At 39.8% G+C, this 72,089-nt stretch overlaps 1 protein-coding gene across 2 annotated transcripts; it reads right to left on the reverse strand.

Moving 5' to 3' along the window:
* Nucleotides 1-17,679: 17,679 nt before the first annotated feature.
* On the reverse strand, nucleotides 17,680-35,037 carry LOC126504086 (zinc finger protein 883-like). Of its 2 annotated transcripts, XM_050146129.1 has the most exons (7): nucleotides 34,874-35,006; nucleotides 33,699-33,770; nucleotides 32,237-32,363; nucleotides 30,809-30,901; nucleotides 29,395-29,487; nucleotides 21,425-21,519; nucleotides 17,680-20,883 (listed from the first exon to the last, which is right to left on the reverse strand). In XM_050146129.1, the coding sequence occupies exons 3-7, from the start codon at nucleotides 32,268-32,270 to the stop codon at nucleotides 19,303-19,305; spliced, it is 1,896 nt and encodes a 631-aa protein (XP_050002086.1). In that variant the 5' UTR covers nucleotides 32,271-32,363; nucleotides 33,699-33,770; nucleotides 34,874-35,006; the 3' UTR covers nucleotides 17,680-19,302. The 2 variants fall into 2 exon arrangements, with proteins under 2 accessions (XP_050002086.1, XP_050002085.1); XM_050146128.1 differs by lacking the exon at nucleotides 33,699-33,770 and having other exon boundaries at nucleotides 34,874-35,037.
* Between the last annotated feature and the right edge of the window lie 37,052 nt (nucleotides 35,038-72,089).

Here is a 72,089-nt window from a genome sequence, read left to right on the forward strand (position 1 = left end):
GTAGTTTATACACATCCAGACAATACCAAGATAAATTGAGAGAAACTAAATTATTTTTCCTAAAATCAGGAACAAGAATAGGTCACCTAATCTCTCCATATCTACTCAACATAGTTCTTTGAGTCTTAGACCAATAAGAGCTGTAGGAGATCAAAGGGGTACAAACAGGAAGGGAAGGAGTTAAAATATCCTCATTTGTAGATGATCTTATAATATATATTATAATATACACATTATAATTTATCTGTCTATCTATCTACCTATCTATCCCTATAATTTCTACCATAAAACTACTATAGCTGAGAAACACCTTTGTCAATGTTCCAGGGAATGGAATTAACACACAAATATTAATAGCCTTTCTATATACAAATGACAAATGGCTTGAGAAAGAAATCATGGAGCAATAGCTTCCAAATACCCTAAAAAATACAAAATATCTTGGGGTAACTCTAAGCAATTGAAAGACCTGTATGAAAAAAATTTTAGACATTGAAGAAAAAAATTGAGGATACCAAGTTGGAAAGATTTCCCACACTCATGGGCCTGTGAGATAAATATAGTAAAAATGTACATACTACCAAAAGCAATCAACAGATTCAGTGAAACACCAATCAAAATTCCAACACAATTCTTCAGAGATATTAAAAGGATAATTTTCAGCTTCATCTGGGAACAACAACAAAGAAAATCATAGATAGCAAAAATCAATCCTGAACAATAAAAGAGCTGCTGGGTTATCATCATCCCTGATTTCAAATTGTACTACAGAACTATAATAAAAACAAAACAAAATTAGCTTATATTGGCACAAAATATACATCAATAGAACTGAATTGAAGACCCAGACATAAGTTCTCATATTTATGAACACATAATTTTTTTTCAATAAAGAATCCAGAAGTGCACACTGGAAAAAGCATCTTCAAAAATGGTGCTGGTCAAACTGGATGGATGCCTGTCAGTATATAAATAAATTCGTACTTATCACTCTGCATAAAATTCAACTGAACCTGATACAAGAGAAAGTGGTGAATAGTCTTGAACTCACTGGCACGTGAAAAGACCCCCTGAACATAACACCAATAGTACAGGCACTTAGAATAACATTTAATAAATGGGACCTCATGAAATTGAAATACTTTTGTACAACAAAAGAAAGCATTATTTGGGCAAAGTATCAACACAAAATAGAAAGAGATTTTTATTAATTCCATATCAGATAGAGGGATAATATCATAATGTATAAAGAACTAAAAAAACTGCAGTTTAAAACTATAGATAAACCAATTAAAAATGGAGTACAGAGAATTCTCAAAAGAGAAAATCCAAATGTCTGAAAAGCACTTAAAGATACGTTCAACACTTTTAGTCAGGAGAGAAATGTAAGTCAAAAGTACTTTGTCAGAATGACTGAAACCAGTGACTGCTCATGCTGGAAAGGATGTGGAGCAAAGGAGCAGTCAGCTATTGTTGGTGGGACTGAATTTGGCACTATGGGAACTAGTGTGGCAGTTCCTCAGGAAAATGGGAATTGATCTACCTTGAGATCTAGTTAGATCACTCTTAAGTAGATACCAAAGGTTACTTGACCTTATTATAGAGACATTTGTTCCACCATGCTCATTTCTGCTTTACTCATCATAGGCAGGAATGGGAAACAATCTACGTGCTCATCAATGGATGTATGAATGAAGAAAATGTGGCAATTTACATACTGGACTATTACTTAGCATTTAAAAATGAAAATGAAATCTGCAGGAAAATAGATGGAGCTAGAAATGATCATCACGAGCGAGGTAACCCAGAAAGACAAATGTGGTATGTATTTACTGATATTTGAGAGCTAGCTGTTAAATCTATAACCAAGCTCATTCTGTATAACTGAAGAGCTTAGATATAGAGTAGGGGACACTTGGGGAGGGATGGATTTCCATATGAAGGGGAAATAGTGTAGATAGGTGTGGATGGGTGAAGGGTGGGACTAGAACTCAAGGATCTAACATGGAGAGGGAAGGAAAAGGCAGAAAGGAAAGAATACAGAGAGGGACAGATAAAACTAAGGGCCATTTGTGGTTAATATGGAAACCTAATAGAATAGAGACTTCTTAAAACATAAACAGTTAGGAAGTTATCTAAAGGAAATTGTTAAATAACAGGAGAACAGAAGAGTCTGCCCAAACTGGACATCTCTTGTGACCAAATGACACTTCCAAGACTGTGAATAGGTTGTATCTAATAGAGTTATTGACAAAAGGGTCCCCCTGAGAATCCTCAAACAACTCAGGCTATTTGGTGTCTATACAGCTGTTCTGCAAATGAACGTAGCAATAAAATGACTTCTAAGGATATTCTATTACACTCATAGATCAGTGCCTTGCTCAACCATAATCAGAAAAGCTTGGATGGAAACAAATCCAGAGATTCATAGCTAGACACTGTGAACGTGGAACACTTAGTCCTAAATGGGATGACCTTGGAACACTTGGCTCTAAATGTAATGTCTCTATCAAATCTCTCTTTGAGATTCAGGGAACTCTGTGTGTTAGGAGGAAGAAAGAGTATAATAACCAGAGGGAACACCAATGAGACAATGCCTTCTAAACACAGCAAGACAGCTGCACATACGAATGTACAGAGACTGTGGCTGCATGCACAGGCCCTGCATGTGTCAAACCAGAAAAGGTCCTTAAAGCTGAAGAGAGAAATAAACATAAGCCCTCACCCCTAACGTAGAAGATATATCTAATTGATAACCACTTGCAAATGAAAAGTTAGTTTTCTCGAAGGGGGTCTCACTGGGTAAACAACTACTCTTAAGGGTCCCATGCCCAGCAGCAAAAGCCAACACAAAATTAACTCAGTGGCATCTTTTGAGGTTATTTGTCTCATAATGTAATATCATCACATTTTTACATTACTGGTCCTTTGTGTGTATGTATATGTACACAAAATATAACTATATATATTATATTATGGCTTCTGGTTTTGTGCTTTTAAGGGATTCCTGTGTGTGTGTGTGAATATATCTGTCTTTATGTCTATGTGTGTTTCTCCTGTTTTTTTTCCCCCCTTTGGCTCTTTTTCTTCTGTTTGTTTGTTTTGTCCTATTTCAATTAGTTTTGTTTTATTTTACTTTCTTCTTCTTCTTCTTACTTAGATATCTGTTCTTTTTTCCAACAAAAGACAGAAAGGATGTGAAGATCTCTTAAGGTGGGAGAGGAGTTGAGAAGGAATTGTGAGGAGTTGGGGAAGGCAATACTGTAATCAGAATTTATGATATGAACAGACATCCATATAGACCAGCATCATTTGCTGAAGATGCTTTCTTTTTTCCATTGTCCATTTCTGGCTTTTTTAATAAAAAATTAGGTGTCTGGGTGATAACTAAAAAAGTAGGTGTGTGGATTTATATCTGGGGCATTAATTCAATTGCATTTATCAGTGTATATGCTTTTATGCCAATATCATGAGGTTTTCATCACTATAGCTCTGTAGTATAACTTGAATTCAGGTATGGTGATACCTCTAGAAGTTCTTTTATTGTTCTGGATTGTTTTAGCTATCCCGAGTTTTTGTTTTTTTCTTTTTTCATATGAAATGGAAACTAGACACCAACAAATTAAATAATTTGATTTAAAATTGGGGTATGATCTAAACAGAGAACTCTCAACAGAGGAATATCAAACAGGTGAGAAACACTTAAAAATTGTTTAAATTCATAGCTATCAGGGAAATGCAAATCAGAACTACTTTGAGATTTCATGTTACACTTGTCATAATGGCTAAGATCAATAACACAAGTGACAACTCATGAGGACAAGGATGTGGAGCAAGGAGAACACCCTTCCATTGCTGGTAGGAGTGCAAACTTGTACAACCATGATGAACAATGGTGAGTGTACACCATAAGATACTATCACTTGCTTAATTTCTTTTAGATTGTTCATACCTATAGGTATCAATTTACATTCTTTGGATCCTATTGGTCATTTAGAACTTGATGCTTCTTCAGAGGTGATTACAGGGTAGGAAGCTAAAACCCCAGATAAGCTATCTCTGACTCTGACATATACTGGCAATGTTAAACCCTGTCCTTTTACCTTTTCTCCTTGCTCATCAACTTTGATAATTTTTTCAATCATTTTACTACTGTCTTTGTAAAGCCTGAATCTCATGGTCCATAGATATTTCTAGTGATCTCATTCATGGACATAGCCTCTGGTCCTCATTCTGAACATGTGATTCCAAGGTCTAAAGTTTTTCCTTTAAAGATAACATTTTATCCTTGGTCATTATTTGAAAAGCATGCAGATTACCTTCCTGGAGAGATAGTATATCTGCTAACCTATCATAACTTTGTAACAGATTTTGATTGTCAAATTCAATAGTATGAATTCTTCCAGACAATTTCTCAGTACTCTTTGACATGGATTGAATTTTGTCTTTCAAATTAATGTTATCCTTTTCAATGTATTAATTTTTCAGCTGCCTTTTGATTTTCAATAGTACTAATCCTTTCAGTTAGCTGTTCACTATAAGAATGTATTACTTCTAAAAGTGCCTGTGAATATGAACACTTAAAAGAAATCCCACACTAGCTCAGAATTGAGAATAATAGAGGGCTATTTATTTAGGGGAAGACTCACAAATCAATGTCTTCTGATGGAACAGAGAATAGCAACTGAATCCCGTAGCTGGAAAAGAGGCTGGATGTGTGCTTTATATTGGCATAAATAGTATAAGAGGCCATGCCCAAGTGGGCAGATAGCTTAAAGACAACTGGCGGTAGGAATTCCTACAACATGCGTGTTTCATGACTCTGTTATCAAATTATTTTCTTAACAAGATAATATGAAAAAGGAAACTAAGTCACAAAGTCCAATAAATGGATGTATCAGGAAACCATATAAGCCTTGAAGAATACCATCCATAGTATAAGCAAAAAGGTTATTAAATTCCTGTGGTGTATGAGGTCCTTTGGCCTATGTGTTACTTTCTTTGGTTAAAATAAAGAAACTGCCTTGGCCTAATTGATAGGTGGGTAAGACAGAACTGAATGCTGGGAGGAAAAAAGGCAGAGTAGAGGAGACACATCATAGAGCCACCAGAGACAGACATGCCGAATCTTTCCTGGTGAACCACTGCCATGTGGCAATATACAGATTAAAAGAAATGGGTTAAATTAATGTAACAGTTAACCAATAAGAAGCTAGAACTAATGAGCCAAGCAGTAATTTAATGAATACAGTTTCTGTGTAGTTATTTCGGGACTATGCTAGCCCGGCGGCTGGGATGAACAAGCAGGCCTTCTCCTTGTAATATTTCTGGATGGTAATATTGTCTGCATCATATAACTTTTAAGTTTATTGATTTATTTATTAATCAAATAGTTAACTTTGTTAGAAGATTTAAGTAAATTGTTGTAGGTGTAATGACCTTTATTGGCCAGCAGGTGTCATGGCAACCACGTGGCAGTGAGACAATCAGCTGCAGCAGGAACAGTCCTACACTGCTTTGGTGCCTGGTCAAATTCTGACAAATATGCTTTGCTCTTTTCTTAAGAGTAATTAAATCAATTCTGTACATGGAGAGAGTTTTTTTGGATCAAGGGGCCCAGAGGTCACAAGGAGGGAACACAAACCAGAAGCTGTACGAGTATGGCACAAGTTACCATGCTAGAGGAAAGTGATGGGAAGGATGTGTGTGTGTGAGCCTGGGAAATTTCGATGTTGCTGCGCACAGCTCTGCTCTGGCAGGGTTTTTGAAAAAAAAAAAAAAACAAAACACTTAGTAGGTGAAATCAAGCCAGGTGGGTAGGGGTGGAGATCTTTTGGGTCTTTTAGGCCAGTCCACCCGGTAAGCATGGAGTTGGGACTCACGTTGGGTGCCAGATGAAGATGGATGCTAAGAAGAAATCCCACGCTAGCTAAGAATTGAGTATAATAAAGGGTTATTTATTGAGGGGTGGACTCACAGATTGCAGTCCTCTGCATGAACAGAGAACAGGAAATGAATCCAGCAGCCAGAAGAAGAATGAGTGTGCACTTTATGTCAGCGTTTATAGTATAAGAGGCCACGCCCAGGTGGGCTGGGATCTTCAAAACTACTGACTAAAGGAGTTCCTACAGCACAGTGCCAATTAAATGTTTTCATTTATGAGAGTTGCTGTGGTCATAGTGTCTCTTCACAGCAATAGAAATCCTAAGACAGTGGCCTAGCCCATTAGAGAGGCTTCCTACGGCAGCTGATGGGAGCAGATATAGAGAACCACACCCAAATATTAGGCAGAGCTTGGGGAACCTGAGAAAGAAGCAGAGGAAGAATTGTAGGAGCCAAATGGTTTTAGGACTCCAGGAGAACATGGCCCACAGAATCAATCAAGGAGAGACTATAGGGGCTGACAGACAGAAGCAACAATCATGGAACCTGCATGGTTCTGCACTAGGCATTCTGCATGTAAGCTGTAATTGTTTAGCTTGGTCTCTTGTGAAACTAGTAACAATGGAAGTGTGTGTGTGTGTGTGTGTGTGTGTGTGTGTGTGTGTGACTCTTTTGTCTGCTCTTTGGACCCTTTGCATCCCACTGGGTTGCCTCATTCAGCCTTGATATGAGGGCTTATGTTTAGTCTTACTGAGTCTTGTTATGCCAATGTTCAGTTGATGCAGGTTCCCATGGAGGTCATAAGAGGGCCTCTGGAGTTGGAGTAAGCTTTATTTCATTGTGATAAGATAGAAATCATTATAATTTTCCTGTATTTGTTAAGCTTTGCTGTGTGGGCTAGCAAGAAGACTCATCAGGTAAAAGTTCTTGCAAGGTAAGCCTTCTGACCTGAGTTTGAACACTGGGACTCACGATGAAAGATTGAAACTGACATCCAAAATGCAGCACATCTCCTGGCTTCCATTGTGAGGTCAGCACATCCTTGAAGTAAACCAGTTGATTAAATTCAGAAGACTTTTCCATTATCCAATGTCTTTCTGCTGCTGTTGTCCCTTTCTCATTAGCGTTAAGAAAATTCAAGGTTAATAAAGCACTTCTGAGGGGTTTTCCCACCCCTTTATGTTTGTTTAACATGTCTTTTATAATTCAATTTGATCTTTCTATAATGGCCTGACCTATAGGATTGTGTGCTACATCTGTAACATGCTTAATATTATAATAAGCAAAAAACTGTTTCATTTTCCTAAAGATATATGCTGCCTTTATTTGTACAGGTATATCCATGATGGCCATAACTTCTAATAAATGTGTGATTACTGAATCAGCCTTTTCTGAGCTTAAAGCAGCTGCCCACTAAAAACCGTAATAAGTGTCAATGGTGTGGTACACATATTTTAATTTTCCAAATTCTGCAAAGTGGAACATATCCATCTGCCAGATCCCATTCCTTTGAGTATCCTTCAGGCTAGTCCCTGCAGTAGCAGTGTTTGGTTATAGAAAGAGCAAGTGGGGCATCTCTTTATAATCTCCTTAGCTTGTATGTAATAGAAAACTCTTTCTTTAAACCTTTGCTATTTACGTGTTGTTTTTTTTAAAGAAATTCTGAGGCCTGCAACACACTTCCAATCAATAATTGATCAATTTCTGCATTACCTTGTGCTAGAGGACCTGGCAGACACATATGGGATCGGATGTGTGCTATGTATATAGAACAAAGCCTATTTATGATTGTGTCTTGCACCTGGATAAGCAATGAAGTCAATTCTGTATCATCTGGTGTAAATTCAGTGGTTTCAATATGCAAGATAACTCCTTCTGCATATTACGAATCAGTAACTATATTAAAAGTTTCTTTAATATCCCTTAGCACCATGAGAACAGCATATAATTCTGCTTTCTGGATAGAATTATAAGGGCTTTGTTCCACCTTACTTAATTTTTCTGATTTGTAACATCCTTTCTCTGATTTATTTGCATCAGTGAAAAATGTACAGGCTCCAGTTATTGGGGCATCATGTACAATTCGGGGAAGAATCCAAAAAGTTCTCTTTATAAGGTTAAGACTATTGTTTTTGGGATAGTTGCTATTTATTTCTCCCAAAAAATTAGCACAAGCTCTTTGCTATGGTTCATTGTCTTCCCATAACTTTTTTATTTCATCAGTAGTGAAAGGCACAATAATTTCTGCTGGGTCTATACCTGTTAATTGATGAAGTCTCAATTTTCCTTTTATAATTAATTCAGAGACCTTTTCCAAATAAGTTTTTAATTTTTTAATTGATGTATGTGGTTAAAAAGATCCATTCTAAGATAGCATCATACCTCTGCATAAAAATTCCTGTAGGAGGAATTCTGGAAGGCAATATGACTAGAATACAACTAAGATTTGGATTCACCCTATCCACATGTACCTCCTGTAATTTTTCCTCAACAATTGTCAATTCCTTTTCTGCTTCAACTGTTAATTCTCTGGGACTATTCAAATCTTTATCACCATATAAGGTTTCATTTAAATAAATTATTAGATCAGGTCTTATCCCAACAGCTGGTCATAGACTGGAAATGTCTCCTAACATTCTTTGAAAGTCATTAAGAGTTCATAATCAGTCTCTTCTAATTTGTGCCTTTTGTGTTCTAATTTTCTGCAAACCTGTTTTATAACCTAGGTATGACAGAATATCCTCTCTGTATTTTTTTTCAGGAGCAATTTGCAATCCCCATTAAACTTTCTTTTCTTCTTCAAACATTCTTTCTAAAGTATCTGTATTTGAGTCAGACAGCACAATGTCATCCATGTAATGGTAAATTATAGACTTCGGAAATTGCTTACATATTATTTCCAATGACTGACTTACAAAGTATTGACACAGCCGGGCGATGGTGGCACACACCTTTAATCCCAGCACTCTGGAGGCAGAGGCAGGCGGATCTCTGTGAGTTCGAGACCAGCCTGATCTACAGAGCTAGTTTCAGGACAGGCTCCAAAGCCACAGAGGAGCCCTGTCTCAAAACAAAACAAAACAAAACAAAAAAAACAAAAACAAAAAAAACCAAACAAACAAAAAACAAAAAACAAAGTATTGACACAAGGTGAAGCTATGGAGCATTCCCTGTGGGAGGACTGTCCATTGATATCTCCTAGTAGGCTGAGAATTATTATAAGTAGGCACTGTGAAGGCAAATTTTTCTCTATCCTTTTCTTGTAACGGTATAGTGAAAAAACAATCTTTCAAATCAATAACTATAATAGAACATCCTTTTGGTAATAGAGAAGGAAGAGGAATTTCAGAGTGTAGAGGGCCCATAGGTTGAATAACCTATTTGAAAGCTCTTAGATCTGTCACCAGTCTTCATTTACCCGATTTCTTTTTACAACAAATACAGGAGAACTCCAAGGGCCTGGTATAAGATTCAATTCTTTTTATTAGTTCTTGAATCCTGTCCCAAGCATTTAAGGCCACTTTTCAGCATAGGGACAAGATTTCTTCATCATAAAGAGCTTGGACCTGTGGGTCAGCACTTATGACCTTAGGCCTTCATCAAGAATTTCATCTTGGGAAATCTCAAGGCCTTTTGCTTTTCCCCATTGTTCCATATTTTTGGACTCCTCTCTGAAATAAATTATAAATATCAATAGAGGTCCATCATCCAGGACTGCTGAAACCAACTGAAAAAAGTCATGAGGGGTTGCCCTGATATTAGAAGTCAAAGTCTTTATCATCTTTTTTACAAATGCAGAATGCAAGCCATAAGTTACAAAAGATTGCTTAATTTCTTTTAGATCATTCATTTTTATAGGTATCTATCTACCTTCTTTGGATCCTTTTGAGCCTTTAGAGGCTGATGTTTTGTCAGAGTAAATTATAGGGTAGGGGGCTAAAACCCTGGATAAGCCATTTCTGATAGTGACTGGTTGTGATGTTGCATCCTGTCCTTGTGTCTTCTTTCCCTGTTTATCAGCTCCATTAATTTCCTCAATCATTTCAAATCTTTTTATTATTGTCTTTTGCAAAGCCCAAATCTCTTGGAATGTATATATTTCTAGTGGTTTCATCAAGGGACTTAGTCTCTGGTCCTCAGTCTGCACCTGTGATTCCAAGATTTGAATTTTCTTCATTAAAGATAACTTTGCTTGAATATTGTGTAGATTGCCTTTCTGTTAATTTATCATAACTTTTGACAACTTTTAATTGTCAAATTCAACAGTATGAAATCTTTCAGATAACTTCCTAGTACCCTTAGATATGGATTCAATTTTTTTCATAGTATTAACTTTTTCAGATAACTTGTGATTTTCAATGGTATTAATCCTGTCAACTAGCTGTTCATTATTAGTCTATAAAGATTGTATCATTCCTAAGAGTGCCATATTCTTCCTTAATGATAGAATATGGAGAATAAAACTGAAACCTAATAATCAATAAATTGAGGTATTTCCATAGTCATATAAGCCTCACATAATACAATCCATAGTATTAGCAAAAAAGGTACTAAAGGTTGCATTTGTAACAAAATCTGCCATAATGATTTGCTTATTACCTGATTATGCAATCTGGTAAACAGCAATCTTTATTGTCCAGCAGATGGCATGGTTGCAGAGCTGTGACTTGAAGCAATTCAATGGTGACAGGAACAAGTCCTGGGCTGCTTTAGTTTCCACCTTGGTACTCGTTAAATACTGAGAAATGTGTGTTGCTTGACAAATTAAAGGTAATTAAATCAATTCCATACACAGAGCAAGAAACCCAGAATCCAGGGGCAGGGAACAGAAAACCAGAAGCTGCACAAGCAGCCACATGGCAAGGAATCGCCCCAGGGGGAATGTAGTTGTCATGTGTATGTGCACCTGGGAGATTTCCAAGTTGCCACACGGAGCAAACTCCGCCGTGATGGGGGATTCTACAGAAAACCACTTAAGCAAAAGCAAGCGTGTCTGGGCCATGGAATGACCAGGCCATCTACCTGGTGGGCACCAAGTAATGAGCAAACCAAGCGATGAATGGACACCTCTGGGCATTGGATCCCTCCCTCAATGAGACTGACAACTTGACTTCACCCACACGCCCACAGTTAGACAATTCAGATACCTTCTGGTCCTAGTAAACACATTCTCAGGATTGGTAGAGGCTTTCTCTACCACTAATAAAAGATCATAGACAGTTTCTGATCTCTCTCTTATTTATTTATTTGTTGAAAAAAATTTCTGCCTCCTCCCCACCTCCCATTTCGCTCCCCCTCCCCCCACTCCTCTTCCCCTCTTCCCACTCCTCTATTCCTCCCCCTATTCCATTCCCCCTCCCTCTTGAGTCTGAAGAGCAGGCCAGATTCCCTGCCAGGGGGGAGGACCTTGGACTTCCCACAGGGCAGGGAATCTGATTTGTTTTTTAGGAAAGTCATCCCCCATCTCAGAGTTTCTACCTCCCTTCAATTAAACAACAGCCCTGAATTTACCTCTCATGTCTCTCAAACTCAAGCAAAGCCCTTAACATCCCATGGCATTTCCATATCCCCTATCATCCCCAGTCTTCAGGCAAGATCAAGCAAAACAATTGCTCTCTCAAAAATATTCTTATCAAAATCTCCCAAGAACTCCATGCTGGCTGGATAAAACATCTACTGTTGGCTGTCCTATGAGTAAGAGCCCTTCTAAAGAGACCCACAATCATATTCCTTTCAGATCTCATGCATGGATGATTGATTATGCCTCCTGGTCTCATGTCCCAGCCATCACTGCTCCCTGATCATCTTCTTACCCCTGTTATACTATCTTCACACTCTTTGGAAATTCACCATTTGCCTTAGCCCCTTCCAGATCCCCTACCCACATCAGGGACTTAGTTCTCCTCCAGGCCACAGTCCTCTTTTTTCTTTCTCCAAAATTGATAGAATCCTTCAGGGTCATCCTTACTACCCCAATTTTTGCTAAGTTTAAGGGTTTCCCTCACTGGATTAATTTATCTCATCTCAATTCTTTTATGCCACCGACTCAAGATAATCTTCCTCATTACATTTTGACCCCAATAGGACCTTGCCCTCTTAAGTTTCAGAAGTTACCAAAATTGACCAGCCTGCCTCCGGTCTCAGAAAAATGAGGCTTTACACAAGAATCGAACTTGACCCCATTGGGTCATGCCCTACCTCTTCTTCGCCTTCTTACTCACCCCCATCAGTACTGAATTCCCTATATGGAGATTTGAGGTTCAGGAAACCTATATCCAGCAGTCCAAACAGATCACTCACGTAGCAGGGTCTGGAGACCACTTTCCAAAAAGAGATACTTATCCCTATATACCAAAATCAATTTCTAAGATACTTGTCCCCTGTGCTTGGTTTATTTATGATCAAGTAGCGATTACTGTTGATGCTAGCCAGAAACCTGTGGAGGCTGTCCTTATTGGTCCTTTAGGAGACATAATGCATATTCAGGAAAACACTCTGAATTCTTTGAAGAATAGGGAATCTTTTATATCTTAAGGATCCATGACACTTTGGATGGGAAATGAGTGTCACTGAAAAGCTTTACTATAGCATTAATACAGCCACCCATCAGGTGTGATCAAAATAAAGAGGGTGCACATCTCACTCTCTTGACCCCTAGGTATAGACACAACAGAAGAAATAGTTCAAAGTTCCTTGAAGGCAATTACATCATTAATATCACCTTTTTTTCATGATATTGATCTCATCTCCCTGTCACACCATCTCTTGTTTCAGACCTTAACTTCTGCATATTGGCTATTGAATAACACCCAGTCTGACTTCTTTGGAGAATGCTGGTTGTGTGTCCCTCCTGGGTCAAACTCACATTTGTGGCCTCACCCATTGTCAGATTTTCTCATCTTACCACTTGTTAACTGCTCAGAGCCAAGTCACTACTACCAAGTTCCAACTCCACAGGAACATATCTTGTGGGCACTCTGGTTTCTGCTGACTACAATAATAACATTCCCCTTAGTGCTATCACCCAGTCCCTATGTCCAAAGATTTACAATACCTCCTTTCTTTGTGGCACTCAAATTTATTGCTGCTTACCTGCTCGGTGGTCTAGGATTTGTGCTCAAGTGTTACTTTTTCCTAAATTAGGGGTGAAAAACTCTTGTCAATTCCCATCACCAAGTTCATAGCAGTACAACATGAAAAATGAGTGATTCAGGTCATACCCTCTGTAGCAGCCTCGGGCATAACTGCAGGCATAGCCACTAGGGTAGGACTGACTACTTCCCTAGCTATTTACCACCCGTTTCCTTGTAATTCATCCAGGATTTCCAATGGGTAGCTCAAGCTATTCTTTTCCTTTAAAATCAAATAGACTCACTGGCCACCCCACGAAGTTGGAGCAGGTTAGATTTATTAACAGTAGAGGGAGACGGTTCTCATCTCTTTCTTGGGGAAGAATGTTGTGTCTATGTTAACCAATCAGGTATAGTGAAAGGCAAGATCCAACAACTCCAAATGGGTCTTCAAGAACATATACAGCTAGATACCTCTAGCCAGTGGATCACTGATAGATATGGAACTGAATGCTACAATTCTCAATCCCTCTTCTTTTTTTTTTTTTTTTTTTGGTTTTTCGAGACAGGGTTTCTCTGTGGTTTTGGAGCCTGTCCTGGAATTAGCTCTTGTAGACCAGGCTGGTCTCGAACTCACAGAGATCAGCCTGCCTCTGCCTCCCGAGTGCTGGGATTAAAGGCGTGCGCCACCACCGCCCGGCAATCCCTCTTCTTTTTATTAATCCTACTAATTGTACCCTGCCTCATAAACCCCTTGTCTAGATTTCTTCAACAACACATCTAAAAGATTTCTAACTAGACTTTTAACCAATTACTATTCCAGGATTACCAGCACCTAGCTATGGAGTCAGAAACCTTTAGCACCCAGTTACATCCTGATGGTGAAGATCAAGATTGTCCCAAGAACCTCAATGCCCCAATTCAACAAGAAGTAGTCTAATGATAATGTTGCCCCCTTTCCAACCCTTGGCTGTTTATTAATAAACAAAAAGGGAGAGTGTAGAGTAAAAAGATGAAAAAAACACACATTGATCCTGAAACCAGAGCTAGAGAAAGAAACACACATTAGCCCTGAAACAGAGTCTGCCCCTGACCAAACTCAGCACAAATCAAGCCAATCTCTGAGTTTATCCAAGCTCAGGGACTGAAATCTGTCCAATTCCCACCCTGAAAAATCTTTACCCTGGAAAAACTCTGCCCCTAAGAACTTCTATAAAAGTCATGTACCTGTTCAGTTGGGAACTGTCTTTTTCCACCCTGGCAGAGGCAGCTGTTCTCCTCCATTCCTCCCTTGCAATAAATCTCTTGAATGAATTTTGGGTGAAGACCTTTTGCTGGAGCTGAGAAGGGCAGATAAGTAACAACCTTCACTGAAGCAGGAGCAAACTGCTACATTTCCGCAAGAGGTGTGTGTGGGGGGGGGGGGGGGCAACCAACCCCTTAGCAAAGAGGAGCAGAAAAGCTTTCACTGGAGCAGGAGCAGAATTGCTACATCTCAGAGTGGAGGGGAGGAGGATTGCTATATTCCTGTGGGAAATCATCTCCCACCAGAACAGAGTTGTAGGTGCATCCTGACTTCTGCAAGCCAGGTTACCTTTCCCTCCAGAGTTGTAACATAATAATCACTGATAAAAATTTGATATTCACTAATAACTTCCCTTTATCTCTACCTCAACTCCTGATAATCAAAAATTCCACTGCCTGAACTTGCCTATTTGAGACAACTCAAATACATGAAATCTTACAGACTCATTCTGTGACTGCCTTAACTCTTTTAGCATGATGTTTGTCGGTCCACTAATAGTATAAATTCTTTAATTTTGTGTCTGGGCATATAACTGGAATTAATTCAACTATTAATAGTCATGAACTATTTTCAACTCTCAGCTCCTATGTAAGATCAAAAATATCTAAACAAATGGAAAAAGAAGTTCACAAAAGTACAATTGAGTCTGTTTTGTGTTGGCCAACTACTGCACATGGGGTCCTGGAGTGTCATTGATATTACCCAGTGACACTCCACTGGAGAATATTTATATTCCATTTGCCAGTCAGTATCAATTACCAACAGTTTCTTGGTTAAGGGCGGAATACTGTGTCCAATTCCTCTTCTCAGTGTGGAACTCTGTCTGGCTTCAGCGTGTGCAGGTCTTTCATGTGCTGTCACAGTTTCTGAGTTCACATGTGCATCAATCCTGCTGTGTTTGAAAGACACTGTTTCCTTGGAGTCGGCCAAGTATCTTTGCTTTAATTTCTATACTTTTTCTTCAAACTTAAACAGTCTGTCCTCCCTGGGATGTGTTTTATTGGTGATGTTTTCCACAGATTTAATATTTTTAATTTCCAGTATTTCAGTTAGCATATTTTCAATATTTCTATCTCCTTATTAAATTCCTTTTTATAAATAGTGTGCCAATATTATTTCAATCTGTTAAGATCCCTTTTGGGATTATTTTTTTTCAAGCTTTTTTTGAGTTATCTGAACATACTTAAAGTTTTTAATTATTTACTTAAACTAGATATCATTATTGCAAAATTCATAATTTTTAGTTTGCCTTTTTGTAGAAATTGTGCTTTTATATTGGGACTTTCAGTCTGGACTCCAATCATTGGTTGAATTTTTTTTCTTCTTCATGTCAACTCCTTCTTACTCTGAGCCCCAGGTGTTGTGTTGTTTTCATGCAGGTGACAGGACTCAAGCTTATGTTCATGCTGTGTTCACCATGACTGGCCACACAATCCTCTCCAAGATGGTTTGGTCTGGACAGGACATTTCCAGGTGTGCTATTCTATTCTATTTTATTTTTTTAGATTTATTTATTATGTATACAACATTCTGCCTGCATGTATGCCTGCAGGCCAGAAGGGGGCACCAGATCTCATTATACATAGCTGTGAGCCACCGTGTGGTTGCTGGGAATTGAACTCAGGACCTCTGGAAGAGCAGTCAGTGCTCTTCACCGCTGAGCCATCTCTCCAGCCTCAGGTGTGCTATTCTTGTCAGGGTAATGAGTAAAGCCAGTCTCTGCTGTGCTCATTGAAATGATGGGGAGCACTCGGGCTTTGTAGACATAAAGCCTCTCCCTAGGAAATGAGCCAAGGGACAGAACATCCTAGGCACCCTGTGCTTACCAGGTCCACAGGTTTATTTGTAGTCTCCCAGGTACAAACTGTGCTTAAAGAGGTGGCATATGAGTCTGAAGTCTCTTAGGCATATAGCCCTGACTGGGTGATGGATGGGTTTGAGAGGCTTCTGGGTATAAGATACAAACTGGATGGGGCTGGAGATTCCCAGGCATCCTGTGCTTATTGACATGATGAGATGGGCAAGAGCCGCTCAGAACTGCTTTGGTTATCAAGGCAATAGGTGAGGCTGCAGCTTCTTAGATGCGTTGTTGACAGGATGGAGCTCACCAAGCATGCTTTACTTTCCTGGGCTGGAGTCGCCCATGCATATATCCTTCAAAGGGGCCACAAGATAGGATGAAGCTGCTGGGTATGCTGTGATTACTGGGACAATGTGAAGCTGGAGATTCTCACAATACAGCCCTCACCTGGGAGATGAAAGGGGTTGAAGTCTCCCAGGTACAACGTGCTCACAGAGACTGGAGCTTCCTGGGTATACAGCCCTCAAGTGGGCAATGAACAAGCTTGAATCTCCAGATGGGAAGCCCTCGCCTGAGTGACAAAGAATGGATACAGCCATGTATATACTCAGTAAACTGACAGGTAGGGAGGGAGATTCGGGGTACAACATGCTCAACAGGAAAAATGGGCCTAGTTGGAACTTTCTAATGTTGTGTTCACCAAGGTAGTGAGACTAAAGTCTCCGGGGCATACAGCCCTTCTAGGAAAATGGGTGGGGCTTCTGTCTCCCAGCCACATTGTGTTTACTTTACATTCCAGTATCTTAACTGAATGTATTCTCTGATGCTTATTGAAATTTGAATTTTGATTAAAAAGGTTTCCACATTCTTTACTTTAAAATGAATTCTCACTTATGTGAATTCTGGGATGTCATAAAGTTTGACTTACATGAGGAAGTTTTCAACAGGTTTTTTAAAAAATTTTTTATTTTATGTATGCAAGTACTACACTACTACATGGGTGCATTCCTCAAGGAGGCCTTTGGAAGTGGATTTACAGACAGCTGTGAGCCATGATGGAACAGGCAACCCAAACTCTCGAAGAGTAGTCAATGCTCTTAATGGCTGAGCCGACTCTTCAACCCTACTCCTACATGTTTAAACATTCATAGGGTGTGTTATCGACTTTTCCTGTGACTTTGATAAAATATCCTGACACAGAAAATTAAGGAAGGGCTTATTTTGGCTCATGGCTCAAAGGTAGAATCCATCAGACAGGGAGGTTACAGTGGCAGGAGCTCGAGGCAGATGGTCTAGTGGCATCCACAGCCAAGAATCATTCTCAGCCATCTTTCTCCTTTTCATGCAATCTAGACTCCAGCCCATTGAATGGTACTGCAAACATTTAAGGTAACTGTTCCCATTCCAATTAATCTCTCCCAGACATTCCCAGAGGTCCATCTACCAGATTCCAGATCCTGTTAAGCTGGCAATATTAGCCATCACAACTCTATTCCTTGCAAACCTAACATGGTTATCACCATTAAGTAATAACTTTTCCTCTCTTGTCCCCATAAGCTAATGGCCATTTCATAATGCAAAATGTGTTAGGTACAACACCAAAAGTCTCTAGTCTTCAATAGTTTCAACACAGTTTTAATATCCAAAGTCCAAGTTTCATCTGAAACAATTGCAATGACCCTTAATACCAAAAAGCAAGTTACATGGTTCCAATACATAAAAGCATAGAGTAAACATCCCCATTCTTGAAAAGAAAGATTGGGGCTAAAATTCAGAAGATAAAACAGTAAATCTTGGTGCTTCATGTCCAACATCTGAGACTTGTAATAGAATCATCTGGAATCCAAAATACTTGAGATGTCCCATCCTTCCATCTCTGTTGCCGATGTCATACAACCATTGGCCCCACTCCTTGTCTGTAGTTTTCCTTGGTGTAGGCCTCCATGGTTCTTGCATTACTTATATACTAGAGTCTCCATGGCAACTTAGAGTTCATCTTCACAAGTTCATGCAGTGGGCATTCAGAGCCTCCATGAACATGTAGACTCCAGTCTTGACCTACTATGCCTATCTTCAGCTGGTTTTTGAAACTCTGGAGCAAGTGTGACCCCCTCAATGTTTTGTGTAGAGTCACATACACAAAACTTCTAAGAGCTCTTGCTCATTAGAAATGTGAAGTGCCCTCTTGGATCACAGCTGTTACCTAGAGTGTGTTGAGCCTTCAGAAACACTTCCCTAGGATGTTGTCTTCAAAAGTAGAACATTCATTCCTTCAGTGACATACTCACTCCAGGCTCTTTTCTTTCACAAGCTGAAGCAGCATAGCACTTGGGACGCATTTCCTACTGTTTTTGGACAAAGCAGGGTGTTTCTCTTTTATCACTCACAGCCTCCTTTTTCATACTTGCCTTGCCTACAACTGTTGCTTTGCTTTAGATTTCTTAGTCCTTGAGAAGCTGCAAGTTTTAATTACTTTTGTATTTATTTATCTTCTGCTCAATGGAAGTTTTTTCACTGTAAACTTTTCTAAGTGCTGTTACCAGGAGCTATGCCACAGCCTGAATGCACTCCTACTTGGAAATTTTCTTCACCCAACAATTCAGCACATTTCCTTTAAGCTCACCTTTACTCAAGTTCCCAGTGCACAGGTAAAATGAAGCCAGATTCTTGGAAAGGATCACACAAATGGTCTCTAGTTAAGTTCTTGGCAGTGCTTATTCCCCTCTGAAGACTTGTGAGCCAGGCCTCCAGTCAGTACTTCCCTCTGCCTCCTGACCTTATAAACGTCCATCAGAATGGCCCATTTACCTCTGTAGCATAGCATTCAAAGGTTTTATTTGCTCAACGTTCTAAAATCTTCTACATTCCTCATGAAAACCACTGCCAATGGCTTAAGGACCATATAGTCAAGTTTTTCAGAGCAATGACCTCACTTCTCAGAACTAACTTCTTGTATTAGTTTGAAGGTACAAGTCTTCATGGTAGGGTAGTTACTGTGGCAGGAGCTTGAAGTGGCTTGTCAAATGGCATCCAGACAGAAAGCAGCAAAGAACAAATGGTCATGCTTGATCTACCTTTCTCTTTTTTCATGTAGTTCAGAACCCCAGTCTACAGAACGGTGCCACCCCTTTCATGCAGTACATAACTCCATGCCAGGGAATGATGCCACCATATTTATGGAGGATCTTCCCACTTCAATTAATCAAACCAAGATTATCAATCAGACATCCCCAGAGGCTAACTCAATCTAGACAATCTTTCTCAGGCATGGCTAGGGGTCTGTCTCCCAGATGATTCCAGATCTTGTCAAGTTGACAATCAATATTAAACATCACATAGGGTTTCTCATCTGTATGACTTTTTTGATGTTCAGTGAGCTCTGACTTAGAATAGAATGTTTCCCTACATTCTTTACACCCATAAGATTTTGAATGTGTATGGGTTCTCCGATGTTGACTGAGGTTTGACTTACAATAGAAAGTTTTGCTACAGTCTTTACATTCATAGGGTTTTTCACCGGTATGTGTTCTCTGATGTCGAGTGAGATCTGACTTTTGGAAGAAAGTTTTCCTGCATTCTTCACATTCATATGGCTTCTCACCTGAATGAATTTTTTGATGTTTAACAAGGCTTGACTTGCAATAGAAAGCTTTACTACAGTCTGTACATGCAAAAGGTTTTTCACCTGTATGAGTCCTTTGATGTTGATTGAGGTTTGACTTACAATAAAAAGCTTTGTTGCAGTCTTTACATTCATACGGTTTCTCTCCTGTGTGAGTTCTTTGATGTTGATTGAGGTTTGACTTACAGTAGAAATTTTTATTACACTCTTTACATTCATAGTATCTCTCTACTGTATGAGTCCTCTGATGATTAATGAGTTCTGACCTACAGTAGAAGGATTTCCAACATTCGCTACATTCATAGGGCTTCTCTCTGGTATGAGTTCTTCTCTGATGCTCAGTGAGGTTTGACTTCGAATTGAAACTTTTCTTACATTCATTACATTCATAGGGCTTTTCACCTGTATGAATCCTATGATGTTGATTGAGGCTTGACTTGGAGCAGAAAGTTTTCCTACATTCTTTACATTCATAGGGATTATCATCTGTGTGAGTTTTCTGGTGATTAGCAAGGTCTGACTTATAGTAGAATGTTTTAGAGCACTCGTTACATTCAAAAGGCTTTTCCCCACTATGAGTTGTTTGATGTCGAGTAAGATCTGACTTACAGTAGAAAGTTTTAGTACATTCTGTGCATTCATAGGGTTTCTCTCTACTGTGAGTTCTACTCTGATGTCGAATGAGGTATGACTTACAGTAGAAAGTTTTACTACATTCTACACATTCATAGGGTTTCTCTCTACTATGAGTTCTTCTCTGATGTCGAGTGACGTCTGACTTACAGTAGAAAGTTTTCCCACATTCTATACATTCATAGGGCTTCTCTCTGCTATGTGTTCTTCTCTGATGTCGAATAAGGTTTGCCTTCCTGTGGAAAGACTTCCTGCATTCTTCACACTCATAGCGTCTCTCACCTCCACGAAATGTCTCGTGTACACTGACTTGGGACTTCCAGGGGAAAATTTCCCAGCATTGTGGAGACTCATAGAGCTTCTCCCCTATATGAAATCTTTGATGTTGAGTGAGGGTGGACTGGTAATAGAAAGATTTTCTATACTCCTCCCATCCAAAAGGGTTTTCATATGACTGAGATGTTTGATTCAAGGTGTGCTCTGAATTCTGATAAAGTGTTTCCGCACATTCTTTATATTCATACAGTTTTGCCCCTTGATGCATTTTCTCTTGAATCTGTAGTTCTGCCTTGAGACAGAAAAATTTGTTACAGTCTTATAACCCATGATACTATTAGCATCTGTTTCCTGATATTTCTGAAGTCTGATTTCCTACTCTTTGTGTATTTCATATTCTTTACTGAGTTTAGCCTTGCTACCAAATGTTATTTAGTATATATGAGACTCAAAAATTTTCTGTCTTACCTAAGTCATGTCTTGGGCAAGAAATGTGACATCATCCAAAGGACTGCCATATTCACCAAACTTTATTTAGAGGTCTCCCACACATGACATTTCTTATACATCAGTAAAATTTTCTTTTAATGGAAGAGTTTCAGTGGCTCCAATTAAGTATATACTGCAAAGTTTGGTTCTAAAATGGACACTAAGATGCTCTATTAGTCTCAGTTACAATAAAATCAAGTTCTTTTCCAACCTGCATCTTATCAGGCTCATTGTGGAGAGTTAGTATAGTCTGCTGTGGATTAAGTTCTTGAGTAAGTAGAGCACTACTGAATGTTTAGACTTTAAATGTGGTCTAGCTTATACACAAAAAAAATTGTACCTACTTCAACCATCTGTTCATATGATGTAATGCCATTGGTGACTTCAACTTGCCACAAGTGTGTCTCTTGACTTCCCAAGTCATTTAAATTATGGACATCTAAAAGACATTAAGCAAATAAACAAAAATTATGTCTATGAATCATACAAAGAATTTTTAGGCAATTCAAATATATAGTAGTATTTTGTATCTTCAAGGCCTAGGTTTTAAAATATTAACTTATGATAAATAAATATATTAGTCTTCAATGAATTAATTTAACAATTTCAGTAATAGGCATTCCCAGGACTTAGTCAGCTTTCTTTGAGGCTTTGCTGTGCTTGGTTCAAACATGAAAGATAAAGTATCCATCTCCTCAGCTGTAGATTTCCACACATCAATTTTGACCTGTCACTTGTCCTTTGTTCCATTTTTTCTAATATATTATCTGGGCTTGAGGTGCTATTCTACACTGAACCTCTTTTGTAAATGAACTAATGGTTGTCTGTATCAGTTTCTTAAAGGATGTAAGCATAGTTGAATAAGCAAGAATAAAGGTTAGGGAAGGGATTTCTATGCATGTGGAATTCAATTAATTTACTTTGTCCTTGATGCTTTCATGATGTGGGCGTGTCATCTATCTGTTGCTTTCATTGGTTAATTAATAATTACACAGTCAATTATTTACTTATGCAGATTTTCTGCCTGGAAAACAAACAAAAAAATAAGAAGGCAGCTTTCTTCAAATTCTTTACTTAGTCTAAGTTTTTCCATTTTCCCCCCATTTTCTGGATTTACATGGGCTTCCTAAAACAACAAAATGTTCTCTTGGAGACTATTTTAAAATAGCTATTTTTTTCCTAGAGAGAAAACACTAGCAATAGATTAAAAATATGTTAAAAGAAAGGAAGCATATAAATTATCAGAGAAACATTTTACCTGTGTTCTCTACTATTGGGATACTTATGATCAAGTTAAATTTAATGCTTTTCTTTTTTCCTCTCAACTCACCCTCGATGCTATGTGCTGGCTGAGAGCTGAAATGGGCATTGTTTTGTGAGCAACAGGGATGTGTTCAGTTAAGAAACCTCCCTGTGTATATAAAAGGAGCCAATTCTGAAAATGACAAGTTCTAATTTATGAATCGAGCAGAATCATTTTCAAAGGCCCCATTTTTGTTCAGTAAGGGAAGTCTAAGACAAAGGTTTTGGACTGTGGAAGACCAGAGGAAACTGGGACTTGGCTAGTCTTAATGCTTTCATGATGTGGGAGTGTCAGCTATCTGTTGCTTTCATTGGTTAATTAATAAAGAAACTGCTTGGCATTTGATAGGCCAGCCCTTAGGTGGGTGGAATTCTGGGGAATTCTGGGAGAAAGAAAGCCAAGTCAGGCAGTCGCCATGATTCTCCCACCCGACAGAGATGCAGGTTAAGATCTTCCCTGGTAAGCCACCTCATGGTGCTACACATATTATTAGAAATGGGTTAAAGCAAGATGTGAGAGTTAGCCAGTAAGAGGCTAAAACTAATGGGCCAAGCAGTGTTTAAAAGAATAGTTTCCGTGTAATTATTTTGGGGCACTAGCTAGCCAGTCGGCTGGGAGCCAGGCAGAACGCAGCCCGCCGCTCCCCACTACACTTTTAGAACCAACCAACAGGAAATCACACTACAGAAAGAAGACTTAAAATCTAGATCTGCTAAAACTAAATTCAGAGTTCCTTGTCTGATTATACTCGCCAAGCATATGCTGCTGGGAGGAGGGCCCAGAAGCCAAACAAGCTGCTAATGATGCTCTCAGCTTCCCATTCTTTGAAGTGAACTACAAGCAGTGACCGGGGCTCACTTCTCACAGTTTGTGACCACCAAATCTTTCATAGCACACATTTCCTGTCGCTTAAGTTTCTCAGTGATTTGGCATCTGAACCTGCAGTTTCCATAATTTCCTCATGTGGCCATCTCTCATGGTGCCAATGTGTCCAGTCTTCCTGCTGTGTGAGCTCCTCATTTTCAGGACCTAAGACTAGAAGGTACTCCAAGATAAATGCAATCAATTTCTTCTCCAAGCCTAGGCTGCCTGGCAGAGTCAGTCTGACATACTGGAGCAATATATTTGACACTTTCTGGAAAAGAGGTGTTTGTTGGTGATCTTTGTTCCTTACCTTACTTTACAGTTGGGCTTACTTTACAGTTCTGGCTTTGGGGCCTTGGGAGCTTGGAGTATGAACTGTTTCCTACTTCCTTTCTGTTGTTTCCCTTTATACCTGGCTTGACACTTTTTAAAATGGTTTTTCAAGACAAGGTCTTTCTGTAGCTGTGGAGCCAATACCAGATGCCTAGCCCACAGGGTAAACAAACAATTGATAACAACCAGAACTATATTTTTCCACTTTAGTCCAGCAGACCTTGAATATTCCATCATAGCTGGAGAGCAAGAAAACAACCTTAAAATATGCTTTGTGAATATAACAGAGGTCTTTAAAAAGTATCTTTACAAATCCATTAAGTATGGAAAAATCCAAAAAAGTAGAAGGAGATAAGAGAAACAACTCAAAACTTGAAAGTGGAAATAGCATCAATAAAAGAAAACTAAGGGAAATCTGGAACTTAAAAATTTAGGTTCTTTATAATGAAGAGATGGCTCAATGGTTAAGAGCATTGTCTGTTCTTCCAGAGATCCTGAGTTCAATTCTCAGCACCCACATGGTGGCTCACAACCATCTATATTGAGATCTGGTGCTGTCTTCTGGCCTGCAGGCATATATGCAGGCAGAATTTTATATATATATATATATATATATATATAATACTATATATCACATACATATAAATCTTTAAAAATAATTTAGGTTCTTTAACAGGAACTTCAAAGTCAGCCTCACCAACAGAATACATGACATGGAAAAGAGAACCTCAGGCATTGATCACACAACAGAGGAATGAATACCATGGTCAAAGAAAATGTTAAAACTAAAAAAACTTTTGACACAAAACATCCAGGAAATTTAGGAGACTATGAAAAGACCAAATCTAATAATAATAGGACTAGAGGAAGGAGAGGAAACAGTTATGTGGCTTGATCTGTCGAGGGGAGCCCTGGCAGTGGGACCAGCACCTATCCCAGGTGCATGAACTGACTTTTTGGAGCCTATTTCCTATGGTGAGATACCTTCCTCAGTCTTCATGGGGGAGGGGGCTTGGTATGCCAAACCCTGTTGACTCCCCATGGAAGGCTTCAACCCCTCTGAGGAGTGGATGGGACATGGGAAGGGAGAGGTAGGGGCAGAAGAAGAAGAGAGAGTGGTAACTGAGGACAGTATGTAAAATAAAAAGTATTTTTAATAAAAAAATGAAAAAAATGGGTCAAGAGAGAAATCAAAGATTTTCTAGAATTGAAGAAAATGAAAACATAACTTACCAAAACTTTTAGAACACAATGAAAGTTATTCTAAGAGGCAAATTCATAGCATTAAATGCCTACATTTAAAAAATTGAAGAGATCTTATACTAGTAATTTAACAGCACACCTGAAAGCTTTAGAACAAAGAGAAAAGAAAAATCATAACCAAAATGAGTAGATGGCAAGAAAGAATAAAACTAAAGGCTGAAATCAATAAAAATAGAAACAAACAAAAAAGGAAAAAAGACAAAGAATCAATGAAAAAATCATAGGGACATAACAACAGGCAATGAGGAAATTCAGAGAATAAACACGCCTTAAAAATCTGTACTCTATGCAACTCAAAAATCAAATAGAAATCCATAATTTTCTTGATGTCTATCACTTCCCAAAGTTAAATGAAAATCAGATAAGCAACTTAAAAAGACCTATAACCCCCAGTGAAATCAAAACAGTTATTAAAACTTTGCTAACTCAAAAGAAGCCAGGGCCAGAGAATTTTAGCATAGGATTCTATTAGAATTTCAAAAATTCAAAAATTGTTTCACAAAATTAAAAAAAAAAAGGAACATTGTCCTCCTCAGGCACTTTTTTTTTTCAAAATAACGTCACAGATATCCTGCCATCCAAACCACATAAAGTCTCCAAAAAGAAAGATAATTACAGACTGAGCCACTTATGAACACAGATAGAGAAATGCAATAAAATATTTGCAAATGAATCTAAAAACACATCAAAAAGTTTATCTACACTGATCTTCATCCTGGAGATACAGGGATGATTCAACATATGTGAATCAATAAATGGAATCCTCCATATAAACAAGCTGAAAGAGAAAAGCATATGATCATCTCATTAGAGGCAGAAAACACCGTTGACAATATCCCAGAACCCATTATGATAAAGACCTGGAGAAATTAGAGACACAAAGGCTATACCTTAATGTAATAATGGTAGTTTACAGCAAGCTTTATTCAACATTAACTTAAATGTAAAGAAACTCAAAGCAATTCCACATTTTAGGAAGAAGACAAGGTTGCCCATCCTCTACATACCTATTCAATATAGTACTTGAAGTCTTATCTAGATTAAATAAGATAATTGAAGGAGATCAAGGAAAAAGAAATGTGAAAGAAAAAGTCTAAGTATCTTTATTTTCATATGATATGATAGTGTAGGTAAGTGACCCTAACTATTGCACCAGGAGACTCCTATAGCTAATGAACACTTTCTGCAAAGTAGTTGGATACAAAATAATTCACAATACTCAGTAGTCCCCCTATATACAAATGACTGAAAGAAATTAGGAATATAACACCTTCCAGAATAGCCTCAAATAATATAAACCGTTTTGTAGTAACTTGAATCAAGCAAGTGGAAGATATATTAAAAAAACCTCAAGACATTGAACAAAGAAACTGAAGAAGATAATCAGAAAGTAGAAGACTTCCCATGTTCATGGATAGGTAGGATTAGTGTAGTAAAAATAGCCATGCTACTAAAAGAAATCTACAGATTCAATGGAAACCCCCTCAAAATTCCAACACAATTCTTCACAGATCTTGAAAGGAAAATGTTCAGCTTCATATGAAAATACATACACACACACAAAAAAAAACATGAAAGCTAAAACAATCTTGAATAATAAAAGAACTGTAGGTAGGAAGTATCACCATTACCAATTTCAAGTTGCACTCCAGAGACATTGTAATAAAATCTGCATTTTACTGGCACATAAACAGAAATGTTTATCAAAGGAATCAAATTGAAGAAATCCACATACCTATGGCACGTGATTTTTGATAAATAGGTCAGAAATACACCCTAGAGAAAGAAAAGTGTTAAGTTTCACACCAGAGAGAGACTGGTGAGGTGCCTGTTTAACACATCAAAGCAGAACTGACCTCCAGGTTCTCCCAGCATCCCTCAATCCCTACCTCTTGCTCCAGAAGCTTTTCTATATACAGACCAGACATTTTAGTTACCCACCCCTTTTGTACCATTGGCCTCCTGGCTGCTGCACCTTGTTCCCTTCTCTCCCTTTTCCCTTCCCCTTCCCCTCTCTCCACCTGGCCCAGCTCAGCCTGTTCATGTCCACTCTGGACTGTCCCAGATGTCCCTGCCTCTGGCTACAATTTCCTTTTTACCTTTAATAGACTTTCTCTTCACCATACTTGGGAGCAGTTATGTCCTTTCCTTTTTATTTCTCCTTTGCAGAAAGCATCTTCAACAAATTTTGCTGGTCAAACTAGATAAATGCATGTAAAAGAATCCAAACAAATCCATACTTTTCACCCTGTGGATCAAAGACTTCAACATAAAACCAGATATACTGAACCTGATAGAAGAGAAAGTGGGGACTAGCCTTGAACTCACTGACATGGGAAAAGACTTTCTAAACAGGACACCTTTAGCTCAGACACTAAGATCAACAATTAATGGGACCTCAGAAAAATGAAAAGCTTCTACATGGCAAAGGACATTGTCATTCAGACAAAGTGACAACCTTCAGAAAGTAAAAAGATTTGGAGCAACTACACATCTGATAGAAGGATAACAGTCAATATACACAAAGAACTAAAAAAAACCTAGATATCAAGAAAACAACTGAATTTTAAAAAAATGGGGGAAAAGATCTAAACAAAGAGCACTCAGTAGAAAAAACTCAAATGTCGGGGACATAAATAACTGTTCAATATCCTTAGTCTTTGGGGAAATTCAAATCAAAATGGCTTTGAGATTTCAACTCCCACCTGTTAGAATGGCTAAGATCAATAACACAAGTGATAGCTCATGCTGGCAAGGATGTACAGCAAGGGGAACACTGCTCATTGCTGGTGGGAGTGCAAACTTGCACAGACACTATGGAAATTAGTATGGTACTTCACACAAAGATGGGAAATAGGTCTACCACAAGAATCAGCTATACCACTTTTGGGCGTATACCCAAAAGAGGCTTCATCCTAACACAGAGACATCTGTCCAGCCATATTCACTGCTGTTCTATTCAGAGTAACTAAAAATTGTAAAAAACCTAGATGTCCCCTAAAGGAAGAATGAATAAAGAAAATGTACGTTTATACAATGGAGTATTACTCAACTGTTAAAAAAAGACATCATGAAATTTGCAGGCAAATGGATGGAACTAGAAAATCCTGAGTGAGGTAACCCAGACCCAGAAAGACATATATATGGTATATGTTTGTTTCTATGTGGATATTAGTTGTCAAGTCAATGATAACCAAGTTGCAATTTGTAGAACCAGAGGTTAAGTATAGAATAAGAGACAAAGAGACACAGATAGATCTTGTTAGGAAAGAGAAATAAAATTGATAATTATAAATGTATGGAAGGGGCTGGAATGGGATGATCAAGTGGTATTGAGGAGGGGGGACAAGGGATGGAGTACAGGGCAAGTCAGGTAAAATTAATGGCCATACAGAAGAATGTTCTAAAATATATCATATATGAGGGTGATCTATATAAAATTGTCAACTAATCAGAAAAATAGAGTGACAAAATGAAGCTTCAAGTACTGATTTAGGTTACATCTACTGAGTTTCTGGTCAAAGGGTCCCATGGAAATTCACAAACAACTCAAGCTGTTGTCAAGAATATAGGTTGCTCTCCATAAACTGACAGCAAGACCCCGTTGCTGAAGACAATACCTATACAACTAATCAAATATGGAGAAATTGAGCTGGTGTCTAGAGAGCCTTCACCCTTAGGCATCTTTGGTACAGGAAGGTATTCTGTATACTACACTATCAAAAGAGAAAAGTAAACTCCAAACCAACCACAAATCCTTTGATTTACAATGGTATCTTGCTTGGGAGTTGGGCATCATTTGTAAGTGGAGACCATTCTTTTGTTTCCCAGATGGCTTCCCAGTTCCAAAACATCACACAGAATTTATATTAATTACAACACTGTTTGGTCTATTAGCTCAGGTTTCTTATTAACTAACTCTTACATCTTAAATTAACCCATTTCTATTTATCTATGTATCACCATGAGGCTGTGGCCTACCAGTAGGTTACAGCATCCTTCTCCTTTGGCAACTACATGGCATCTCTTTGACTCTGCCTACTCTCTCCATGTGTTTTCTAACCTTTAGTCTGTTTATGTGGATTAAATTTATTGATTGACAGATGTTGACCCAGCCCTCCACCTCTGGGGTCAAATTGACTTGACTGTGTGATAATCTTTTAAATGGGTTCTTGGATTTTGTTTGTAAAGTATTTTACTGAGAATTTTTGCATCTGTCTTCACAAGGGACATATTAGTTTATGATTTTCCTTTTCTGTTGGGCCCTTTGGTATCATATAGTGGCTTTATGAATGGAATCTGGAAATGTTCCTTCGGTTTCTATTTTGTTGAGTAACTTGAGTATTACTGTTAGATCTTCTTTGAAGATCTGATATGGGAAGGCATGGAGAACCATTTTGGGGCACTGCATAAAGCGTCTGAGAGATCCAGGAGACCTTTGTCTCTTAGGTTAAGTTCAGTGAGAGTGTGTACAGAGAGATCAATCATCATAACCAGTATCTGCTGAGCTTTACCCTGCTGCCTTCCCTGGGACAGCACGTGCCAACAAACCTGGGAGGCTCCAGAGTGAGGCTTGTGAGGCACTCCATGGCTCAAATCCATGCTGCAGCTTGGTATTCAACTCTGATCTTACCATGCAGTACCCTGCAAAAGGGAAATGAGGTAGTTTATCCAAATGTGACAAGTTAGCACCAACAATGAAAGACAGCAAGCTCACTTCAGGAATTCTGCTAAGATGTGTAATTTTGAAGTTTGAAGTTTGAAGACACAATTTATATTCAGATTCTTTACTGAGTGGACTATTACCCTTAAATTGCATTAAGCTGCACTAGAGCCTAAAATAATGACTGTTCTTAAACTTAAGTAAATAGAATAGAAAATAAAAGATAACACAATGAAATTGAAAAACCACACATACTTAAGGCAATTGAATTAGATGAGGTTATAAAAACATCAAAAATAACAACAACAACAACAACAAAAATACCCAGAAAATTCTAAATAAATATAGAAGGTAAAAGGACACATAAAATGATTACAGTGACCATATGTGAATCATCCCAGTGATTAAATACTTCACAGAAACTGTGAAGTTTCTAGAACATGCAGGGATATTTGGGACAATGTAGACAGAGTATTTTTAAATATGCCCAAAATACAGTCAACACAAACAAATAACAAATGGGATTTCATTAAACTGGAAACTGACAGATTTGGGGGTGAAACAACTGTCTCAAAGCTACCTCTGTATTCTAACTTTAATATTAAAAATCTCATTTGTTTACCAAATGGAATGAATGGAATCTTTCTGTGGGCTAGTGAGGAATTACACATTTGGGTGAACGAGAATGACCTGCATTAGCCCATGTTTGAATGTTTGGTCTAAATTTGGTATAAGTGTTTGGGAAGGATTAGGAGGCGTGGCCTTGTTGAAGGAAGTGTGTCCCTGGGGGTAGACTTTGAGGTTTCAAAAGACCGGTGCCATTCCCAGTGTGCCTCTTTGCCAGCTACTTGTAGTCTCAGCTGTCCCTGCTATCATGCCTTTGTTCTCTAACCCTCTGAAACCAGAAAGTCAGACACTTTCATTTACAAGTTGCTTTTGTTCATGGATTTTTATCACAGCAATAGAAACTCTGAGACAGGACAAATAAGTATTTCTTTTCAACTGCCTAGGAACACATTGAGACAGGAAAAGAAACATGTCAAGAAAAACAACAACATAAAATCATGCATGTTGTCATTACATCTGCTAGCTAAACTTGACCTCAAAAAAGAGACTAAATCTTTACAAAACATACTTGAGCAACAAAACAGGAAGAGGGTTTAAGTGGAGAAACCTCTTCAGGCTGTGTTTGATCCATAAGGCCAGCCTCATTCAAGACTGGGTCTGGGTAAAATCTGGCAAAACCAGCTCACCATGAGGTATTTGATGACCCTTTCCCTTATCCAGTACACACTGACTGACCTGGAAGGTTCCAGACTGAGGTATCTGCTGCCGTCCATGGCCCAAATTCACGTTCCAACATGAGGATCAACTCAGGCTTGATCATGCAGCAACCTGTAAATCAGAAATCAAGTCCAGTTTCTGCCAATCTGTAGTCAGGTTCCCCGACAACAGACACCTTTCCATAAGAGGAACTGGCTCCAGGGTGTGAATCAGAGACTTTGTCAGAAAGTGTTTACTCACCCCCTTCACGGATGAGGCTATTATCCTTACGTGGCATTGACTACAGGATACACAACTCCAAACAACATGAATATTGAAATAAACAGAGGAGACTAAGAAAGCAAACACAATGAAACTGCAAAAACAACGCATGCTACTTAAGCACAAGAAGTCATTAACAAAGAAACAACTAGAAACAAAATGTTAGCAGGGGAACACAGGGGCTGAGGAGATGGTGTAGCAGAGAGGGGTAAGTTATATGGTTCCCTGGGCAAGGAAACTAACTGAGCAGGGGCATTCATCACTCCAGTGGGTGTCCTTATTGGGGAGACAATGTAACCAGAGGCCTTAGCCTCCTGATGTCATGACTTCCCTGCCATAATGGACTATGTCCTGGAATTTTATTGGGGAGACAATGTAACCAGAGGCCTTAGTCTAAACTTCCCTGCGGTAATGGACTATGTCCTGGAATTTTAAGCCGAAATAATTACTCCTTTCCTTAAGCTGTTGGCCAGGGTATTTCATGACAGGAACAACAAAAATAACAATATACACAGGCTTGAAGAAAAAACTCTGGCCCTCACACTCGCTTGGCAAGAAGTTTCCGGACAACCTATTTCCCCTGCTATGTTCTTTAACCCCACTAAACACATTTCTTTGCAAAGCTGCAAGTTATAGGGCATGACTTTGGTCCCTGAGTCCCCCTGTATCCACAGTGAACAGATATCCTGTGTATCCCTAGGAAAGCTGCAATAGATAAGTGAGCTATGTCAGAAAGAGAAAAAGGCTGTGTGTTCTCGGTACATGAGAAGGCTAGAGGGGAAAAGCTGAATGGGGAGACAAACTGGGGTTACTACAGTGTGAAAAAGGTATGGGGGTCAGGAGGAGAGGATACATAATATTTGCTGGGATAGATGTAGAAAGGAATGAGTAACTTATGGGTCTATAATATGAAAGTAAATACATGGCGGGCAAAAAACCCCTGAATATTTCACAATAGATGAGAGATTTAAATTTTCCCCATTACAAACAAGTAGTATGTCTGAGTGATGATTTACCATTATCTGATCATTACATGTTGTGTAAGTATATTACAAAACCACACTGCCCTCCAGAAATGTGTGCCATTCTCAAGCATCAGCTAAAATTGGAGTACAACGTTAAGGTTGAGCATTCCCATACTTACAGAAAACAACTGCTAAGAGGATTACAGCGAGTCACACTCACCCAAGGACACCAGGCTGCTATAGTTCTCCAGCATCACATCCCTGAAGAGCAGCTTCTGGACAATGTCCAAGTCCTGCCACTCCTGCCAGGTGAAGTACACAGCGACGTCCTCAAATGACACCGACTCCTGGAATGGCAACACTTCCTTTGAGCCCAAATCCTCAGACTTGGGAACAAAAACTGGGTTTATTCTTCTCTGTGTAGGAGTGACTTGGCAGTGTCTTAAAGAAGCGGCAGCTTGGTGTGTGTCTCTTACCGCCGTAGGAAGCAAAGTCAATACAAACACTGTCCTTGTGAGTTAACATGGAATCACAAAACTATGAGCAAAGAACTTTCCAAGGAACTGTAACAGGAACAATCTACAGGGTATCCATAACACATTAAGGAATGAAAACACACACTCCCTCTTTATTAAGTTGACTGAGAGAGCCCAAATCTTAACTCCTCATTTCTTTCCCTGTATTGTCCTTCTGCCCCTTACAAAGGACTTCACTGTCTAGTTACTGAACAGCACAGAAAATATGGTATGGGAAAGGAATGAGGGGTTCTTTATAGAAAATTTTAACAGAGTTTTACAAGGGAAGATATTACTTTACTGCTCCCAGCTGACCAGAACAGCAAACATAACCACAAACAGATGCTATCAAACCATATCCACATGTTACTTCCAATATATTTGGTGAATATTTGCTGTATAAAGTTACCTTCAACCTCTTGGGAGTCTTCAGCAAATGATTATCACAATAGACACATATTACTCAGGGGCATGGAAGAGTTCATAATTTAAGATTAAAACTATACTTTTAGTTTAGGGTGTAAACACTGACTGCATGGGAAATCCAAAGCATAGAAAGATTGTTCTCTTACAGCACATTAAAGTCAAACAGGCTGAGTGAGAATACAAGACAGCAGGTTAAGTACATGTCTTAAATCATCTCAACCATGGAAAGGCAACAAGAAATCTGTAAAGAATCACCAAAGCTGGTGGTGTAGTACAGTGGTAGGCAGCGGGTCTAGATGGAGCAAGGGCATGTGGGGTCCTCATCCAAGACACCACAGAATTGCCCTATTCCTTACAAAGTCATTGAATACGAGAGTCAGAAAATAATGGGCAAAAGTAATACCCAATGACTTGAAATTAATTCAAAACCAAAGACCTAGTGCATCCAGGTGTTTCTGGCCGCGCTCACGCAGGCCACATCTGGCACCTTCCCTGCCACCTTCCTTCAGACCACACATGGCACTGCCGCATGCCAGTCCAACAGAAATACTTTGGTTCTGATTTGAGAGCAGTATGCTACAAACTATAGTTTTCTGCTCTGATAGAAGCATGGCGGCTTAATTGTTGAAACAATGACTTTTACTACTTTCTGTCATCATTCCTCAACACGTAAGTGGAGAGGCCGATTCATAGGAAGTAGTTCTTCCCATCCAGCAAGTGAGTTTTAGGGATGGAACTCACGTTGTCAGGCTTGACGGTATCTCCTCAGCCTGACAATTCTTAAAGAGTAGAAACTCAAGTCTCTCCTTCCTCCTGAGGAAAAAAAAATTCCAAATGTGTTTTAAAGCCTTTATAAGCCTTCCTGCCTGATTGGAACGTCATGATTTTGGAGAGTCAGACACTGTGAGTCAGAATTCTTTGTTATTGTTAGCTCCCTTAGCAGCCATTTAGTATTCATCTTCGCTAGTTCTATGAGGCCTAACATCAACTATTAGCTTAAAGTTCGGGCATGTATCCACATAGCAGACCACCAGCCTCCACCAAGCCAAAAGCTAAGACCGCTGCCATCAGATAATATCTCAGATCTGCAGCAGTTCCTGCCGCCTGGCTGTGACCTACCTAACCTGATGTGCCCACTAGTGTCTTTGATAAATCCCTTGACTTATGACTTTCCTTTGTTCTGCATTATAAAAGCTCATGTAACCACATCCACGTTGGAACTTGTCATTTAGGGCAACTTAAATACATGCTTCTGAACAGGGTGACTCATATTTGTCCTAGAATAAACTCTTTCCTAATCCTTTTAAGGTGAGATCTGAGTTTTCTACAGACAAATGAGCAAACCAACCATTTACCTTAGTTTTTAAAATTTACTTGACTCTTAGTATTTGCCTAAGCATCGTACTTTGATGTAAAGACATCAACTTACAGGGAATCTTAACTGAGAAATCCACAAGATGACACACAGAGAAAGCCACTGCGAAGCCCTAAGGGCATCTTAATCTCTCTAAAAGCGCGGGATTCATTCTATCCCTGATTAATAAATTAATTTTGTTTCTTTCGAACTTGTCATGAAATGCTCTTGGCTAGCTGCTGTCATGGCTTTAACTGAGTGGGAGGTTCCCGAAGGGGATTCTACTTTGCTCACTAGCCGCCGCACTGGGCTGCGACTCCTTGACAGATGAGGTACTGCAGACTCCACAACCCAGCTCCTCTCTGGAAGGAACCCCCAACGCAGAGAAGAGATTCAAAGCATCTCCCTCCCGGTCCTCTCCAGCAATCTGCGGATTACAGCACACACACGTCCTGGCCCAGCACCCAAGGCCCGGGATGGCGGACCAGGCGCAAGAGGGGCGGGCCCAGGACCGTGGCAGGGGGTGCAGACAGCTTCACCGCTGCGGGACGCCCGCACTCACCATAGCGAGCTGTGACATCACGCGTCCTCCGCGGACCTCCCCGCAGCGACTGTCACGGGAGACAGAGGTCTCAGCAGTCTCCAAACCTCCAGATCGCTTACCGGAGAATAAACTACAGATCTAAGATGGCTGGGGACAGACAAAGGCCACAGCGGAAGCAGCGAAGGCCTGCCCGCCGCGAACAGTCTGTGTGCTTGATTGGGCAGATCTCATGTTGCTGCATTCGATTGGACAGGACTTCGGGCTTGGCTAGAGTGACAGTAGACAGCACCAATTAGTGCGTGAGTCAAGCAGTAAAATAAATAAATAAATGAGTAAATAAATAAATAAAAAAGCAAGTTCTAGCTCACAGGTGTTGCCAGGCAGGGCTCCTCCCCATCCCCCACCCCGTGTTAGCTCAGAGCCTCGTACTGAACAATTGCGCTCGACCTACAACGGAAGGATTTACGGATTTTACGGCTGAAATACTTGTATTTATCTTATTCACAAGTGGAAATCACGTCGTGGCAGTTTTAATCTGTGTTTTCCCAACTCTGAGCTTTGAAATGGGAAGCAGTCCTGTAAGGCAGCAATGTCCGATACAAGCAACGTGGCAGGCAGAATTTTAAAAATTCTTTAACTATTTAGGTTAGTGTGCATCGTGATGTCTTCCGAAGGGTGTCGTTATACTTCGTTTTCATCATTCTCTGTTCTGTATTCTCTCCCGTGTCTCTGCTCTAGCTCACATGTATACTGAGAAATGTCAGGTTTTTACAATCTAAACAGGTAAAATTGACTGTAATAGCAACAATATCAAAGATTAATGACATAATTTATGTCTCGTTGCATGAGAAAAAAATTAAAACATGTATAATGAACCCCTACATGCATGCAAATTATTTCTATTCCCTTTGTTTTTTGTGTGCTATTTATGGTCAACCAATTTCGAAACTGTTGTTGAAAAGTCTTGGAGGAAAGCTAAGGACATTAAGAGAGATGTGTCATCCACTGAGAATGCATTTTGTTTAGCAGAAACGTTTCTGTATGAACAGTGTGTCTTGAATTTGATTTTTGCTGGGCAAAGCATTTTTGATACCTGAAAATGAGTTGCGCGGTGGTGGGCAAAGCCCTGTAGCGCACATGGGCGTAATGCACAGCTAATTCATCCACGATTCTGGACTCATGGCTCTAACTGGTGGCGGAGCATTATAACCCCTTAGGACTTTCTAAGTCTTCCAGACATCACTTACAATGAAATCAGAATCCAGGCAGTAGGACGCTGGCACAGACGTTGTTTGGAACTCTCCAGGTGAGAATAGCATGGCAGGCCATTCCCAAACCGCCATGCGCAAGCATCCTCTGCGCCCAGCTACTTGCCAATGGTTTCCTAAATGAAATACGAACGTGTTTGCTGATGAGTTGTGGCCTTTCACTCGAGCCCATTAACCATTTACTATAATTTATTCAACTCAAACTCTGCTATTCATTTTGTCCCGGATTAAACACAGTTTTACAAGTGTCTGATTATGTGTACATGGCACTGTGCCAAGTGCCCTAACACAATACAGATATTTATGGAGTGAACATTTAAGAGTGAACATTTGGTTTAAATAAAAAACTGTGAAAGAAGAGCACACCATTCACCAAATTAAAGCAAAAATAGACACATAGAGGGGTCCGTGCCTTATTAAAATATTAATAACTGACCCAAAGTACTAAAATCCATTCTGTAAGGATAAGAGTCAAGGAATCTTATTTAGTTATTCTTTCCTTGTTGTTCTTAAGGTAGTCATTGCCCTAAAGCCACATCACAACTAAGATTCATCTTGAACTCGCAATATTCCCTGCACCACCCTGAGTTCTGAAGCCAGTGCAGCACCACACACCTATGTCCCACTGTGAACCTAACAGCACACAGCTGTTCTTCTAAGATGCTGGGGGATATAAGTATCCAGTATCTTCTCTGTCTCCAGGATAGTCTCGTGCTCACCTTTCCAAGCATTTTTGGTTATTTTTCCCATAGAGTCAAAGTGCCTCATGTTTGCTTTGAATAAGGGTTTCTTCCCTTTTTTTTTTGTTTAAGACAAAGTCTGAATGTAATCCCCAATACCCCTAGAAGGATGCTAAACTTTCATGGAAAATAGTAAAATATTGATCCCTGCTACAACATAGATGTCCCTAGAGAACACCACGTTCTGGGAGTAGGCCATTGAGACCCCAAATGATCCAAAATCCCTTTCCTAGAAAGTTCAGAGGAGGAACATCTTCATCTAACAAAACTGGATTACTGTTTGTCTGAGGTCTAGTGTGAGGATGTGGGGAGGGAGTGAACCCACAGCTAAGAATGATGCTGCATTGCTTTGATTTCAGACATGACAATGTGCTAAAATTGACTGTGGTGGTAACTGTAAACACAAGTTAAGTCACTAAAACCATGGCCTTATACAGGCTAAATGAGAACTTCAGATGGTGTCTGTGTCCTGCCCCAGCAAGTAGGCTCCTACAGAACCTTTGTAAAGCAATTTCCAGGCAGCTTTTCAACGCATAATAGCTTAGATTACAAGAAAATGCTTTTCTTCTTTTTTTTTATTTTAATTTTGTGTGTGTGTGTGTGTGCGCGCGCGCGCGCGTGTGTATGCTCATGTGTGTGGGTGCCTGAGAGGACCAGAAGAGATTTTTGGATCTTCTGTGGACCTCAGGTGGTTATGGGTACTGGGGATTGAACTCTAGTGTTCTGAGTGGGAGGAAGTGTGCTTAACTACGGAGACTTGTCTGCAGCCCCTACTATTTTTTTTCCCTTATACCTTTGAAATGAGAGGCCATTTGCTGAAGTATTTTTCAACATTTCTTAAAGAATTATTTTAGAAATCACTAACAATAAATTTCCTTCCAGTGCTGGCTGGGTGCATATTTCAGTTACAGAATAATTGCCGTCTTATACAGTGCCTTGGGTATAGGTTTAGAAGCGAAAAAATAAGAGGATAAAAAATAGAGCAAGGAAGGAGGGGGCAGAAAGAGATGGAGGTAAGGAGGGAGGGAGGGAAGGAAGGAGGTACTGGTAGGAGAGGGAGGAAGAGCAGAGAAAGAATGGGAAAAAAGGGTTGAACGAAGGGAGGGAAGAAGGAAAGAAACACAGAAGGGGACAGAGTAGAAGAGAGAAGGAAACCACACACCTGGGAGTTTTATAGGTCACACAGGATTTTTTTTTTTTTTTTTTTTTTTTTTTTTTTTTTTTTTTTTTTTTTTTTTTTTTTTTTTTTTTTTTTTTTTTTTTTTTTTTTGTCACAAGGAGTCTCTGTAATCAGTTAATTCTGTTGTGGTCATTTTTGCCTCAAGACAGAATGAAGAGACTGTGTTAACAGGATGAAGTCATCCTCAAATGCCAATGTTGTAAACCTTAGAAGTCCAAAAGAGGCAAAGGATTTATGATAATCCTTGGAGGACAACAGTGCCTGCTGTTCCAGTCTGACCTAGGCTCAGCACTTTTCTTTGGAGTAGTGTGCCACCTGCAAGAGAACAGAATCAGCACATATTTGAGTCCCCACCCTTAACATTGTGAGCTTTGCCCACTTTCTAACCTAGGATCTTCATGACTGTGTATGCCACCTGTCTGCAACACACACAGGAGCCTGTGGAGGAAGACAGTGTGACATGGTGCCAGGGACAGAGGCAGAGTCACAGGTTAGGGTTGTGGAGTCTTGGAGCCTGCTGTAGCCTGTTGGGCCTCTCAGAGATAGCCTCATAATCAGAAGCGCCCCTCAGTCCATGGCTGCTCCATTCTACCATGTGGTTCTGATCTTCACAGTTCAGGCCCTTTTCTGACCTGTAATTCACAAACAGCTTGTCACCCCAAACTTTGCTGAGAGGTGATAGTCACTGGAGCCCCAGAGTCCTTATGAGGTTAGCGTATAAGAGGAGCTGGGGTCCCTAGTATCCCCACTGTCTCCCTTCTCTTTAGGGGAGTATGATTTTGCGGGAAGTTATATCAGAAGTGCCCTCTGCCTTCCTCCACCCTCTCTTCCCAGGAAGGTAATAGATACCTGAGTGGTGGCCTTTCCTGATATTTGCAAACCTCCACTTCACGTCTCTTACCCACATTATTATTAACTATATGGTAGATGAAATGCATACTTTCTCCTGTGACTTTTAGAAGGGATTTCCCAACCTAGCTCAGCCCTGGGATCAATGGGATACTCATAGCAGGGGTTTACCTTATCCTATAGCAATTCCACATAAGGCATTTTGAGAACTACGCTATAAAAATCACATGTGAAGGAAAAAAGACTGGATGGAGAGATGGCTCAGTGGTTAAGAGCACTGGCGGTTCTTCCAGAGGCCCTGAGTTTAATTCTCAGCACCCACAAGACAGAAGTGCAAATAGAGCACTCATACATAAATATATCTTTCAAAAAGAAGAAAGGAAAAAAAAAACAAAGAAAAGAAAGATTTCTTAGCAACTTTTCAGATGTAACTTGAGAGCCACCAAAATGATATACATAGCTCATACTAAGATGATTGATCGTGACTCTTCTTTAAGGAGTCGGTACCCACACCTGTGTGTGTCTCACTCTCTGTCATTCTTCTTTGATATGTCCATTACCATGCTCCCATACCTGTCTGTCTTCTGAGTATCTCTCTTAAATATTGTGCTCAGACATATGTTAAAATAACTTTATTAAAATCCATAACTCTGTTTTATATACTGACTACAATTGAAGTTCTTTTATGTGCCCAAGTCATATACATCTTGTTTTAGTTGAAGCTCCTAAAATGTTAGGAAAACTCCTCTGTATGCGGAGAGTGGAGCTGTGTCTCTGCCCTTCACCACTGCCATTTTGTGTTATTTTCTAGGAGTAAACCCTGTTCTGTTTTTGTGGAGGTTTCTTGTTTGTTTGTTTGTTTATTTGGTGTGTGTGTGTGTGTGTTTTGTTAGTATCTATTACAATTAGCAAAGAACCAAGATCAAATCTTTAAACTTTCCACTTTATTCAGAGAGTAATGAATCTGGGGAGAGGGAAGAAAAGCTCTTTTCCAAGGTTTCCCTCTTTAGCATGTTTTATAACCGACCCAAAGACAATTGGAAAGTTAGTCTTGTCCCTCTGACAAAGTGGGAAAGCTTGTCTCAGAGACTCCAAACTTTCCCTCAACATTGTCTGGTCATGTGTAGCCAGGAAGGGTCTGCATATGTTAAGGCCATTCCTGGATTCTTCCTTACCTGGCTTTGGATGACATATACCTTTTCTATCTTTCTTTTTTTTTAACTTTTAATATTCTAAGTTTTTTTGTTTTGTTTGTTTGTGTTTTTATATCCCAATCAAAGTTACCCCCCACTCCCCTTTTTCCAGTTCCTCTCCACCCCCACATCCACTTTTCCACTGTTTCTCTTTGGATACAGGTTACAGTGAGACTAGGCACCTTCTCTTCTATTAAGGCTGGATGAGGCAAGGTAGGTGGAATGGTTTCCAAATCATGCAACACAGTCAGAGACAGTTTCTTATAGTTAGGAGTCTCACATGAAGACCAAGTTACACAACTGTAACATGTATGCAGAAGGCCTAGGTCAGTTCCATGTAGGCTCCTTGGTTGCGTGATATCTACCTTTAAAGATTAGCTTTAATCCAGCCATTATCAGTGCCAGTGTTGGGCTACCGACTAGCAATACATACATGCTGATCCCTTCTGACAAATGAAGTACAGACATGCTTTCATCACACAGAGTATAAAGCCCGACTCTGTCTCCTATCATAATGGGGATCCAAACTAGTGACTAACTTGGAGCATGGGAGGCAAGCGTTCCACCAACAAGTTATACCCCAGCCTTCTTTATATCACTTTTCCTGAGAGATTAATGCAGAGAGAACAATGCATTGACACGACACTTGAGTTAGCAAATGGTTTGGCTTTTCTTTTCCATTGTAAAAAACACTAACAGAGAGCCCTTGGGTTGAGAATCTATCTCTACTTGATGAGATGGTGTTGTCTCAACTCACTCTGCAGTCCTTTCTTTGTCCTGTGTTTCAAGACAGCCACTTTGGATCTGACCATCACCACACCCATGCCTCTTAGGATACCTAGTGAGTGTCAGTATCGTGCATAGGCTGCCCAGTGATGAGAACAGAAGAAACCTGGCCAAGCATTTTAGGTCTAAGACCTGTCATTCTGTTTCTTATCATTAACTACCAGTTGTGCCTTAGTTCTCTTCACAGTTTTGTCCTTACCACCATCTCAAATGCCACACAAACAAACGAGCAAACAAACAAAACAAAAACAAAACACTCAAGGGCACTTGGAGTGGCTTGTATAAGAACGTCTTTCATAGGCTGAGGTGTTTGAATGTTTGGCTTCCAGTTGGTGGTAACGTTTATATATGTTTAAAGGGTAAGTCTTTGCTGGAGGAGGTGTGTTACTGGTAGTAGACTTTGAGGTCTAAAAGTCATGCACCATTCCATGCTTTATTTTCAATCTCCAGCTCTAGCCATGACGTCTGCTTACTTCAATGCTTCCCTGTCATGTTTTTCTGGAACCAAAAGCTAAATAAACCCTTCCTTCTATATGTGGCCTTGATAATGCTATTATAGCCTAGCAACAGAAAGGCAAATAGCGGCACTGTTCAATGTTCTGGTTTCTTGCTACTATCATATCCTTTCACACAGCAGTGAGCACACTTCTTGGAAGTTAGGGTGTGCCCCAAACTCCAGGCAAGGTACCAGGATGGAGAGGTACATGAACACACAGTGGGTGTAACAACCAGACTGGCCAGCTTGTATCATCCTGGCAAACCTTACAGTGTCCTTGGCAATGACTCTTGGTGGCAACTCTTTCTCAGACTTGCTCTGGCTCTACAGGAACTCTGCTTGCTTCCTATATTGGAAGCTCCCCCCACCCCCCGCCTATTGTCTGATATTAAAACTACTTTATAAAACTAACCCTTCCATTGACCATAAAAATTGTTCTCTGAGTTCATAAGACAAAGCACCCAGTCACTGGCCTGGGTTGACTTTGGTGGGCATTGATTGCTAGGAACCCCAGCAGGTTATGAATTTACGGAGCTGGATTTCCAATGCAAATTACATGAGGGTTTTAAATTCAAACTCAAATTTGGACCCCAGCATGGTGGGTGCAGAAAGTGTGGCAGGGAGCCCGGGGACAATAGAACTTTTAAAGGGGAAACACCGTAATCAGGGGAGTTCTTGTCCTGTCATCTTGGGATTGGGTAAGAAGGGCATAGAGTAAGGTGGTTTCTGAAACCATTGGTCAGTTTTTGAGCGCAATAACTTAACAAAGAGCCATTAATAACTGACAAGGTATCTTCAAGGACAGGACTCCTAGGAACATCTGGACCTCATTAAATTTTATGGCCCTGCTCCCTATCTTCTTTATTGGCCATTTTTAGGGCATCTGCTCAAATTTCTGCTATGGCAGCACATTTCTAAAGCTGAGATCGCCCTCCCCCAGCTCATTATAAAGCTTAAAATGAAACCCTTTCTTTAATTTTTCTTTTTTTCTTATAAAATATTTTATTTTAGAAACATTTTTAGTAAAATAAAATATAAGATAAAACAAAAACCATCATATCAAGGTTGGACATGGCAAACACACACAAAGACAAAAGGCCTCAAGAGAAGGCTCTAGACACAGAGACACACTCATTCACACACTAAGAAGTCCCATAAAAATACTAAAATATACTAAACTGAAAGCTCTAATACAAACACAGAGGACCTAGTGGAAACCTATATTGACTCTGTGCTTGCTGCTACAGACTCTGTGACTTCATCTGAGCTTTGTTAATTGATTTAGAGGGCCTTGTTCTCCCGGTGTCTTCTACATCCAGCTCTTACACTTTCTACCTCTTCCCCAGGGTTCCCTAAACTCTGAGGGGAGGAATTGATGGAGACATCCTCATTTAGATATGTGTGTTCCAAGGATTCTCTCCCTCCCTCCTCCCCCTCCCTCCCTCCCCCCTCCCTCCCTCCCTCCTTCCCTCCCTCTCTCCCTCTATCTCTTTCTTCATAATGTCTGGCTGTAGACCTCTGTATTTGTTCCCATCTGTGGCAGAAAGGAGCTTCTCTGATGGTGACTGAATAAAGAACTAATCTCTGACTATAGCAGAATATCATTAGGAGTCATTTTATTGTTACTTTTAAAGACCAGTTGTATTTGGTTTTACCCTAGGTCTCTGGGCTCTATGGGCTCTGGTTTTTGGTCACCTGAGTAGTGTCAGGTATGGGCTCCATCTTGTGGAGTGTGTCTTAAGTAAAATCAGACATTGGTTGCCTTTACCCACAAGCTTGGTGACACCTTTGCCCTAGCATATTCTTTTTTTAAAAAAAAAAAATTATTATTTTTTAAAAAGAAAACAAACTGTATTTTTTCATTATATATACCAATCCAAGTTCCCACTCCCTCCCCTCTTCCCATTCCCTCCACATAATCCCCGCACTGAAAATATGACTTTGGTTGTCACTAATTTTTTCTTTTTTAAAAAACTTATTTCAGCTTCACATTTGTTTTCAATAACTATAAAATAGACATTATGTTTGAAAATGACAAAGGGGTGTGTGTGTATGAGAAAGATACACACACACACACACACAGAGAGAGAGAGAGAGAGAGAGAGAGAGAGAGAGAGAGAGAGTAAATAAAGATCTCTACACTTAATATTCAGTTCCTGAAAAAATCATGTAGCTCCTTTTTGTTCCTGGAGTGCTAGTTTGTATACATGTTTGGGTCTCATCTTTTTTTACTGTAAAAAAGTGGGAACATTCTACATGAGCACTGGATAATCATTATATTTCCACTAAAGAGCGGTAGTTAAAGTGAGCAATAGATTGCACAAAATACCTCTTTAGGGCAGAACTGAGAATTTTTTTTAATTTTATTTTTAAAATTAATTTATTTTGTATTCCAGCTGCAGTTTCTCCTCCCCCTCCCAGCTGCTCCTTCCCACCCAACACCCAAATTCCTACTTCCCCATCCACTCCCCCTCCATTTCAGTCCAGGAAAGGGCAAGTTTCTTACGAGCATGCCTATCAAGTTGCAGTAAGACTAACCACCTCTCCATGCATTAAGGTTGGGCAGGGCAACTCAGTATCAGGAGTAGGGTCCCAAAAGTCAGTTAGGAGACAGACTCTGTTCCCACAGTTAGGAGTCCCCCAAGAGGACCAAGCTACACAACTGTAACATATATATGCAGAGGACCTCGGTCAGTCCCATGCAAGTTCTCTGGCTGTCAGTTCAGTCTCTGTGAGCACTTATGAGACCAGCTTAGTTGATTCTGCGAGTTTTCTTGTGATGTCATCAACCCCTCTGGCTCCTACAATCCTTTTTCTTCCTCTTCTGCAGGATTTCCGAACTCTGCCTAATGTTTGTCTGTGAGTCTGCTTCTGATTCCATCAGTTGCTAGACAAAGCCTCTCTGGTGGCAGTTGGGCTAGGTATCAATCTGGTCACAGGAGATGGCTAGTTCAGGCTATGTATCGGCTTTTGCTAAGAGTCTTAGCTGGAGTCATCCGTGCAGATTCCTGGGAGATTCCCTTGTGCCAGGTTTTCACCTGATCCTGAAATGCCCTCCCAGATATCTCGTTCGATATTCTCCCCCTTTCCTCCCCCATCTGGTAGCTCATGTCCCCATCCCCGCTTGTCCTCAGTCCACTCACAGCATCTCTATTTCTCTCTGAATCCGGAATTGAGAATGTTGTTCTTCTGTTTGATGCACCGAGGGAGAGACACTTGTTCAGATCCTCCAATACCTAGAATCATTTAAACGTTATTCACATATTGAATTGAGGTGTCATAGAAATGACAATAAATCTTCACTGTTTGAAAGACAGAGATGCCTGTACTTTAAGTGTGAGCTGTGAAGTTTATATTATCTGTAAGTGCCATTCCCATCTGCACAGGACAGTGCTGATATTGCTAATTTTGCTCTGCTTTGCCTAAAAGCTGAGGTTTTTCATTTGTTTGCTTGCTTGTTTATAATTTGTTTTTATGTGCATGGCTATTATTCCTTTATGTATATTTGTGTACTGAATGTATGTCTGGTGCCCTTAAAGACCAGAAAAGGGCATGAGATTCCACTGGTACTAGAGGTATAGACAATTGTAAGCTGCCATGTGAGTCCTGGGACTTGAACCTTCGTCTTTTGCAAGAGCAGACAGTGCTCTTAATTGCTAAGTGATCTTTCCTGCCCCTTCTTTGTTTTTCTTAAAGTGAGTAGATGGGTTTCAAACTGGAGGTCTTTTACTGTCCTAAGACTAATGCTAAGCTTGTACCATGAACTCTCTGAGGTCCACTTGCTTCTCCAGGCAGATGTGCCCTGCATGTGTTTGATTACCGTTCCTCAGCACTCAGATACATTCGTGCATAATTTACATCATGGAAACCTAATAAAATATGTTGAAAGTAATGAAAACCACACAATTGCAAAGTCAACAGAAGTGTCCTAACAAGAATGTCACATTGTGAAATGGCACTCAGTCTAAGAGCTGCAGGGAGCTTTGACACCTTTGGTACCTTGACAGCTTCTTAACTGCCTTGTATCACAAATGAGAAATACCTACTCATCACTGACATAGAACTCTCCAAAGAAAGGAGGTGAGCCTCTGCCATCGGACTTGCAGATGTGCTTCCAAATGTTTAAGATGACGAGAAATGAAATCCACAGAGACTGAAAAAGATCAGCAGCTGCCAGGGAACTTGTTTGGGGTTTGGATGGAGATGGGAGGTGACACCTCAGTAAAATTGTCTAATTAGAAACACAATTGGCACAGTCCAGTGTGCTCCCAGAGAGTGCACACCTGGGCTCTACAATAAGCAGGAAGCAAGTGAGATGTGTTGTTGAAATATGAGCGGCGGGGCTGCGTCCCCAACACCCCGGCCGCTTGGCTAGCTCATGCCCGAAATAACACACAAACTGTATTCATTTAAGAACTGCTTGGCCCATGAACTCTAGCCCTTACAGGCTAATTCTCGCACCTGGACTAGCCCATTTCTAATCATCTGTGTAAGCACCCCAAGGTGCGCTTACCGGGAAGAGTCTAGTCTCCGTCCATGCTGTTCGGGAGCAGAGCAGAGTCTGACCTCACTTCCTCTTCCGCCCAGCATCCTATTCTGTTTATTCCTCCTACCTATGCTTTAACCTATCAGGGCCAGCCAAGCAGTTTTATTGCTCAGCCAATGAAATCAACAGATTGATATGACACTCCCACATCAATGTGTGCCCTCTGCTACTACAAAGGCTCCATACTAGTCTAAGGTATGTGATGACAGGCATGTGACGTGTGTTTAGGAACAAACCCTTGACATACAGAGTGGATGCTGGTGAATGGAGAATAATGCATTACTTTTGACTATCAGCATATGTAATCTTATGGTTTGGGATTGTAACAAATATTCACAGAGGATGCTAATGACAATTTGGGAAACTGAGCCATGAAAGAGTGCATGGAAGTGCTCTGTGTATTTGTTAAACTTCAGGAAACCAGACTGATGTGGGATTCCCCTCTGTATGCTGTGAATACAATTGGTTAATAAAGAAACTGTCTTGAGCTTATAGAAGGCATGGCAGAACAGAGCTAGGTGGGGAAAACTGCCACACCAACTCCAGTGTCGTCTGTGTGCATGACATATGGTATTATACCAGACGGGAGCTACGTGTCCTATGGGACTAGGCTTCCTGGAGGTCAATGGCAGATGACCCGGTATTAGCCACTGCTGAGGCATAGATGGGGTTTCTCGAGTAGCTGGCTATGTGGGATATGAGCTTTGCACAATTTCTTTTATGATAATGATAGTCTTTATATATACAAGACAAGGATCATTCTCTTCAGGAACAGCTCTGGGATGAGGAAGCACAGAATGGGAATATATAAGACTACAGCAGAACCTTTGTCATACACAGGGTGTATGATGAGCAAGGGAATAGATGGGTTAATGTTGATGGACAAAGACTGTTACATTATACTTGAACTTTATGGATAGGCTTGCTAGATCCCCACCCCCATGGTGTCTGCTGCATAAGAAGGAACTAAAAAGTATAGTTCAACAGGTGCAGAGAACTGATTAGGTATATTTGGTCATTAGATGAAATAAAGGGTTAGAAAGAGGAAGGGCCATGATAGCGATAATGAGACAGAAACTTTCTATTCATAAGATAAAACCACTTGTCTAAGGTTTACATTCCCAAGGACAAGATTTCCTCTTCTAAGGATGCTTTATGTCTAACACCTGTTCCTGATAATGTACTTTTCTTAAATATCGCTGATGTGACTAAAAGAAGCTTTTATACTGTGCCAACCAATGATACATGACCTTCTGATTTGAATACTATACTTGTTTGAATACTATATAATGAAAACATGAATTCAGTAAAATCGCAGCAGATTCCAACCACTCTCTTGTGTGTTGTGTCTGTCTGTCATTTGCCAAACTTGTGCCTTCCTGTTACCAAGACCCTGCTTCTCCCACGGTCTGAGTAGCTCCCCTGAGCCAGTCCGTGGCAGAAAACTAAACTGAATTCTGGGAGAAGGAAGGCAGAGTTGAGAGAAGCCATGGAGCCACCGCAGGAGACAGACATGCTTGAACCTTGCTAGTAGGCCATGAGCCTCATGGTAAAATATAAAATAATGGAAATGAGTTAATTCTAGATGTAAGAGCTAGATAACAATATGCTTAAGTTATTGGCCAAACAGTATTGTAAATAATATAGTTTCTATGTGATTATTTTGGGGCTGAGCAGCCAGGAACATACAGACAGTCTCCTATAACACAGACCTCTTTGAGAAGTGAGTTTAAGGGAACAAGCAAGTCTAACATACTTCCCTGAAGAAAAGAAACCTGACACGTGTGGTTATGGCTTGCATAAAATACAGAAAATAGGCAGGCATGGTAGCTCACGTCTTTGATTCCAGCACCGAAGCAGCAGAAGCATGGGCCACTGAGATGGTGTTCCAGTGGGTAGAGGTGGTTGGGGCCAAGCCTAATAATGAGCTCAGTTTGATCCTCATGTAAACTAAAAATTAAAAACAAGGCAAAAAACAGACAAACAAGTGGAAGAATTCTAACATATTTCAGCCTAGACTAAGCTGCATATTGAATTCTAGGTCAGTAGAAATGGATTAGTCTGAAACTCATGGCAATCATCTTGCCTCAGCCTCCTGTGTGTTGTAATGAAAGCTCTACACTGTCTCGCCTGGCCAGGACCTTTCTCCTTGCTCCTTTTCCCTTCTCTCTGGCTCACTGGACGATCAAGCTTTCCCTTTCTATCTGTAGCTAACCCCAGTTCCTTGCTTGGAACATCCAATCTAAGCCCATCCTGAGCTTCCTGAGAGCCAGACTTGCTCTCCTAGGAAGACCCTTGCTCACCTATTATCCCAAGGGTGCCATGACATCAGCCGCTTACTGAGTGTCCTGAGAAAAAATTATGACAGGCTTCTTAGGGCCTCTCCGTGTCTAATCTCACTAGTGAGGAAGGAGGAATTGCTTCCAAAGAATCTTGCAGCTCAGGGTACAATAGAGGCCAACCCCAGATCTGTCTGGCAAAAGAGCCTGGATCTTTACAGAAGAAGATGAAGATGCTGCAGGGTGGCTCTGCCTGTAAAGAAACTATGCCAAAAACTTGATTACTCACCCACTACATTTTCGCTGCTTTTACCCTTAATTCTCAGTCATTATATGATGACTCAGGGGATGAAACTTAGAGGAATGAGCTGGACACTTAAAAGATACAGCTAGGACTTCCAAGCCAGGTTAGAAGGATCAGACACTTACTATTACAGGAACAAAAATCTGACTGGGTGCAGCATCTGAGAAAAAATAGGGACAGCACTGGATGGAAGACCAGTGGCTGAGAGGATCGCATTGACCAGAAAAGACTCACGGGGATGAAAGCAGCCAAGGCCTCCTCTCCCCTGCCATTCATTCTGTGTATCTAGCTCTACCACTAGAGGCTGTCATCAATCCATATGCTTACCAACTAGACCACAAGACCTTTCCTGAAGGTAGAGTTGAGCAATGTGTTATGTGAAAACTCCTCCACTGCTCTATTCTAACAAATAATCATTTAAATAACATTTTCTAGACTGGCAAGACGCTACTTGACAGCAAGCCTCATGATCTGAGTTCAATCTTCAGGACCCACATGATAGAAAGAAGTACCTACTACTATCTCTTATCTGACCTCCACACGTGCACCCACCAAACACACGAAATATTCTTAAAATAAGGAGAGCCCAAAGAAAAACATATAGGCATCCTCCTGAATATTAACCTTCATCAGGCGATGAAAGGAGACAGAGACAGAGACCCACATTGGAGCACCGGACTGAAATCTCAAGGTCCAAATCAGGAGCAGAAGGAGAGAGAGCACGAGCAAGGAACTCAGGACCGCGAGGGGTGCACCCACACACTGAGACAATGGGGATGTTCTATCGGGAACTCACCGAGGCCAGCTGGCCTGGGTCTAAAAAAGCCTGAACATAGCGGACAGTGAGGACTACTGAGAACTCAAGAACAATGGCAATGGGTTTCTGATCCTACTGCGTGTACTGGCTTTGTGGGAGCCTAGGCAGTTTGGATGCTCACCTTACTAGACCTGGATGGAGGTGGGTGGTCCTTGGACTTCCCACAGGGCAGGGAACCCTGATTGCTCTTTGGGCTGTTAATGAGAGGGGGGGAGTTGATTGGGGGGGGGGGAGGGAAATGGGAGGCGGTGGCGGGGAAGTGACAGAAATCTTTAATAAATAAATAAATTAATTAAAAAATTAATTTTAATTAAAAGTTACCTTTCTCCTAATAAAACTAATAAAACTTTTTGTTCTCATTGTGTGTCTGTGTGTATGTATGTGTGTGTGTGTGGTATGTTGTGTGCACCTGAGATTGTGCCTGTGTGTGAACATGCAGAAGGCAGAGAAATTGTGTCTTATTCTTTGAGAGAGGGTCTCTCACCTAACCAGAAGTTCAGTTTCAGTTAGGCTTGTTGACCAGTAAACTTTTGGAACCTGCCTGTCTCTGACGTAATTCTGGTGTTGCAGGTGTGCACTGCCGTGCCTAGCTGTTGATACCAGTGCTGGTGATTCCATCTCAGGTCTCTGTGTGTAGAGAGCACATGTTCTTATCCACAGAACTATCTCCCCAGTCCTGTTTGGGTGGTTTGCTTGTTTGCCTTATATTTTGTTGAGATTGGGATTGAATACAAGGCCTTACACTTGCTAGGTATGTGTGTGACAAGTGAACTCTGCACCAAGTCCTTTTATTCTTTGAGTTAGTATCGTATGTTACTCAAACTTCCATGTCTGCTTTCCTGTGCTGTGACTACAGGGGAATATCACTGAGGCCAGCTTTGTACCCAGAGCTTACTTGTGCTGAGTCTGCTGACAGAGCTGTATCGTTTTGGCAATCATGACCATGTTATGGGAAGGCGTTTTACAAATGTAGGAACTATAGCTCAGAGAGACAGGGCAAACTGCCTGCCCATGATCCCACAGGCAAAATTTGCAATCAAAGACAAGATCTCATCATGTAGCACAGACTTGCCTCATACTCAAGATCCCACTGACTTTTTGCTTCCATACTCCTGGCGTTGTAAGTTTACCATAAAGCCTGGCTGAAGCTAAACCACCTGCAAGCCTCCCATTTACTGATGAAGAATCTAACATCCCATATTACTTTGCTTGAACATTACCTCTTCAGTACACCTCATATCTCCTAAGAACACCCCTGTCCTCTGCCAAGCACCCACTGAGGGCAAATGCCATACTGCAACACTCCTGCTTTGTCCCCACTATCAGATCAAGGCTATTGCGGAGGGGCACAGGGTATCAGTTTCCTGGGATACCTAGAGATCAGTGATGTTACAATGTCATGCTTCAGCTCCAGTGTTTAGATCCAGCCCAAGAAGAAAGGAGTTTAATGAACTCCTATTCCAGATGTGCTGTGCGGACAGATGCTATCGGTGTGATGACAGGAATTTGGACAGCTGCAAGGCTCCCGTGCTGGTGGAGCTGGAGGTACAGGCCTTGATCCAGGAAGCTGTCCTGAATTCACCCCTGCTGGGCAAGGCAGCCTGAAGGAGTCAGAACCAGGGCAGAATGCAAGTTGGAGAACCGGGCCTCAGACCCAGTTGGAAGCTTCTAGATTTTGAGCAAGGTCTCCTCATCTGCATCTCTCATGTCAATATAATCCTCTGACTCTTGCTGAGACTGTTGCTCCTTCTGAGAGTGAGTAAGGTTAAACTCCTTTCTTGCCTGTTGGAATGAAAATTTCTCCACCAGCTAACTGTTCCATGCTCCTGGCAGCAGCAGAACCAAAGTAGAGTGTGAGCCCTGTTGTCAGATCCATGCAGATGCTCTCAAATAAAAGACTTTACTCTTGTATGCCTCAGTGACCCCATTGAATCCATTCCTTGCCAGGGATAAGGAGTTGAGAAACATCTGACCCATAGCCTAAACCACCTACTCACGTCAGCTAGTTGGCAACTGGATGCTAGAGCCACAGCCTTACAGTCTGCTGCCTCCCAGTTTCTTGCTGTGACTTCAAATGAGAACTGAATTTCCCTCTTAGATTGTGTAGGGGAGTGAATGGAGTAATTCCAGGTCAGAAGTTGTCCAGGGTGAATGAACCCATCTTGTCTCAAAAAGAGGAACCGTGAAGTGACTTAGGACATAAAGACACTTGCTTCAAAGCCTAGTGACTCGTTTGATCCCTTACGTTCTCCTAAGAGTGGAAGGAGAGACCCAATTCCGTAGAAATTATCCTCTGACCTATACATTCATGCTGCGCATTGTGCAACACCAACACCCATACACAACAGTAAAACTTTTGAAGGTTTCAGAGTTTTTAATTGTGAAGATAACAACCACTGGCCTATATATATATAAGGTTCAAGACAGCAGTGTAGAGAGCCATAGTATTGCTTGACTGTAACTTCAGTAACTGGGAGGCTGAAGCAAAAGAATTGCCATGACTTTGGTGCCTGACTACGTATATACTGAGACTATGTTTCAAACAGGCTAAGTAAGTAAATAGAGTTGAAAATGATAGGTGACTTCTAGTCCTAGGTACTGAGAAAAAACAAGTAAAAATAATAAAATATAAGCATTACAGTAATAGAGATGAACACCATTCCTTCATTCATACTGTACTCTGGTTTCAACCCACTCAGCAATCCTACGCGGTAAGAACCACTGTTCTAGTTTGCCTTCTACAGCCAAAAGCAATTTGGGGTGGAAAGTTTATTTGCCTTATACTCCCAGATTGTAGCCTGTTACTGAGGGACTTCAGGCAGGAACTGAAGCAGAAACCAAGAAGGAACTATGCTTGCTGGTTCACTTGCTGACTCATGATCAGTTTGATTTTTTTATATAGCCCAGGCCTCCTTGCCTAGGGATGGCACTGCCCACAGTGAGCTATGTCAATAAATAAGCAAGGTAATCCCTCCTAGACATATCCACAGGCCAATCTAATCTTGGCCATTGCTCAGTAGAGACTTTCTTATCAGAATGACTGTGCCAAGTTGACAATAAGAACTGACCAGGACGCCTGTTATCATCCTTAGTGTTGCCTCACAAGTAGCAAACAGGGCTCTAGCGACATGTTTTTGTTTTTCTATTGTTTTGTTTTCCTCCATGAGTTTGTCATGCTGTTGATTTCACAGTCTAACCGGAAACAACAGCAACTCTCTTCATGCATTATACGTCCTGCAGTGCTAACAGCAGCTACCGTATGTCTAGCTATTTTGCTGTTATGGTTTTTGAGGCACGGTCTAATGTAGCAAAGACTGACTGATGTAGTGTTGAACTTCTGATCCTCATGCTTCTACCTCTCACCCAACTTGTGCCACCCAGCTCCATTCTCCTCTCTACAAGGTCCTACAAGATGTTTAAAAAAAAATTTCTTAAGTTCGGTGTAGTGGTTCAAACCTATAATGTCACCACTTAGGGGGCTGAGGCTGGAGGATTATGGTGATTTTGAGATCACTCTGGGCTATATGATTTAGTTCCATGACAGTGTGGGCTATATTCAAGCTCCTGGCTAGAAAAAACAATTAGAATGTTTTCTTGAGTTGCTTCATTTTGCAGATAAGAGAGTTGGGCCTCTGTGGGGGTAAATTAGATACCTAGAAGGCACAAACACAATGATAGTTGAGGCTTGTATGGAGACCTCAGTAGGACCCCAAGCTGAGGCTGTTAAGTTTCAGGTCACCCAAGGCTATGAGATCCTCAGACTCACTATATAGCCAATCATAGCTTTGAATTCCAGATTCCCTGACCCCTACCTTTCAAGCCCTAGGATCACATACAGGCCTGTGCCACCAAAAGCAATTTCTTCCCTTTTTGGTGTTTTCTTTGTGTACATTTGCTTGTTGCTTTATTTTGAGACAAAGTGTCATACTGGCCTCATTATATGGCTTAGTCTGACCTCAAACTTGGGGTCATTCTGCCTCAGCTTCTGCACATGAGGGTTATAGTCATGCAGGCCAAGAGGAACTGACAGTTTCATGAAGTGTGCACATGGAAAACACAACTGGAGATATACAGACCTATCTCTACAGAAGACGAACCTTTAACAAACTTCATGATCTGGCACCTCAGTTTCCTTTCTTGGAAACCACCTTATTGTAGCACCGATCACAATTAGAATCGAAACACATAGAGCAATTCCTGTGGAGTGGGTGGTTTTTGGTCACTCAATGGGTTATAGATATTTGTTATTGTTTAAGGGGGTTGATTACAAGTTGCTATTGGTAATAGTCAGGAGAAAAAGCTAAACAAAGGAAATTAGATTCAAGGTTCTTGTTTTGAAAAGAAAGATGGAATATATAGATATGATAGGATAAAAGGGTAGATTATTGGATTTACTTTTAAAAAGCAACTACTAGTTTTAAATGTTTTACATTGGATTGGATATTTGCATATTGTATGCAAATTATATATCAATACAAATTTGAGATTAATTTTGTTAGAACATACTATGCAAACATTTATACTCTTGTTCAAGGTATTGTACCTATACAACTCATTTAATAATGTAATGCAAATTTCTTGTCCTTGAAATTATTATTATCAGCTGTTTAGGATAGTAAGGAAATGCAGGTTAGTAGTTAACCACCTATTACAATTGAACTTGTATTCACATTAGGTATGTTTTCATGGTCAAACAAAGATATATTTTAAATAGACAGGTCATCTTCAAATATTTCATAGATCTACAGAATATGGCATTTAAAATGTTTTAATAACATCAATTTTTTTTAATGATGAGACATGTCTGTTCCTGGCATCTACTTCAGAGAAGATGATTGGCATCAAAGAAACTCCATGGAGTTTGCTTTCTTTGTGGCATAAGTAAGCCATTGGGCAAGAAAGTGCCCTTGCCTCAACTGCTGACAGTATGCTGTCCTAACAGAACAAGCAGGACACAAAAGAGAGTGACTGACAAACCTTGCCAAGACAAAGTGGGACAGCCCTTCAAATAGCCTGCCTCATAGGAAAGTCTGTCAGATATACTAGGTCTGTAAGCTGAAGATGTATGCCCTGATGTTGCAGAGGAACTTTGGGTGACTGTCCAGGCAGTCAGCTGTTTCTGTCATTTCTCATAATTTTTGGAAGTTGGTTGCTTGCACTTTCTGCTTACTCAGTTAATATTATTTCCTTCTTTGGCCTCTGAGTGAGTTGAAGACTAGATAGTTATAGTTTTCCTTGTTTACTAGATGTAGAGAACAAGTTATGAAAGAAAGCAAATTAGGTAAAAGACTTTGGACTCACCAAGATAGGATAGATAATGGAGTATTTTCTCTGAATTTGTCAAGTGCAAATGTACTAGATATTGTTGATTTATTTATTGCCTATATATTGTATATAGTTATTGTACTTATTGTATATAGTTTTATGTTAGTCATAGACTTCCTTTCTTATTTTAGACAAAAGGGGCAATATAGTGGCATATTATTTGTGTTTTAATAAATAAGGCTTGTCTGAAGGTCAGTGCAAAGCAGCCACATTAGTCAGCCACACAGGCCAGGCAGTGGTTGCACACACCTTTAATCCCAGCAATTACATTAGTTAGTCATAGAGGTTGGGCAGTGGTGGTACATGCCTTTAATCCTAGCACTAGAGAGGCATATAAGATGAGAAGAGACAGGTCTCATGCTCAGTCTCATTCTGAGGATTCCTGGAGGCAGGATTGCCATTCAGTTTGAGGTAGAGGGAAGAGCCAATGGATGGCTCTTTTGCTTTTCTGATCTTCGGGTTGAACTCCAGTATCTGTCTCTCTGATTTTACTCTTCATGCTACAACACCTCACGCTTGAATCTGAATTTTTGTTTTAATTTACAAGAAAATTTAAAATGTCTTTAACATTTCAAATCCAGCTAAGTTTTCACTAAAATATTGAATTATGAATCTGCTATAAAAACATGTAAAAACTGAGTTAAGAAGATACTTCATGTTCTAAAAAATAATCACTTGTACTTACTATTGTTTCTCTGGTCTCATCATTCCATAAGAATCTGACTCTTAGTAAAATGAGGAATTTTTTAAACTCTCTTTTATAAAAGGTTAACTTTTAAACTTTATATCCTTGCCTGTACTTCAGAGACTCACTGACCTCTTCTTTCTGATAGCTCCGAAATTTCACTAATAAGGACCTTCTTGAATCGGGAAGAGGTCTCTAAAGGGGGCTCTCCTTTGCCTGCTGAGTCACTGGGCTAACAACTCCCTGACAGTATAACAGATGAGGAACTGGAGACCTGCAAGGTCCAGGAACGTCCCTTGAAAGACTCCCAATCTGACCCCAAGCAGAGGCCGGATTCTGCTAGTCTTCCGTCCTTTACCAGCGTTGGGGCTGCCCTCACCACGGCCAGCTGTGCTGGAGACATCTGCATCCTCCCAGGGGTCTCTCTCCCCAGCAGCTCAGCACAGGGTGACTTATATGATAGTCTCCCCTGGCGTCCAGACCTCAAAAGTTTGGGGATGTATGCCAATACCTGACTTGCCATTTGCTGCTCACAAAGGATCCCACAGTACTGTGACTTCTCGCCCTCTAGTGGCCATTGGTTGACAGTACATGATACCTATTCAAATTGTGTGAATGAATTCAGAAGGGTTTTGTTGAAGGTACTTTAAGGCAGGACTTTCTGAAGAAGTTAGAGCCCTGTTACACATAGGCACTTAACTTTGTTACGAACCCGTATAAGCTTATGTTATATATGAATGCACGTTTCCATTCCTAAATAGAAAATAATGTGACAAGTTTTAAAACTTTCCTGTAATTTTGTCCAATTCTTTTTTCTTTTCTTTTCTTTTTTTGCAGAGGCAGTCCAAGCTTTGAAATGGAAAGCAACCACCCAAGAGGGGGTATACAACAGACAGATAGACAGAGAAATGTGTGACAGAGCAGTACATTTTTCAAATTAAATTTTAAGTTAGCATGTAATGTTGTAGGAGCGAGCGGGCTGCTTGTTGGCCTGGTGGCCCTGCTATCTTACACCCGAAAAAAATCACACAGAAATTGTATTAATTAAATCACTGCCTGGCCCATTAGCTCTAGCCTCTTATTGGCTAATTCTCACATCTTTATTAACCCATTTCTATTAAATCTGTGTATCACCATGTGATTGTCGCTTACCGGCAAGATTCTAACCTATGTCCGTATCAGGCAGGAGTTTCATGGTGTCTTCCACACTGTCTTTCTTCCCAGCATTCAGTTCTGTCTACCCCACCTACCTAAGTTTGGCCCTATCAAAAGGCCAAGGCAGTTTCTTTATTTAACCAATGAAAGCAACACACAGAATGTAATGAAATTGGTTTCGAACACTAATAGAAAATAAGCTTTGATACTACTAAAATGCTTTGGAATAGAATAGGCTTACTAATAAACGTACTCAAAGATCCTGAGTTGAGGAACTGCCTAAGTCAATCTGCTATGTGAGCATGTCTGTACAATGTTACTTAGTTTTTGATGAAATTAGACTATTACTTTTGATAGAGGAAAGACCTTGGTTACTAACTGTTTTCTGAAAAGGGGCACTTTTCTCTGGCTCCATTGATTCTCCAACATAAAGAAAATAATGTTAAAGAAAATATGAATCGGATATCTGTGAGTTCGAGGCCAGCCTGGTCTACAAGAGCTAGTGCCAGGACAGGCTCCAAAGCTACAGAGAAACCCTGTCTCAAAAAAAAAAAAAAGGAAAAAAAGAAAAGAAAATATGAATCACTTCAAAGAATTTGGATATGGACAAATACTTCAGTATGCAAATCAAAGAACAACCTAACAAAATACAGCCTTAAGCAATCTTTTTTTTTTCAGTTTTATAATTCTTTTTTTTACGTAACTCATTTTATTTTATTTTTTTTATTGAGAATAAGAAAAAAAAGTTTCTGCCTCCTCCCAGCCTCCCATTTCCCTCCCCCTCCCCCCACTCTTCTCCCCCTCCCCCCACTCCTCTCCCCCTCCCCCCACTCCTCTCCCCCTCCCTCTCCATTCCAAAGAGTAGTCATGGTTCCCTGCCCTGTGGAAAGTCCAAGGTCCTCCCCCCTCCGTCCATGTCTAGGAAGGTGAACATCCAAACTGGCTAGGCTCCCACCAAGCCAGAACATGAAGTAGGATCAAAACCCCTTGCCATTGACCTTGGCTTCTCATCAGTCCTCATTGTTCGCCATGATCAGAGAGTCCGGTTTTATCCCATGCTGTTTCAGTCACAGTCCAGCTGGCCTTGGTGAGCTCCCAATAGATCAGCCCCACTGTCTCAGTGGGTGGGTGCACCCCCCGTGGTCCTGACATCCTTGCTCGTGTTCTAGTGGAGGATAGGGAACCTGAAATGACCCTATCCTATAGCAATACTGACGAATATCTTTCATATCACCATAGAACCTTCATCTGGTGATGGATGGAGATAGAGACAGAGACCCACACTGGAGCACTGGACTGAGCTCCCAAGGTCCCAATGAGGAACAGATGGAGGGAGAACACCAGCCTTAAGCAATCTAACCTGTCTGAATATTCCATTATTTTGTAAAATGTAATAATAGCCCTCCATATAATTTTGATCCTTCTATAGCACAAGCTCATTTCCTCACTGTAAATTGGTATTACAATGAGGAAGTGCTGATTCAGAGGGTAACTGCTACACTGTGATGTGAGGACTGGGTGTAGATGGACAGTGTCCCTTAAAAACAGGTGGTGCAGTGCATACCCGTAAAGCCATGGCTCTTGGAGAGGCAATAGAATTTCCAGGAGCTCATGGGCCAGCTAGCCTGGTATGTGCAGTGGAAACCACAGTGTATTGAGCAAGGTGGAAACTGAAGACACCATCAGAGGTCCTTTTATGTCAAGCACACATGCACTTACACACAGAGACTTATGTGCACCTATAACAAACACACATCACTTGTATGTACTAAGATAAATTCTATTGTTATGTCAATTGTTGCAAAGATATGTTAGATGAACTGAGTATCTTTTTAACAATATTTTAACTTTCTAATTTTTTTGAAAATTCCATATAATGTATTTTGAACATTTTGCCCCATTTCCAACTCTTGCAATAACCAGTTTCTGCCCTCCACCATCCCTTCCCGGACAGTACTGAGATATTTTTATTTCTTCTTTCCCCACTGAGTCCAGTTTGTGTTGACCAGCTAATTTGGGGAATGGAGCCTGCCATGGAGTGTGACTGACCTGCTACGAGTCCCATTATTTAAAAACTGACACTCCCAGAAGCTATCATATGCTAAGATCACCTCAGCTAGTGATGGGACTTTACGCCCCCCCCCCCCCCAATGCAGGAAGTTTGTCTGGGGAAGGACATATGTATGTATGTCTTATTTATGATCTCACTATGGCTGTGAGTTCATATGTCCATGTTGTGTCTGGAATTTTATTTATTATATCATTTATGGTACTGACTACCTTTGGCTGTTACAGTCCTTCTTCCTCTTCTGGGATGCCCCAAGACTTGGAAGGAGGAGTGTGATGTCATGTCCCAGTTAGGCTGAATATTCAACCTTCTTACTGTCTGTGTCCTAACTTATAGGTGTTAACTGCCGTCCATTGCAAGAAGAGACTTCTCTGAAGAGGTATGAGAGACACACTGATCTATGAGCACAGCAGTAATTCAAGGAATCATTTTAATACTTTTGACAGACTCATAGTGGTGAGCTCTCCCCTAGGGCCTGTGAACCTGGGATCTAGCCTCAGGTTCTTAGACCCTTTATCAGTACATATGGATTCCCATATGTGCTGGACCTCAGATGTGATAATAAAGCAGCTGGCTACTCCCATGGCATTCCTGCCACTCTTGCATTGGTAGGCATATCTGGTGAGATAAGTCATTTTGTATCTTGTAGGTTTCCTGTAGACTAAGAGTCACTTTTCTCCTCTAGTAACAAGTATAGCACATTCTAGCATTACAAGCTACACAATAAGGATACACTTTCCAACTGAGAAACAACTTTATTTTTCCTATGTTGTGACTTAAGCATGCAGTGTCATTAGCAGCAAAATCTTCCTGTCATGCTTTGAAGAGCAGCCCAAAATACAGGTTATTGGCAGTAACCTGTATTGCTTTGGGGACCTATATGAACTCAGTAGACAACTCAGAGAGAGGGAAGCTTTTCCTGGTAGTGGGGTTTTGATTTGCTAGAAATGCACTGTATTAATAAACTGTTAGCTCAATACAGAAACACTTGTTTTTTGTAGTTGTGCATGCTAAAAATGTACCAAAAGATTTGATATTTTGATTCATGGACCGAATTTTGAACGTCTGTAGGCAAATCATGCAAGCTATTGTGAAGCTGGAAAAGATGAGGGAGTCAAATTCTACATTTCACCAAATCCTGATGCCATAACACTCTCATTTTAATTTTACAAATTCACGGGGATATTTTAAAATATAGATGTCTTGGAAACCCTAGCATCATTCCTATAACAGCTACTGCATAACATTTACTGACATCTGTAGTTATGAGTCTGCCAAATAAACATGGTTGTGCCTTTTATACAGTCTCAAATTGAGAAACTACTTGTTTATTTTGCCCATGGTATTTGCCACCTAGGAGATCAGCAACAATCCCCATCTTTTACTAACCTCATCTTGAGTACTCTGGCTACATAATATTCCATTCAGTGAAAGAGAACCTGAAGAATAGCTTTTTTGGCTCATAGGCACAGGGTGTAAAAGCATCATCCCTAATTACAGATGTGAAAAGGAGAGTAAGTCCTGCATTCATAGGAACACCACTGGCAGTCTCTGAAAATGTTGGGACACTGCTTGAACTTTACAACTTTCCACAGGTGAGGAAGACTAGTGTGAGAGAACATGAAGGTTCCTTTGGTGACATTTTGGGAAGCTGCCAAGGCAAAGGAGGGAAGTTTGAATTACTTATCCCCCGAAGACAAAGTACCCAGACACTCTATGACATCAACATTTTTTAACTTGTTATAGAATGGTAGGGGTGGACCAGACACAGAAACTTTTATCATTGAAACACTGAGCTTTGTCAGTAAATTTCTGGAAATCCTTCAGCATTAAGGTATGACTTACAAGCCAGATGAATAGATCTTAGTCCCAATGCCATGTAGGTGTGCTTTAGGACTGAAATTGCATCTTGTGACAAGGTTATTCCCTTTGTTTCTGGTCATATTTTCTTCAGGTTATTTTGGACCATGTGATATTATATACAGTTTTCTTCTCTGTACCAGGTGGCCCCAAAGACACCTTTTTTTTTAAAAAAATAATTGCCTGTTATATGTTTTATTTTCACTTGATGTGGGTAGAGCTGCTCATGAAAGATGCCCACAAGAGTACTTAGATTCTAACACACTAGTGGTATGGGAGGTCCATTTGTCTATGTGTTGCTTTTATTGGTTAATGAATAAAGAAACTGACTTGGCCTGATAGGGTAGAACAGAGTTAGGTGGGGAGAAGCTAGGCTGAATGCTGGGTAATAGTAATAAATTTGAAAACCCTCAGCTCATTATTTGAATTACAGAAACATAGGATAGTTTAACTAGACTCCACCAAAGGCAATCACTTGGATGTAAATACAAATAATTTTGATTCTATGGTCAGAAAATCACTGAATTTATCATATTTAAACAGTCGCCTGCCCAAAATTACCTGTACATTGGCTGTTCTGATTGATAGACATTCGTTTTTAAGATAATAAAAATAAATCCTCTTATAGTGGATATTACCTATAAAGTAAAGGATAACCATGCTAGAGTCCACAGACCCAGAGAGGCTAGGTAACAAAGAGCAGATGCAAGGATCTCCCTGGGAAAGGAAAATAGATCTTGTGGGGGAACTGGAGGGTGGATGGAGATTAGAGCATGAGGGATCAGGTTGGAGGATGGATAGAGTGGAAGAGTACTGAGAGAGATGGAATGGAGGGGCATCACTTCAGGGTCAGTTAGAAACTTGCTGCAAGGGAAACTCCCAGGAATCTACAAGGATGTCCCCAGCTAAGACTCCTAGCAATAGGAGATAGGTAGCCTTAACTGGCCATCTCCTGTGACCAGGTAAGACTTTCAGTGGAGGTATTCAGACACCAACCCAACCACAAACTTTGACCTACAGTCTGTCCTGCCTATGGCATATGCTGGAGTAAGGTGACACAGAGATTATGGGAATGGCAAACCAATGTCTGGTCCACCCTGAGACCCATGCCATGAGAGTATGCCCATCCATGACATGCCTAGAGTGCCAGGAAGCCTAGAGTGCCAGGACCCAGAGGTTGGATGGCCCAGGATAAAATGATCTAGGATAAAACCAAACACATTTGGAGAAAAGAATATCAACATAATGATTCTTAAAAATGTTCTGCTATATTCATAGATTGGTGACTTCCCCAAAAGTATCAAAGAGGCTTCATCCAGCAACTAATGGAATCAGGTATAGAGAGCTACAGCCAAATATTAGGCCAAGTTCAGGGAATCTTGCTGAAGAGGGGAGGAAGGATTGAGCCAGAGGGTTCAGGGGCATTATAAGGAAACCCATAGAAACAACTAACCTGGGTTCATAGGAGCTCACATTCTGAACCATCAACCTAGAAAGCCTGCATGGGACTGACCTATGTATGACAGCTGTGAAGCTGGGTCTGTCTGTGGACTTCTAACAGTGGAAGCAGGAGTTGTCCCTAATGCTTTGTTTGACTTTTGGGAACCTAGTCTTCACTGGGTTACCTTGCCCAGTCTTAATACAAGGGGAGGTGCTTAATCTTACTGAAACTTGATATGTCAAGTTTTGTTGATACCCATAGAAGACCTGCCTCTTTCTGAATAGAAACAGAGGAGAAGTGGATGTGGGTTGAATGGGGTGAAGGAATGGAAGGAGAGGAGGGAGGGGAAATTGCAGTTGAGATGTAAAATAAATAAATTTAATGAAAAAATAAAATCAACTTAAGCAAGGCTGGTTACTAACTTAGAATATAAATTATGCAATTACTAGATACAAAACCACCTTCATTTATAAAATTGTCTTTTGCTCAATAAAAACATAAACGAATTTAAAATACTAGTACATAACTTTCAAAAAATAAAAATGGATCTTCCTGTAAATGGGGAAGGGATAGTATTCTTCCCCTTGCAGGTTATATTACGCCTTCTGTATAGTAACATCAGAAATATGGTATTCTGTTTTAAAGTCACTCAAACTCAACATTGTGTGTTCCACAACTTCCTATGAAATACTTCTACAAGGATTAAATTACCCAAGTGAAAACATTTATGCCAATTATCATTTAGATAGAAGTTCATAAATTGGACACAGTGGGGCTCTGAAAATATTTAGAACTATATTGGGTGTGTTTGTCTTTGCAATGAGGTTGAGATTTATCTGTCTATATTCATTGAGTACTTCAGACGTACTTTCTTCAACGTTTTCTCTTGAAAGTGACTAATTTTCAGATTAAAAAGTTTTATTCTAACACCTGCCAGCAAACCAGGTAACCTGCCTGCAGATCCTTTTACTCTTTTCCTCAAGATGCAATCCCAGTCTCAACCCCAGCTCTACAGCACAGCACCTATGTCAGCCTTCACTGCCCCACTCCTCCTATCTCCTGAGAATCCCATAAATTTTCCCCTCTAATCTCTCTCTATCACTAATTGTTGTGTCCCAGCCCTCAAACCCAGAAAGCCACTAACTAAAGGACTGGTAACTAAAGGATTGGCTCTCCAAAATAACCAAGTAGGGGTGAATCTGTTTCTTTTTGTCCTAGAGCTTTCAGGTGTGCTGTTAAGTCACTAGTGTGAGCTTTCTCTTCTTTGTTTATGTAGGCACTTAGTGCTATGAACTTTCCTTTTAGCACTGCTTTCACAGTGTCCCATAGGTTTAGGTATGTTGTGCTTTCATTTTCATTGAATTCTAGGAGACTTTAATTTCTTTATTTCTTCCTTGATCCAGGGGCTATTCAATTGATACTTTTAGAATGGTAATGCAAGGTTTGATAGAAAGTGGCTTAGGTATAAAACTTTGGATTCATCAAGATAGGATAGATAATAGAATATTTTCTCTAAATATGTAAAATACAAATGGATTGGACATTGTGAGTGTAATTCTTACCTGATAATTGTTCTTATTATATATAGTTTTACTATGTTAGAGTTAAACCTGTTCTGTTTTATTTAGACAAAAGGAAAAATGTTGTGGAATATTTGTTTACACTGTGTAAAGATATGTCACTGTAATTGGTTTAGTAAAGAGCTGAATGGCCAATAGCTAGGCAGGAGAGATTGGTAGAATTTCCAGGTAGAGAGGAAGACTAGGAGGAATTGAGGTATGTAGATTATACTAGAGAGACAGTCTTAAGACGTTAGTCATGGTATAGAGTAGAAGTAACTGAGCCACATTGCAGAATGTAGAAATAAGATAATTTAAGTTATAAGAGCTAGTTGAGACAAGCCTAAATTAAAGGCTAAGCTCTCATAATTAATAAGTTCCTGTGTTATTATTTGTAAGCTGGTGACCGAAGAAAAAAATTGCTACATTGGCTATCAACAAAAGCAGAAACGAAAGAAAATTTACAATCTTATAGATACTGAACAATTCACTACTGAAGGAAGAAATGACTGAAGACAGTAATGAAGAAGGAAATTAAGACAGGGGAGCAACCGCTGAGTGAGTGGGCCAGAGACAGAGACCGCTGAGGGTCCGGACGTGAATCTGGGACCTTCAAGGGAGTAGACCTAAGCGAGGATCCCTGTGGGTCTGGGCATGAACTAGAACCTCCAAGGAACTAGGCCTGAGCCAGGACCTCTGCCAGTTTGGGCAGAGAAGTAGGCAGGAACCAGGGATCTCTGTGGGGTCAGGCATGTGTCTGAGACCTCAGAGGGAATAGGCCTGAGCCAGAACCTCTGTGGGTCCGGGCGTTGGTCTGGGACATCAAAGGGAATAGGCAGGAACCTGGAACCTCTGTAGACCGAGTGTGAGTCTGGGACTTCTGAGGGAGTAAGACTGAGCCAGGTCCTCTGCAGTTCTGGGCGCACCTGAGCCTGGGAACTCTGAGGCAGTAGACTGGACCCAGAAACCTTTGCAGGACCAACTCCAAGCTCCCCTCGCCTCATAATAATCAAAACACTTAACATACAGAATAAATAAAGAATATTAGGAGTTGAAAAGAAAAATGGCCAAGTAACATATAAAGGCAGATCTATCAGAATTACACCCAACTTCTCAATGAAAACAATGAAAGTCAGAAGGTCCTGGTCAAGGGTTATGCAGACTTTAAAGGATCATAGATGCCAGCCTAGACTACTATATCCAGCAATACTTTCAATAACCTTAGATGGAGGAAACAAGATATTCTATAGCAGAACCAGATTTAAGCAATATCTATCCATAAATCCAGACCTATGAAAAGTATCAGAAGGAAAACTGTGAGCCAAGGAATTATGCTACACCTACAAAATTACAGACAATGATCTCACAGCAACAGATCCCAAGGAAGGAAAATCACACACAATAACATTACCACCAACAATAAGTAAAATAACAGGAATTAGCAATCACTGGTATTTCTTAATATAAATGTATTCAACTCATCTATAAAAAGAAACAGGGTAATAGATTGAATACAAAAATGGAATTCATCCTTCTGCAACATACAAGAAACACACTTCAAACTCAAAAGCAGACATCACCTCATAGGGGTTGGGAAAAGATTTTCAAATCAAATGGACATTAGAAGCAAGCTGGTGTAGCTATCCTAATATCTAAGAAAATAGACTTCAAAATGAAATTAAAAGAGACAAAGAAGGACATTTCATATTTGTCACATGAAAAATCCATCAAGAGAAATCTCACTTTGATCATCTTTGCCCCAAATACAAGCACAACCTCATATGTAAAACAAACATTACTAAGACTTAAATCACACAAAGCCCCACACACTAATAGTGGGAGACTTCAACATCCCACTGTCACTACTGGACAGGTCGGCAAGACAGAAACTTAACAGAAATAAGGGAACTAACAAATGTTATGACCCAAATAGACTTAACATATCTATAGAACATTCCATCCAAACAAAAGAATATACCTTCTCAGCAACTCATGGAATCTTCTCTCAAATTGACTACATACTTGGTAATAAAGCAAACCTCAACAGATACAAAAAAATGGAATAACCCCATATATCTTATCAGATAACTGTGACTTAAGTGTAGACTTCAACATCAACACTAATTTTAGAAAGCCCACAAACACATGGAAATTGAACAGTGCTCACCCGAATCATCAATGGGTCAAGGAAGAAATAAAGAAAAAAAATTACAGACATCCTAAAATCCAAAGAAAATGGACACACAACATACCCAAATTTATGGGCCACAATGAAATAAGTGTTAGAAGGAAAGTTCATAGCACTAAATGCCTAAATAAAGAAGCTGTAAAAACCCCACACTAGCAAATTAACAGAATACCTGAAAGCTCTAAAACAAAAAGAAGCAAACTCACCCAGGAAAACTAGATGACAGGAAATAGTCAAATTGCAAGCTGAAATCAAAATAGAAACATAAAGATTCAATGAGACAAAGCATGGGTTCTTCACGAAAATCATCAAAATAGACAAACCTTTATCCAAACTAACCAAAAGGCAGAGGGAATATCCAAATCAACAAATTTAGAAATGAAAAGGGGACACAGGAAATCCAGAGAATCATCTGCTCATACTTCAAAAACTTGTATGCCACAAAATTGGAAAACTTAAAGGAAATGGAAAATTTTCTGGATAAATATCACTTACCAAAATTAAATCAAGACCAGAGAAGCAAATTAAGTAGACCTATAAACACTTAGAAAAAAAGAAACAGTCATCAAAATTTTTCCAACCAAAATAATCCTAGAACCAGATAGTTTCAGTGCAGTATTCTACAAGATTTTCAAAGAAGAGCTAATACAAATATTCTTAAAATTGTTCCACACAATAGAAAGAGAAGGAACATTGTCAAACTCTTTATGAGGCTACAATTACCCTGATACACAAACCACACAAAGATACTATTAAGAAAGAGTACAGACCAATTTCAGTCATAAACATTGATGAAAAATACTCAATAAAATACTGGAAAACTCAATTCAAGGACACATAAGAAAAATCATTCACCATGACCAAGAAGACTTCATCCCAGGAATACAGGGATGGTTCAACATATGAAAATCTGTCAATGTAATCCACCATATAAACAAACTGAAAGAAAAAAAATCCCACATGATCATTTTACTGAATGTTGAAAAAGCCTCCAGCAAAGTTCAACACTGAACAGGGATACAAGGAACATACCTAAACATAATAAAGGCAATATACAACAAACCAAGAGCCAATATCAAACTAAATGGAGAGAAACTTAAAAACATTGCTTTGGGGAAAGGTCCAAGGTCCTCACTACTATATCTAGTCTGAGCAAGGTATCTACCCAAAGAGAATAGGTTCCCAAAAAACAAATTCAAGTGGTAGGGATAAGTCCTGGTGCCACTGCCAGTGACCCTGCAGTCTGTCCAGCCATACAACTGTCACTCACATTCCCAGGAACTAGTTTGAACCTATGCTGGTTCCTTTGCTGTCCAGCTAATTTGGTGAGCTCCCATTAGCTCAGGTAAGCTGTTTCAGTGGGTGAGCCCATCATGGTCTTGACCTCTTTGTTCATATTCTCGCTTTTTCCACTCTTCAGCTGGGCTTTGGGAACTCATCCCAGTGTTGCAGGTCTCTGCCTCTGTTTCCCTTAGTTGCTTGATGAAGGTTCAATGGTGATATTGAAGATATTTATCAATCTGACTACAGGGCAAGACCAGTTTGGGCACCCTCTCCTCAATTGCTTAGAGTCTTAGCAGGAGGGGTCATCTTTGTGGATTCCTATGAATTTCTCTAGTGCCAGGCTTCTTGCTAGCCCCATAATAGCTCCCTCAATAAAAATATCTCTTTCCTTGTTCTCACCTCTGTCCTTCCTCCATCCCAATTATTCTGTTCCCTTGAGTTCTCCTCTCCCCTCTCCTTCTTCTCTCTTCTTCCACTTCTGCCATCCCTTCTTATGCCCATGCTCCCAATTTTGTCAGGCGATCTTGTCTATTCCCCATTTCCAGGTAAATCTATGTATGTTTTCCTTAGGATTCACCTTGTTACTTAGATTCTCCAGGATTATGAACCATAGACTTGTTATCATTTGCTTTAAAGCTAGTATACACAAAGTTTCAATTTTCCTTTAAGAATTAACTCAGAATTAACCTTTTTCATGTAAGTTTTTAATTTTTTACTCAGTTTATGGTAAAAAGATCAATTCTAAGATATTATCTTCCCACTGTATTGTAGGGAACTGTTTGAAGTATAATATGACCAGAATGCAATTAAGATTTAGATCCATATGATCCACATGTGCCTTCTGTAATTTCTTTTCAATCAAAGTAAATTCTCTCTAAACTTCAGCTGATAATTCCCAGGAACTATTTAAGTCCTTGTCACCATATAAGGCTTTGCTTGAATTAATCAGCTCATCAGGCTTTATTTAAATATTGTGGCATAGATGGGGAATGTCTTCTAGCAATCTTTGAAAATAAGAATCTGCAGTTAATCTCTCCTAATTTGCACCTTTTTGGGGTGTAATTTTGGGGAAACCTATTTTAAAACATAAATAATTGCTAGACTCTCCTCTTTGCATTTTTTTTTCAGGAACAATTTGTAATCCCCTACAAGGCAAATTTTTCTTTACTTCTTCAAACATTTTTTCCTAAATTATCTACATTTGAATCAGATAGTAAAATGTCATCCATATAACAGTAAACTATAGATTCAGGAAATTGCTTATGTATCATTTTCAATGGCTAACTTACAAAATATTGCCACAGGGTAGGGATATTTAACATTCCCTGTGGTAGAATCTTCCACTGATATCTCTTAGCAGACTGAGAATTATTATAAGTAGAGACTGTGAAGGCAAATTTTTTTCTGTCCTTTTTCTGTAAAGGTATAGTGAAGAAACAATCACTTAAACCAATAACTATAAGAGACCATCTTTTAGGTACTACAGAGGGCAAAGAAACTCCAGACTGTAGAGAGCCCATTGTCTCAATCACCTTATTAACTGCTCTTAGATCTGTTACCATTCCCCATTTTCCAGATTTCTTTTTAACAACAAATATAGGAGAATTGGTTGATTCCTCAATATGCTGAACATCTGGTTGTTCCTGTACAAGCTGTCTAAAGCCTGCAGTTTCTCTATTACTAAAGGACATTGTTTAACTCATACAGGTTTTTCTGTCAACTATTTTAAAGTTAGGGTTGTTGGTGCCTTTGAAATGTCAGCAGCTATTGTGCCCTGTTCTTTTACAACCTGAATGGTTGGTGACTGTTCTTTATAATACCTTATAGCATTTTCCCAGAAACAAACTTTAATTTATGGTTTGTTTCTAAGATTTGATGAATGATAATCTGAGTAACAAATCATGCCCCCACAAATTCATTGCTGGTTAGTCACATATGCTTTTGGTATTCCTTTTGGTTCTTTTAGCCTTACCACCTGAGGTAATTTTCGATTCCCAGAAACTGAACATTTGTGTCCTGAAGAGGCCTATTTGATTTATATTTTCTCTCTCTTCTATAGCTATTTTATTATCCAGAGCAGTATGTTTTTTTTTCAATAGGCATTGGGTTCTTTAATTGCTCTGCGAAAGAGTTTCCTCTATTCCTCTACGATGGCAGAAAATAACTGAATGGGATTTGGCATAGGGGCCTGCAAGAAGCCCCTCACAGAGTTTCCCAATGCTAAAGTATTACCTTGAATATTCCTTTTTGACCTATATTTATTATTCCAATGCCTATCTTTGGAAAATCTTCCACATAATCCAAAAGGGAAGGGCATTCAGGGTGGATTATTCTTTAAAAAAACATTGTTTCTAGGGATTCCCTGCTTACAATCCCTTTTAAGGTGATCTTGTTTGCCACAATTATAATACTTGACATTTTGCTTTTTTCTCAAACCTCTTAAAATCACTTTTCCTATTCAGCCGTCATCATGGTCATGAGATTCAATGTAAATTTGATCTTGAATCCATTCCTCCAAAGGTGTTTACCTTGCCTTTAAGAGCCTAATTATCCTTTTGCACAGAGAATTGGCAATTTCAAAGGCCAGAAATTCAATTATTATTTGTCTAGCTTTCAAACTTGGTATCATTGTATTTATTGTTAAAAAAAATCTATGAAAGGTTCTTTTGGGCCCTGTATGACTTTAGTAAATGATTTAATCTTCTTTCCTATTTCTTCAATTCTTTCCCAAGCATTAAAGGCTGCTGCAGGGCATAAAGCCAGTATGTGACCATCATATGGTGATTGTCTTTCTACAATAACATAATTTCCTTCTCCAAGAATTTGGTCTTGGAAGATTTCTATACCTCTATCTTTACTCCATTTTTCAACAGTCTTAGCCTCTTTTCTGAACCAGCTACTCCATTGTAATTGTGAAGCAGTCTCCAAAAGAGCTTGAAACAACTCTATCCAGTCTTTAAGAATAATCTTATCACAAACTGACCATGAGTTTAACATTTGTTTCACAAAAGGTGAATGCATGACATATGAGAGACTATTGCATCTTGAATCTCCTTAAATCTAACACTGGCACAAAAGTCTGCTTAGTTTTTATGCTATCATTAGGCAAATTCTGTATGGGTACAGGATACATTAGGGTTGGTTTTTATAAAACACCTTAGACTGTTCCTCTCTAAACTTATAATGTAATGATGAAATTTGTTCTCCATTAAATTCCTCTGTATGGATTTGAATATTTTTATGGCCTGGTCTATTAAGTTTTTCTGTATCTTAGCACTCAGATTAACCAATTATTTTTTAGTGATACATCAAAAATGATGTTTATAATTGACATTCCATAAATCCAATCTAATTTAATTTTCCTTTCATTTAATCATTCAATTTTCAAACTGTACAGTGTATTATAATGCAGAGACACAAATCCCTCCAATGTAATTATTTCCCATTATTTAATGTGAAGAAAAATTCTTTTAACTAATTCCTTTCTTCAAGTGTTCTCATTTGTCTTACTAAATCTGCCAACAATGTTGATGAATATGTGAAGCTTATTGTTGCTTCCTAAAATAGTAAGAAGCCTGACTGGATTTCATAACAGTTACCTAGTTTGGCAGCAGCCTGAGAATAGGGTTCAGGGAAAGCCTGCCAGGAGAGTAAAAAAGAAAAACTCACCTGGTTGGGGGGTGAGTCTGGTACATGTAGCTCTGGCCTACTGGTGGCTGTTAAGCCACAGGCAAATGGCTTTTTCCTGAATTCATACCCCAAATGTTGGGCACAAAATTTAGCACAAATAATAAAAAAACCCAGAGACAGATATTGGGGTTCAACCCGAGGATCAGAAAAACAAAGCAGTCAGACACTGGCTCTTACCTCTACCTCAGACCAAAAATGGGTGATCCTGCCTCCACCAATCCTCAGATTGAGACTGACCAGATAAGACCCGACTCCTCCTGTTTTATATTCCTCTCTAGTTCTGGGATTAAAGGCCTGTACCACCACCACCCAACCTTTATGGCTAACTTTATGGCTGATGGCATTAAAGGTGTATGCCACTACTGCCTGGCCTGTATGACTGACTAGTCTGATTTCTTTGCACTGATACTCAGTGTAGCTTTATTTATTAAAACACAAATAATAAATAGACCACTATGCAAGGCAATATTTTCTTTGCTTCTTAAAACATTTTAAGTTTGAATCAACCAGTACAATATCATCCATATAATAACAAACTATAGAATGAAGAAACTGTTTATGAATCATTTCCAATGGCTCTTGTATAAAGTATTGATGTGGTGTGGGCTGTTTAACATCCTTTGTGAGAGAATTTTCCACTGATTTTTTTTGTAACATGCTATGAATTATTACAAATAGGTACCATGAAGATTAGTTTTTCTTTATCATATTCTTGCAAATGTGCAGTAAAAATGCAAGATTTTAAATCAATCTCTCTAATAGATCTTCACTTAGGTATTAGAGAAGGCACGGATTTCCAGGCTGTAATAAGCCAATTAGTTGAATTACTTTATTTATGTCTCTCAACTCTTCAATTCTGTTAAAGTTCTCCATTTTCTAAGCTTCTTTTAATGATGTATTTTCAATATGCTGAACATTTAGCTGCTCCTGTATCATCTCTTCTAATGCCTTTAATTTTTCTGAACTTAAAGGCCATTGCTCTCAGACTTGTTTTTCAGTTTATTATTTTAAAGGTAGGGCTGTTGGTACCTTCAAAAGATTACCAGATGTTGTGTCCTATTTATATACAGCTTGAATAGTCTGTGACCACTCTTAAGAATACTTTCTAGTATTTGTCTCAGCGGCATTCTCTATTTTATGCTTTGTTTCCATGATTTGAGGAGTATTGATCTGTGTTTTCCACATTGTAATAAATCACATCACAATAGATTCATTGCTATGTTGGCCACACATGTTTTTAATTTTGCTCTCTGACCTTCTAACCCTATGTGCTTCATTTTGCCTGAGATAAAATTCCAATCCCTAGAAGCAGAAACTTTTCCTCCTGAAAGGACCAATTGGATGTCAAGAGATTTGCACAATTAAAGTTTCACCTGCCCCTGTGTCTACTAAACCCTGAAATTCAATGCTATTAATTCATATCTTTAACTTTTGTCTTTGATCATTTATCATTTTCCCCCATTCTGTAGGCTGTTGTTTTGTCTTGTTGACTGTGTCCTTTGCTTTACAGAAGCTTTTCAG

This window comes from Alexandromys fortis, unplaced genomic scaffold (genome assembly GCF_014885135.2).
Source record: "Alexandromys fortis isolate MF-2015 unplaced genomic scaffold, M_Fortis_MF-2015_v1.1 scaffold_42, whole genome shotgun sequence".
Lineage (NCBI taxonomy): Eukaryota > Metazoa > Chordata > Mammalia > Rodentia > Cricetidae > Alexandromys > Alexandromys fortis.

What these genes read in the sequence shown, in the direction of transcription:
- LOC126504086 (XM_050146128.1), bottom strand. An exon ending in TAGCAGCCTGGTGTCCTTGG is followed by an intron (nt 30,902 to 32,236) that starts GTGAGTGTGACT and finishes TCTGATTTACAG; the next exon opens with GTTGCTGCATGATCAAGCCT. An exon ending in CTCAGTCTGGAACCTTCCAG is followed by an intron (nt 29,488 to 30,808) that starts GTCAGTCAGTGT and finishes TCCCTTTTGCAG; the next exon opens with GGTACTGCATGGTAAGATCA.